Consider the following 72,089-nt stretch of genomic DNA (forward strand, 5'->3'; position numbering starts at 1 on the left):
GCAGAATGCTAATTCTCCTACGGTAGATTGGTAAGTCAGTCAACTAGAACAAAATTTCTTCGAAATAAAGTCAACCATGGAAACTTCTTCACGAATTATTAATGAATACTTAAAAAATTATGGATAATTTCTAGGTAGTTTTCATATGGTCCACTTTCGCCATATCATCGTAAGCAATTAAGCTGGATGAATATAAATTGGGTTGGAGGCATAAGAATCTATGGACGCAATCGATGAATTGATCGCTTGTGGTTGTGTGGCAGCGGTTATCTTGATGTTTTGTTGTGTTTGTAATTATCGTCCAAGAACAGTCTCCATGCCCCCTCCTCGTGACATCGAGAGTGGTGGCATGGTCATTTTAGGAGCAACTGCTGTTATCGGTAGTGGAGGAGGTGGTGGAACCGATAGTGGTGGTGGTGGTGATGGTGGCGGAGGGGGTGGATGCGGTGGTGGATTTGGCGGTTAATTTATCAATTTTTCTTCTTGTAAATCTATTTTTTTCTCGTTTGTATGTTGATTACAATTTGAAGTTGATTGTTTTCAATTGGTCTCCAATATCGTGTAATAGTACTGTAAAATTTTAAATTTAACTTGTTTATGCATCCATGTATAAAATGAATCTCATCCGAATAAAATATTATGACAACCGTTTTCTTTGCATTTGTTAATTAAGACAAAAAGTAATTAGACACTCTAACTGATCAATATAGTGATATCGATCTTTTATTTGTGTCACTCATAAAATGATATTATATTTTATGTCAAAAATATTATTGTTATTTTAAATATGCATGTGTAGCTATGATTGATCAGTCATACGGATAAAGATATGTGACACCATTTCACAAGATATTTATTCAATAATTAATTAACATCTATTTACACTTTGAAAGAACCATATTTGGATTTAAAAAAAAAACTTACGATGTGTTTGCATAAAATTTTGTAAAAAATATTTGAAAAATATTTTTAAAAAGGTGTTCTCCTACTATAGTTGTTAAAAAATAATTGATTAGTGTTTTATTATGTTTTTATAAATAAAGTAAATGATGGAAATGAAAACATATTTCTTTTTAACTATAAAAATGTTTTTACATTCTTAAATAAATTTTAAAAATAATTATAATAATTTTGTAAAAAACACATTTATCTTAACATTTTATAAGTATTTGTCCAAAAATAATATTAATATATTTTTGTTCGTAAAACATTTTTCTTTATAATGTTTTGTGATCATTATCTTTTGTTGTCAACTTTTATATATATAGGAAACACTTCTGAGTTTATTATTATTATTATTATTATTATTATTATTATTTTATAAAAAACACTACCGTTATTTAAGTGTAGAAGCTGGGAGCCATCTAGTGGTACTACTATAATTTTCGAAAAGCTCCTACGATCACTGCACATAGTGGCGATAAAAAAAAAAACCCATTCTCGAACCCCATCATTTTATAGAGCGTTTGGTTACAAAAGTCAACTCAAAAAAATATTTTTTTAAAAATAAATGAAGCATTTGATTAGAAAAAACTATTTTAAAAAAGAACTTAAAAATGTATTTTTTTAAAATCTAATATTTTTGATTTTTTGTCTTTTGCTTCTATTTGTATTTAAAAATTTAAATAAAATATTTTTCAACATTTATTTAAACGTCAAAACTACTTCTGCTTTTTTAATAAAAGCACTTAAAAAAACTGAGCTTATTTTATAAATGCTTTTTTTAAGGTCATGCAGCTTTTATATCCAAACTGGCACCCACCCAATCCTCCGCCTCCTCATCACGTCTCAACGCTATCCAAAATAAAAAAATTATATATATTATTAATAAAGAAAAATTGTCAAATATAACCAACTTTTGATGAAAGTTTTTCATATTTCATAATTTTTCCTTTACAAATTTTAACTTTAATACATATAATATATTTGTTCTAAAACTAATTGGCGTTGTAGTAACCCGCAACCCAATAAAGTGATTAAGGGATTAATTAACAAAAAGTAAGAAAATTGGGCCAGCGCAAATCGGACGCTCCGAAGTGGAGTTCGGAGGCTCCGATCGGGATCGGACGATCCGTCGGCAGCATCGGACGGTCCGATCATGGCTAGGGCTTACATCATCAATTACGTCAGCAAGGTGACGTCATGGCTGACGCAATGATGGGACTTCGGACGCTCCGATCGTGTTCGGAGGATCCAAAGAGAGTTCGGACGGTCCGAACGTCGTCTATAAATAGAGGAGCCAAGATTCATTTTCACTCGCACCTTTCCTCTCTTTTATCTCGATTTCTTAGCCTTCTAACTTAGATCTAGGAAATTCTAGGCGTCCTTTAGGGATTCCGGAAGTGGCATAGCGATCCAGGCATCGTAGCGGAGCTGTGGCCTAGTTTTGAGGCAAGAGATAGCAAAGGGCTGACGACGATTGCAGGTATAGCTTTAGTTTCCTAAAAATATTTAGGAGTATGAAATAGCTTAGTTAAAGCTTTTAGAGCTTAAATATTTATGCATGGGTAATTGCATTGTTGACACCTTTGTGTGGACTCGTAGGCGCGGGATCTAGACCAGAGGTGCTAGGATTTTGCCTGCAGTGTTAGAGGTACGTAAGTAATGACCGAGATAGCCGGCATGATATATATGTTTATATGTTGCATGAGTATGTGCTATATGTTTACCATGATTTACAGCTTTAGCACATTCATGTTTTATACTGAACTGCATCTTGTGAGATGTAAGTCATTGATAGTTTACATAGGGAGCTTGTAACTCATCATGGACTCGAGTCAGGTATTTTCAGTTTCCAAGCCTTTTGTCCTGTTTTGGATTCGTGTCCGGTTTTGAGGAGGCTCAGCCCCTGGTTTTGCTATCACTAGGAGCGACCACGACGGTGGAGTAGACGCTATAGCTGATAGGGTGAATATACGATTACCCCCACGGAGTCGCTCTCTGGAAAAGTGCTGTATATTCGGTGGCGCCCTGAGCAGACTGTTTAATTTACATAGGATTTTAAAGTCATTTGCTTGCTGAATATTAGTTTATATATCATTGATTTCGTATTGAGCGTTGTCGCTGATGCCTTATGTTTGGTGTTCTTGGGATACCTTGTGGCGTAGCAGGTTTGAAGCTAGACGGTCCGGGAGGTTCGCACCAGGAGTGAAACTGGTGCCGGTTGCAATGAAAGTCGTAGTGGTAGCTAGGATTGTGACCCTATGATGAACTTTCGATTTGATTGTATAAGTATTATACAGTTATGTTATCGTTGGTTGTATTCTGCCGATCAGATTTGTTGTATTTTGAGTATTCCGCTATTCACGCTTTTAATATTATTGCATGCGCTTTATTAACTCTGATTAGGTAGTGGATCCGGATAGGGTCACTACAGACATTAAAAAAAGGAAAATTTATAAAATTTTTTGAAAACAAATTATACACAATACCTGAATATTCATATGATTATGTTATACACTCAAAATATGTGAATGTGCTAGTTATTATTATCTATAGTACATTGCATATAATTGATCGATACTGAAGGAGTAGAATAACCATGTGATGTGATGCATGGTCACAAAATGATAAAACAAATTCAAAAAATAATATTGGTTTAAATAATTAGTTTAATTAACTAATGTTTAATCGTCAAATTAAAATTATAAATTTTAATATTACCTCTAAATTTTTACGCAAAAGCGTTTATTAACTTAAAATAAAACTAATAATAATGCAAATATATATATATATATATATATATATATAGCGTTTATTAACTTAAAACAAAACTAATAATAATGCAAATATATATATATATATATATATATATATATATTATATTTATTTGATTGTCGAAAATGGGAAATTGCAACATTTATGTGTTTATTTACTCGAAAAACCAATTTTTACAACAAGTTGAGGAAAAAAAAAATTGTATCCTAAAATAAATAAAATAATTAAAAAAACAAAAGATGCAAATTGTTTGTGCCAAAACTGGAGATACAAAATCAATCTTCCAACTACACTTTGCACGCAGTGTTGTATTTGATGTCTCCAACATGAAAGGCAACACGATTAAAGCAGCAACTAAGTCTGTACGAAAATCTTCAGAAAATTTCCCCGAATTCTTCAACGTAATTTTCTCTCTATGCTCTATGAATTGAAGTCTGATGTCCGATACTCGTTTGTGTGTAGCAAATCCTTTTTATAGATCATAGTCCATGCTTTGAAAGTATTCCTTAGATAGAGTCCTACAAAATAAAGAAACAAAGTTTATTATGAAAAAAATATTTTAAACAAAAGGAATCATATCTTGATAAATAACGATAATAAAAAGTTTAGAAAATAACAAACTTGGATAATAACAAATCAAAAAAATTACCAATCTATAAAGGTAAAACTCATAAACTTAATCTTTTCAACCTAGAAAAATATCATCAAGGAATTTATGTCTTGCAATGCAAGTTATATTCCTTTCAATCTTTGTCTTTTCGCCTTTCTGACAAACCTGACACAAACGAGTTCAAGTGAAAACTCCCACTGAGTTAAAAAAAATTTTCTCCCTCTAAATGTGATCAACATGGGAAACTATAAAATTTTTATCAGAGAAAATTTAGGGAGTTAAACTCAACAAAGAAATCAGGTCACATAATAGAATAATTTGATCAGAGCAATTACAATGAAGAGATCAGAGCATTGAGACCAGAGGAAAACCGAATGTGATGCGATTATGGATGACTCGTTTGCTGATCAAGTTGCTAAAAAAGCTAAGAATCCATTAGAGATGCCACGAGGACCAATGACGAGAGGGCGCCGTAGCAAAAAGTTCAAGGATGTGCTTCAATCTTTGATGGTAAATTATCAAGAAGAAGTTGGAATGCTTGGAGATCAATTTGAAAGATGTTATAATGTTATTGAAGTTCAAAAAGCTAACACGATTATAAATAATATCACGCCCACAATTCAATAACAAAAAGATTTAATTGTTGTCTCAATCTTTTTGACACAAATAAGTTTTGGATATCCGCCTCTAGATTACAATGAAACTAGCAACAGATTATCACGATAAAGAAATTAAAAAATCAATTGAACCTTCAAAAAAATCAGTCTTTGACAATCCAAATGTAAATCAATCGACAAAAGTCACAAAATTAATAAACTTTGATAAGTTTGATTTAAAAACAAAACAAAGTTTTGGCAAAATTCTAGAGAGAATTTTATTGATAAAAAAATCTGAATTCAATAATTTGTATAATAATGAATGTAGCTTTTTTTATATATTACAACTCAAAACGATAAAAGATAATGCAAAATATTGCAAAAGATAGTTTTTTAATGGGCCTAAAATACTCAAAATAGCAAAAATCCGCCAAAACACACACAAACATACCGAACTGTGTTAGATAAGGGTCCGGACATAGTTCTGTGTGCCCAGGGCGATCCGAATTAAATTTGAAGATTATATATTTTATATATATATATATATATATATATATGATATTTAAAATGTGCGAGTGTGTGTGACAATCATTTGTCAATTATGTAGTATGTAACTGGGAATGTTACCGGAAATATATATATTGGAGATATATTTTTTTTTTATGGAGAATGCTAATTCTCCTACGGTAGATTGTTAAGTCAGTCAACTAGAACAAAATTTCTTCGAAATACGCGGCGAAAGTCAACCATGGAAACTTCTTCACGAATTATAATGAATACTTAAAAAATTATGGAAAATTTCTAGGTAGTTTTCATATATATGGTCCACGCCATATCATCGTAAGCAATTAAGCTAGATGAATATAAATTGGGTTGGAGGCATAAGAATCTGTGTACATTGAAGAGGATGAAAGCATATGCAATCGTGTTGATCGCCTGTGGTTCTGTGGCAGCGGCTATCCTGGTTTTGTGTTGTCTTTGTAATAATGGCCGCAAAAAGAAGCGTCCAACAGCGTCAAGAACAGTTTCCATCCCCACTCCTCGTGTCGTGAATCGTGACATCGAGAGAGGCGAAGAAGCCAAGAGCAAGGGAACAAAGAGTGGTGGCATGGTCATTTTAGGAGCAACCGCTGGTGCTGCTGCTGCTGTAGCTGTGGCTGGAGCATCTGTTATCGGTAGTGGAGGAGGAGGTGGAACCGATAGTGGTGGTGGTGATGGTGGCGGAGGGGGTGGATGCGGTGGTGGTTGTGGAGGTTGTGGTGGTGGCTGTGGTGGATGTGGTGGTGGTTAAGATAACCCCGGGCTTTATCAATTTATCTTGGTGTAAATCTATTTCTTTCTCGTTTGTATGTTGATTACAATTTGAAGTTGATTGTTTTCAATTGGTCTCCAATAAGACCAATATCGTGTAATAGTGTAAAATTTTAAATTTAACTTGTTTATGCTTCCATGTATAAAAAGACTCCGATCCGAATAAAATATTATGACAACCGTTTTCTTTGCATTTGTTAATTCATTAAGGCAAGAAGTAAGGGGTATATTCGTTGTGTCTAACTGATCAATATAGTGAGGTTGATCTTTTAATTGGGTCACTCATAAAATGATATTATTTTTTATACCAAAAATATTATTGTTATTTTAAATATAAATGGGTAGGATTGATCAGTATCACGAATAAAGATATGTGACATCGTTTCACAAGATACCTATTCAATAATTATTTAACCTCTATTTACACTTTGAAAGAACCATATTTGGCTCATGAAATGTTAGAAATGTCTTTAACAAGTCAACTTGAGAATATAGAATTTAAGACTTAGTTTGGACAAGTATTTTGAAATGGTTTTTAGTGTTTTATAAATGAAAAAAACTTACAATGTTTTTGCATAAAATTTTGTAAAAAATTTCTAAAAAAATATTTTTAAAAAGGTATTCTCCAACTATAGTTGTTGAAAATCAATTGAGGAGTGTTTTATGATGTTTTTAAAAATAAAGTACATGATGAAAATCAGAACATATTACTTTTTAACTATAAAAATGTTTTTATAGATAACTATCCAAACACATATTTATTCTTAAAAAAATTTTAAAAATAATTATTATAATTTTGTAAAAAAAACTTTTATCAAAAATAATTATAAATATTTGTCCAAACACAATGTGAATACATTTTTGTTCGTAAAACATTATTCTTTATAATGTTTTGTTATCACTGTCTTTTGTTGCCACAAGATGACTAGCTACCACTCAGGTAATGTTTGAAAATGTTCATAGGAAACAAATTATTTTTTAAAAAAACAAACACTACATTTACTGACTTTTTTTAAATGACAGACTTTTGGGGAGTTGATAAATTTCTACATACTTTTATAGAAACTCACAACCTTTTAAAGATTTTCACATAATCTTGCAGATTTTTTTTCATAACTTTTATTGACATTTTTAAACTTTTTTAGAATCTTATGAATTTCGTAATTCATGATTTTGATTTTGATTTATTTCTTAGAATTATTAATCAATTTTCAAAAATTCTATTTATATTTTTAAAAAATAATTCCATTTCTTTAAAAAAAATTATCTATCAATGTAAATAATTTTTACTTATCTATTTGGTTTACAAAAATAGATAAATAGTATTAAATTTATTGCAATTAATAAATTAATAGAACTCTATAAGATTTGAATATATTTAATTTTATATAGTATCCTTATTTATATAATATTGATATGACACTCAAATATGGCCGGGAAGGTTCCAAGGATTCGGAGGGATCGGATGCTTCGAACTAGTATCGAAGGGTCCGAACCTAGAACGGAGCCAATGCCTAAAGAACAGACGCTCTGATGAGTTCGAAGGCTCCGAACTCAGATCGGAGGCTCCGATCTTGTATGGCCAGCTGTCCGGAATTAATTTGTCATTGATGACGTCACTGAGGGGACTTCGGACGCCCCGAAGGTGGATTGGAGGCTCCGAACTAATGTCGGCAGGAATTCTCTGGAAGCTAGACACGTGGTTGGTTGAGGAAGTTCGGACGCAGGGATCGGAGGCTCCGAACGTGGGATCGAACGCTCCGATCTCCGTATATATAAGGGGCAGCCGAGATCATTTCTCAGTGCATCTTTAATTTTCCTCTTCTCTCTTCTTCTTCTTGTAGTCTTTTAGCTTTTTAGGGGCTTTCTAGGCGTCCTATTGGCGATCCGGAAATGGCTAGGCGCTACAGGGCTAGTAGCGGAGCTGTGCCTATGTTTTGGGACTATCGCCATCAGCGGGCTGACGACAGACGAAGATATAGCTTTTGCTTCTTAAAAATATTTAGGAGCATGTCATAGCTTAATTAAGGCTTTTAGAGCTTAATAGTAATGGCAGTAGCAGTGTTTGATTTCATAATCTTCATTGGACTGTAAGGGGGGTGAATACACTCTTTAAAATATCTTGATAATTTGAGTTGATTTAACAGTCTGTTGAAAATATCTTTGTTTAATTGAGATTTTGCTCGAAATAACTTGATCTAAGTGAGACGAAAAAATATTCCTTGCAAAATTGAAATATAAAGCTCAAGGTAGATCAAAGTGAGTAGATGTAGTAAGTACAGATAAGAGATAGAGATTTTTAATGGAAGTTCGAAGATGAAACTTCTACGTCTTCCCTTCTTCTTTTTTCAAAAGGATTTCACTAGAAGAGTTTGATTTACACAACAGCTTGTACAAATTCAATCCAATCAACCCTTGAAAGGAGCTCCTAGTATCAACTTCTTAATACAAATCAACGTTTGTTTTAGTTACAGATTGAGATCACAAGAGATGTGTTATGACAAGTTTTTCACAGAGAACTCTAGACTTTGATCTATCTGATATCTGCAACAAGCTTTTTAACTCTGTGCTTTAGAACTTCGATCTGATACTTGTCGAGATTGAAATTGATTCACAAATGAATACTTTTTAGCTTAGAATAGCAAGAGATGTATCAATAATTTGATCGTTCGGCAAAAGTTTTTTATTGCTGAACATCTCCTGCTATTTATAGTCTTTTGTCTGCAACGTTCAAAAAAATAGCCGCCGATGGAATGATTTTATCTGTTGCATCGACATTTGATCATCATTTGACACGTGTCCTCGTACTACTAGCTCCAAATGTAGTGGAATTTTTGAATCACTGTCGAGTACGGAGGCTAAAGTTAACATTCCCAACAACTTTCTGTCTTTTAGTTAATCAAGCTCGTAGTTTCGATATGATCTGTTTCATTGATTCGCTCTGGGAGCGTTTGTTTTGCTCTGACCTGATTTCTGAACTGATTGATCGATCTGGATCAATTGCTTGTTTATCTGACTTTGAAAAATATTCATATTAGTTTTCCTTTTGATCTGTTGTGATGTAAGTTCAATTTGCCAAAGATTTTTTTCTTGTTTTTGCTTGATCTGATCTTGTACATTAATCACCAAAATTACGAATTAATCACTATCAATTTTTAATTTTTTTTTACAATTTTAATAAATTTTTTTGTAATTTTAGTCCTTTATATTTGTTCCAAGTCAATGTTATATCAGCACTCAAGTGCATAAAAAGAATAAATTTGCAAAACAAATTATTAAAACAAGAAGGAAAAACATATTATAATAGAGTTATTTGCACCAAATATACCCATATGAAATATTGAAAATACACACTTTATCCCTGTGAAATTTTAATATGCATCTCAAACCCTGAATTTTTTTAAAATTAGCATATGTGCCCCTTCATATGAGTGATTGGTTGAGCACACGCCACTCATGCGTCTGGGCAAACATTTTGAGGTCTTTTTTTTGCACCAAATACCCTTGTGAAATATTAAAAATACATATTTTATCCCTTGAGAGTATAATTTTTAAATTTATTCAACTCATAGTACACAATTTTTATTAAGATCCAATTATAAAATATTTATCAAACATTTTTCATCTTATTAATTTTTATTTTTATTTTAAATTTATTATTCTTAATTAATTTGTTACTTCAAAATATATTATTTCTTTATCTTGCTATCATTATTTTATTAAACTCACTTCGTGCTTACAACTTCTTCATTAAACATTCATTCATAAACAAGGATTTAAATACCTAAAAGTACCAAAATATTGAAAAAAAATTATAAGTTAATGCATATTAATTTTTTGATTTAAGACTATATAGTATTGAACCAAAATCTAAATTTTTCAAAAAGATGCATCGCACAATTTGCAGTAAATAATAAAAAAAAATGTTTAATAAATATTTTATAATTGTATATTAAGAAAATTGTGTATCTTGGATTGACGAGATATAAAATATAGAAAATTACCCAATTTAAATAAATAATTAAATTAGTTTTGTTTATAATTCTATATTTAATTGAATAAAATAAAATAATTTTAATTAAATAACTATGAAAAATATTATTTATTTTATTTTAATATTAGTTATACAAAAAAATATTTTAATAGTAATTTTATCATTATATTAAATTAAGTAATGGGTTCATTTATTTATTAAATAAAATTTAATATTTAAATTAATTAAAATAATTTTATAAAATAGACTTAATTAGAAATATTATTTAATGTATTAATTTATTTTTTTTTATAATATCTAAAAAATTTGGGGAAAATTAGTAATTAATAAAATGAAAAATGTTTAATAAATATTTTATAATTGAATCTTAAGAAAAATTATATATTATGGGTTGAATAGATAAAACATTATACTCTCAAGGGATCAAGTACGTATTTTCAATATTTCACAAGGTATTTGATGAAGAAAAAAACTAAAAATGTTTGCCCAATCACATGAGTGGCGCGTGCTCAACCAATCACTCATATGAAAGGGCAAGTGCGCTTATAATTTTATAAAAGGTCAAGGTTGGAGATGCCTATTAAAATTTCACAGGAGTGAAGTGTGCGTTTTCAATATTTCACATGGTTATTTCGTGCAAATAACACTATAATAGAATATATACATTTGACATTCATGCAAAGGGGCAATTGCAAGAGTTATGTGTACGAACATGACTTTTTATGATTTTAGTCATCTATTTCACTTTTTATATATTTTTTTTTATTTGTAATTTTAATAAATTTTCTTGTAATTTTAGTCCTTTATATTTGTTTTACGTCAATGTTATATATATCAGCACTCAAGTGCATAAAAAGATTAAAGTTGCAAAACAAATTATTAAAACAAGAAGGAAAAACATATATTATATTAAATATGACTATTTAAATGACCCAAATCAGGAACACGCGAACATTTAAAACGAAATTGCATTAAAGTCTGTGAACAATAATAATACTTGTTCGCACACAAGCAATAAAAAGTACACGAAGGAAATTCCTGGACGAAACAAAAAAATAATGTTCTCGACAGAAAATTTCATGGCATATTTGATTGCATGTAAATAGTTAATTAATAAAAAGGGCTTGCGTTGCGGCGGAAGAATTTGTGTACATTGGACAAGATGCAGAAAGCATTTGCAATTTTTTTTATTGTTGTTGGTTTCGTGGTACTACTTTTGTCTATTTGTATTACAATTTGCAGCAAGAAGCTGCAGCGTCCAACTCATAGTAGCGTTGGTGGTGGCGGTACTGGTGGTGATGGAGGGATCGGATATGGCGGAGACGGAGGTGGTGCTGGTGGTGATGGGGGGAGCGCATGTGGTGGCGATGGCGGTGATGGTGCTGGGGGCGGGACGGGATGTGGCGGCGGTGGCGGTTGCTGAGATTGAAATAAATAGAAATATATATGAAATATGTTTTCAACTTTAATTTCTTGCCTGAACATGTTCTTGTAAATTTACTTTTGATTCTCTTTTGCACTGAAGATATATTGATTTCAATTTGAAGTTAGTTGTTTTTAGATTGATCAATCGCTCATGATTACGAGCCACACTCATGGATACAACCTGCACAATATTTTATGATTTATGAAATGCTCAATAATGAAATATGATTTATGATATGCTCAATTATGAAATATGGTTTATGATATGCTCAATTATGAAATTATGATTTATGTTATGCTTTATGATAATTATAATGTATTATTTTAAGAGCATGCATGCTTATTCATGTTAAGTATATGTATTAGTATGATTTGTATGCTTGTGTGCGAATTTCAAACCTTGTTATTGTGAGATAAAACATATTGTTGAGCCTCTAGGCTCACTATGCTTATATGGTGCAGGTGAGCCTGCTGTTGTTGTTGATACCGTAACCCTGACCGACGGTGAAGGCATATGAGTTTTCCTGCAAACAACGCCCGTGACCATTGCTTAGTAGTCATGTTTTAAACATTTTCAGTTTTAACTAAGTTTTTCCGCACAGTTATTTTTATCATGGTTGGTTGAGTATATGTTTTTAATGGTTGCATGGTAGGGGATTTTTTATATTTATTTAGTACGCATGAGGATCTTGTTATATTTTTGAAGTTTATCGTTTATGAGATTTTTTTGACATGCATTTAATTTATTTAGTTAAGTTTTTAATTAAATGTTATTTTCAAGTATTTATACATATATGTATGGGCGTATATGTATTTTTCTTTAAAAAAATTCTAGTAGTTAGTAGTAGTTAGGGTCGTTTCAGTTGGTATCAGAGCATGGTACTTGGAGGGTGACTAGTCTGCTAAGTGAAGATCAGAAGCCACACTACCGGTCTGTAAGCTAGTTTTAAATGTTTTAAGTTTATGTTTTATGTAATGTTTGGCTTTCTTATTTAGCTTGTATAACCAATGAGAGTGAAGAATCAAGAAAGTACACCATACCATGCAACGTGAAGACACAGGAGATAAGTTCCAATCTCAACTTATCTAACTAACTAACCAACCGGAAGAGTCTAGGAGATAAGAAGGGATATCGAAGCAGTTGGAATGTATAAGAGAGACATCTTTCGATCGAGATTTCTCTTTGGAATTAGCTAAGAGTCTTCGTGTGCATTGAGTGTGATTGTATTCTTGACTCTTTCCATGTTCTTGGTTCGAATTGCATTGGAGATTGAAGTCAATTCATTGTAAATCTTTGATACACTTTGTGATTGAGATCAGTGAAAGTGTTTTGGGCCAAAGTGGATGTAGGATAATTCATATTCGAACCACTACAAAGCAGCGTGTTAATTTTCTTTCGATTGCATGTTTTTCGATTTCCGATTATTTTGTTTTCGAATCGTGTTCAATATCATTTGAGTGAGCTGGGATCTTACTGGGATTTAATATGTATTTTGATCGTGTTGTGTACTAAAGTTCAAGATAATCCCAACAAATTGGTATCAAAGCTTAGGTTCAATGACGACTACACGTTTCGATATCGAAAAATTCACGGATAAAAATAATTTTGGGTTGTGGCGATTGAAGATGAGAGCTTTGTTGGTTCAAAATGGCCTCGAGGATACTTTGCTTGGAGAAGAAAATGTCCCTGATAAGTCAGGGGTATGGACAAGAAAGACATCCTTGCGAAGGCACATAGTGCCATAATTTTGAGCCTTGGAGACAGAGTTTAGCGAGAGGTATCCAAGGAGGGATCGGCTGCTATGGTTTGGTTAAAGCTTGAGCACTTATATATACAAAGTCTTTGGCCAACAGTCTTTTTCTCAAGCAGAAACTGTATTTCTCAAGATTTCTAGTGGAAAATCGATTGAAGATCATGGTGATGATTTCAATAAGATCATCTTGGATCTTGAAAACATAGAAATTAATGTAGAAGATGAAGATCAAGCACTGTTATTGTTAAGATCTCTTTCGGATACTTATGAGAATCTAAAGGATACCATGATCTATGGTAAGGATTCTTTGGGGATAAAACTCAAATACGTCCTCAAAGTTTTCTAACTTTCCCAAAAATATACTAACACTTTATTCGTTCCTAATTATGTCCCTTATTTAAAAAATAGTTTCCTTAATATGTCCCCCAAACTAAAAATTGCCTATAATACCCTTATTTTAACAATTATAACTAATATTTCCTTTGGGCTCAAAAAATGGTATCAGAGCCTAGGTAATTTTATTCAGACTTTATATTATTCATTAAATCATAATTTTCTTTGTTGAAGAAGAGATTTTCAACAAACCATGGATTCAAACGAGAGTTTGAACCATAAGGATTTCATTTATATGAAATCCCATAAACAAGTGAATCTATTTAAAATAAATTCTTTACAACAGAACTTAAAGAGACTTAGGTCTTTTATACTCTCTGAAGAGATTAAGAAATATGATTTCTAATTCTCAATTTTTAGAGATCACAACAGATTCCTCTAAACTCTCCGGAGATCTTAGAGAAATTCCAAAGGCGGTACAATATTACAGTAATCAGCTGTATGAAATACATCGACAGATTGTAGAAATCCTTAAGAAACAAGAATAAATTCTTGTAACTCTAAAGGATCTTCAAACCAAAATCATAAATCTAGAAAATACTTTTGGTTCTAGAAAGGGAAATACAGGAGGAAGGTTACCACTCTCGTTTGGTACCGAACCTCTTTTACATCAGAAAGGTAAAACCAAAATGGTTCAAAAACGTTTAACTGATGATGAATTGATGATTAATCTTATAAAGGCAGTATCAGATAAAAACACTATCTGATGACTACTTTAGAAATATTAAATCTCGAGGATCTACAAGATCTTGCGGATTCTTTTTCGAATCTTAAAGTAGTAGATCTAAAAATGAATTCCCCTGATGGTGAACAACCCATAGGGAATCCCCCGAGATATGTGGTTAAAACAGAAGAACCACATAGTGAGTTCCATGTTGGAGAAAATTCACATCCAGCAGGAACCAGATCAAGAAGGAGTAATATACCAATACATCAAACTCCTTATGGAAAAACTGTTTTAGACCCGATACATCCTTATGGGGTTATGTTAAAACTGGATATTCTGGACTTCAAAAACAAAGAAGAACTCATAGATGATTGGACACCAGCCATGAGAATAGCAGCAGGAACTTTAGATCTCAATAAAGAAGGATTTATCAAACTTCTGGAAATGAGTCTAATGGGATCTGTCAAGATAGCTTGGGAAATGACCATGCCAGAAACCAAGGAATCAATCTTAGCAGGAGAATCACTTAGCAAGATTGTAGGAAAAATGGCTACCCTTTTTAAAGCACAATTCATAGGGGTAGACTATTTCAATAATCAAGATACAGAGAAAAAGAGAAGATATACTCAAGCTCTGTATAGCCTCGAGTTACATGATATCTGTTTAGTTGATGAATATATTATGTTATTCACCAAATACAGATGGAATTCGGGAGTTGAAGAAAATGTAGCCATTCAGCTATTTTTCGCAAAAATGCCAAGCCCCTGGAGAGAAATGCTGATAAATTAAAAGAATACGTTCCAGGTAATCTTGATACATTGGCAAGACGCGCCTCCTTTTTGAAAGGAAAATTGGCGGAATGGTGCCATATGGCAGCATTACAGAAGAACTACAAGAAAATAAGGGGTATTAATAAGCATACTCCTCTATGTTGTAGAGAAAATGATCTCCCTACGGTTATAGGGAATAAATCACATGGATTTAAAAGGAAAAAATTCAGAAATAATCCCTACAATAAAAGAATGAAAAGTTCTTGGAAACCAAGAACATTTTGGTCCAAACAAAAGGCCAGATCCTATAGATCAGGTAGAAGAAGTGGACCTACAAGAACATCCTCAGCAACAAACTCATCAAAAGGCAGGGGAAGAACACCATCTAGAAGAACTTTCAGAAGAACTCATACGAGAGCAAGTGAAAGTTTCAAGGATTGCAACTGCTGGACATGTGGAGCAAGAGGACATATATCTACAAACTGTCTAGAAAATGAGAAAAAGGGAGTTAAACTCTTTGAAGCAACACCAGATTTGGATGATGCGGTCTTCTTTCAAGATCTAATCCAAGTATATCAATTTGAGGATATCCCCTCAGATGAAAGTATATACGAAGAAGAGATATTTTTTAGCCAAGATGAATCTGAAGATGAATCTGAATCAGAATCAGAATCAGAATCAGAATAAAGAAGAAGTGTTTCGACACGAAGCACATGAGATTTTGGCTGGATTTTTTAGTCAAACCACGATATCTCATAATATGGTCCAAAGGATTATGAGAAAAAATCCAACATTACAGAAGTACCAAGGATTTTTGGCAGTACAAGTAGAAAGAGTCTTAGGCAACCTAGGGCTTAGACAAATAAGACATCATTTGATTTACAAAATATCCAGAAGGAAAATGACAATCCCTATGGAGTTAACAAGTAATCAAATAGAGATGAAGTTAATTCCTTTTGAAGAAGTAAGAGAGGAATTGCAAAAGCTGAAAAGTGAGGTAGCAAGAACGATGTCTTGGATTCATATTGGAGCGATCCAAATAATGATCAAGACAACTTTTAAAGAAGGAATAGATTCACCCATAGATATCGTAGTATGTGATAAAAGAATGGGGAATATCCAAGATGCTGTTCTGGGTACGATCTCAGGAAATCTATGTGCAGGAAAAATTGTAGGAGTTATTTATCCAAGAATAGCCTACAATTTAGCTGACAGAGACTTTAGTCGAGCCTTGACGTTGCATCAAAACTTCAAGGAAAAAAGATTAATGAAGGAAGGTAATAGACCATATTCTATTACTTATCAAATTTCATATGCTCTTTCTAATACTCACCATTCTGAATTATTCATTAGAAATGAGTTTATTGAAATTCCAGAAATCTTTGGAAAAGTTGCTCAAGCAATATACCCGGAAAGAATCGAGTTTCCTTTAATTCAGGAAACAAATATTCAAATACAAGATAAACCGGTTCTATACAGAGATCTTAAAATAGAACCTCGAAGGTTATCTTTCCAAGGTGACCAAATGACAAGTCGAAGGTGGGAAAAATCTTCTATTTAGGAAATTCCACCAGAAGAAAAGGAGTTTTCAATAATAGGAAAACTTAGATCTCCAGAAGGATGGAAAGAAGTCAAAATAGTATTCGAAATTACAAGTCACAGGAACCAATTTTCTTGTCACTCGATTTACTATTTAGAGCAGCAGGTAACAAGAACTTACCAAGGATTAATAAATATTGGAGAATTGAAAGTTCAAATATGTAGAATTCCAGGAAAAGAAGTGGATCAACTCATTCTTGGCCTAGAATTTCTAGAGGACCATAAACCATGGAAACGCCTTGAAAAAGGAATAGAGTTTATGGCAAAAGAAAAGACTTGGAGGATTCAATAAGAATTCTACGAGATGGAAAACCAAGAGAATTGGATAAGGGGAAATCCCTTAATCAGATTCGAAAACTCTGTTTACAAACAAAGGAAGAAGCAACTGTTAAAATTAGTAAGTCATGAACATGATTTACTAGAACGCATTGAAAAAGTGGAAAGGAGTAACCATACTCTACCTTCTGAGGCCTTAGGAAAACTAAAGGTGAATAGTCTTAATCGGATTACTGAGTTACAACACAGTCTGTTAAAAATGGCGGGTCCATTTAGTAATCCCTTTAAAAAATGACAAGAAGTCCTTTCTCAATATACATTTTGATAGGGATGTTGTATGAACAATATAAGGCTGAATACTTTTCTTTGCAGCTTATATTGACTCGGGAGCAGAAAATTTGTACAGCAAAAAGAGGAGTCTTCCCTGAAGAATGTGAACAAGAATTGCCAAAAATTGCTGGACGATATTTCTCTCGAAGACACCACCAATCTATTTCCATGATACAAGAGCTGATATCCTGTTAGGAAATAACTTCTTACAAATGTTTAAGAAGTACACAAGACAATTATTCAAGAATACTTATGTTCACTACAATTTGTGATCATAAAATTATCGTTCAACGACTAAAGGTTTCTTTTTATCGAAAATTGCCGATAATATTTCGCAGCCAGCGTGGTGATAAAGAACAAATTTTTCACCCAAAAATTAAAGATCCAAGAAGGTTTGGAGAAACCATGTTGAAAATAACAACAGAACAAGAACTCCAAACAGAGGATATGGAGCTTCTCAAGGTAACTCTAAATCACAGAGATATAGAGTTATAAAATAAGGTATCCCTTGAAGATGTAAAAAAAAAGCTCAAAGAAAGTTACAACGAGCATCCTTTGGCATGGTGGGATATAAATCAACTCAAAGTCAGTCTTACTCTAAAGGAAGGCAAAGAGTATGAATTTGTCAGATATAAGCCTATCCCAATGAGCATAACAGATCAAAGGGATATGAAAATGATTATCAAGGAAAATTTGGACCTTGGTCTAATCAAAGAAGGAGTTTCACCATATAGCAGCCCAGGTATTCTGGTAAGAAATCATGGTGAAATAAAAAGAGGGAAACCCAGGTTAGTTATTAACTACCAAGGTATTAATAAAATCCTGGAGTTTGATGGGTACTTCATACCCAGTAGAGAACATCTAATTAGCTGCGTACGAAATGCTAGAGTGTTCTCAAAATTTGATTGTAAGTTTGGATTTTACCAGATTCGAATGGAAGAAGACAGTAAGAAATTCATAGCCTTCTCTACACCACAAGGACATTATATCTGGGAAGTTATGCCTATGGGATTGGCTAATACACCCCAAATATTTCAAAGAAAGATGGATAATCTTTTTAAAGATTATTTCAACTTCATGTTTGTTTATATTGATGATATTCTTATAGCATCAAAAAACATAGATGAACATGTTAAACATTTAGAGATTTTCTCTAAAATTTGTAAACAAGAAGGACTGGTTTTATCTGAAAAGAAAACAGTTATAACAACAAGGAAAATTGAATTCCTTGGAATTGAGATTGATGAAACTGAAATAATTCTACAACCCCATATTGTGGAAAAGGTAAAGAATTTTTCAGATAAACTCAAAGATGTAAAACAACTCCAAAGTTTTTTAGGATTAGTTAATTTTGCAGGGATGTTCATAAACAATCTGGCAATGTACAGAAAGGTGTTCAGTCCTTTGTTAAAAAAGGATGCAAGGTTTATATGGACCGATGACCATAATAAAGGGGTAAACCATAAAGGAGATATGCAAGAATCTCCCAAAAATGGCTATACCCTTGGATGAAGATGATCTAATGTTATTTACGGATGCCAGTGACGAATGGTGGGCAGCAGTCCTTACTAAGATCACTCCGGATAGAGAAATACCATGCAGATACTGTAGCGGTATTTTTTCAGAATCGGAGGCTATCAGGGGGCATATCAACGAGAAGGAATTTTATGCAGTTAAAAGGGCTTTCGAAAAATGACCATTACTTTTACTTGCTAAAAAATTCACTTTGAAGGTTGATAACACTCAGGTAAAAGCTTTCCTAAGAAATAAGATTGAATCTAAACCTGAGAAAGCTAAGTTATTAAGATGGCAAGCTTTATGTCAAAATTATATTTTTGATATTGTTATTATTGAATCTCATGAAAATATTCTTGCAGATTTCTTAACAAGAGATGAAAGGCAGTGACGTGGATTCCATCATGAAAATGCAGAGGCATCTCAGGAAACACCTTGGATTGCTTCAAACCGAGTTCAACTAGCTTGTCATAAGTGCCGATATGGCGGGTAGATTCCAACAAGCTGATCGGATCAAAGTATCCAATCGAATCACATGATGTATGCAAGCTCAAACTCAACTATGGGCTGCTATTCAAGGGCCAATTATGCGTGCCATAGAAAAACCACTGGTTTCTCAGAAACAAAAAATGCTAAAACCATTGGTTTTACAAGAACAAGAAATATAGCCACCGGTTGTAAAACAATATGTTGATGATTCTAATACTCAAGAAACAAGCGCTAATCTATCATCAGCTTTTGATGATCTATCTAGATAAAGCAACAATCGATGAGGATAACTCATCAAGTCAACCCTCCGCCTCTGGGGTAAAAGAGGAAGAGATCAATCTTAGGCCCAATACTGACAAGGGCAAATCTAATATTGATACTTACCCAGCTATCATTTCTCCATTTCAGGTTTATCAACAAAGATGGGAGAAATTAAGCACAAGAAGTGAAATCAACCCAATCACTTGCAGGGTTGATGTTGTAGGAATATATCCAACGGTTTGGCTAAAAAACAATGTCAATCCTAAGGATGTAAAGTTATGGTATGAATTTTGGGCTTTAGCCTCAGTTTATACAACTTCACCAGGCTTCCAGGAAATATCACAGCTACCAAAATGGATTCAGGAAGCAGTCCAAGAAACATGGGCAAATAATGATCATTTGTCCAGAGGAGATGTGCTCGACGTTATAATTCTTTAGTGCAGCCCCAGAACCAACAGGGAAAGGATCACTCGAGCCCTTTCATTTCATCAAGATAAGGAGACCTGACATGAATAATCAAAGATTTATCAAGGATCCTATATCTGAAGAAATACCATTGGTTTCCACTTTATGAGAAAATAAAATCTCAACCAGAAGGGCATGGGGTATTTGGGTTTGTCTCACCGAGATGGACAAGGTCAAGTTTCCGTCCAAATTTTATCAGAATTATGTGAACGGATTATTCATATTAAACACAATGACAGGAAAAACTACGGCTTTTGCGGAAGAACTCTTCGAAAAGAAGAGAAACTTTTTGTGGAACAACAAGCTGCCGGGGAGTAAAGAAAATCGCCGAAAATTTTGTAACATGGCTCATATCAGAAGATGGTCAGAGAATATCTGCCCAGAATGTCCAAACCAGAAGGAGCCAGAATTTAGAAAAACCTTCAAACCCCGAACGGATCGAAAAGATTTTTCCGAGACAAGCAAAGGTGGACAGGGACCACCAAAAATGCATTTTCCCAGGGGCCCACTACAAAAGCAAAAATGCCCCGACAACAATAAAGAAGGCATGTGAGGAGAATAAATCCAAAATAAAAAGTCAAGCATGTGACTTTCCTACTAGCAAAAGATGTCATTAATAATGGTATAAAGAATTCAAGACAGCTGTAAGATTTCCTGAAGTTTCTCGGTGAAACGAGTGAAACTTCAGCTATAAATACAGGCATTTGAGGAAACTGAAGACATCGATCATTCCCTTCAGTTTTCTTACAAATAAAAATTATTGTAATATTTCTCTTTCTACAATTGTATTAAGTTTCTGTAATTTTATGTATTCCAAGAACAAGGCTACTATGAGTAGCTAAACTAGTTATCTCATCCTCTTCAAAGGAGGTTGATTTATGTAATAATATGTTGTCTGAATAAATTTCTGAATCTCTTCCCTATCATGGTATTTTATTTTAAAAATTAAGCTTTTACTATACGCCCTAAGGTAGGAAACGAAATAGGGCCGTGCTAGCTGCTGCTGAAGGAGTCTGTATCAGGAACCATCGGTTATGATCGCGTGGTTTGGTTGTGAGGAGCAACCTATAAAACCCGGTGGACATTACCCGGAAACAGTGTGGTCAAAGAGGTATTCTTCTTTAATTTACTGACGGAAGCATGATAGGATTAAGCTTTTGAATATTAAATAGGGAAATAAAGGGTAGAATGGGCATTATTTAGTTTTAAGGAAAAATTCAAGAAACTATTTAATGAATTAGGGATATATTTGGAACATGAAAAATGAAAGAGATATAATACGGAAAATGAAAAAGATACAAAGACATATTTAGGAGTTATCCTAGATTCTTTGTCACTTGAAGAAGTACATGCTGCTCTAATGTCCAAGGAGTTGAATAAGAAATCGAGAAATGGAAATGATGATCACAGTGCAGGACTCTATGTAAGAGGAAGATTAGAAAAGAGAGAATCAAAATATAGAGGCAAATCCAAATCAAAATCCAGACAGAAGTTTTAAGGAAGTGTTAACAACTCATGTCACAAGGAAGGAAATTCATTAAGGACTGCCCAGAAAGGAAAAGAAAACAAGCAGAAAAAGAATCTAATTCAGGAGATGCAGCTATAGTACAAGATGGCTATGAAAGTGCAGATGTTTTGATGGTCACAGTTGATAAATGTGAATTGGATTGGACCTTAGACTCGGGCTGTTCTTTTCATATGACTCCTTGCAGGCATTGGTTCAGTGATTTCGATAAGGTTGATGAAGGAAATGTCCTTATGGGAAACAATGTAGCTTGAAAGATTGAAGGCATTGTATCTATCAAGCTCAAAATGAATAATGGAACAAATAGAACTCTGTCAGAAGTTATATTAGTTCCAGGATTGAAAAGAAACTTGATATCACTTGGAATGTTAGATCAATCGGGCTATGAGTTTAAAGCTAAGGATGGTGTCCTTACTGTTACTAAAGGAGCAATGGTTGTGATGAAAGGAATAAGACGCAATGGTTTATATGTCTTGCAAGGAGGATCATACAATGATCCCACTGTTTTGAATGCCCATATTAGCTTGGATAAAACCAAGTTATGACATGCTAGGATGGGACATATAAGTGAAAGGGGGCTTATTGAACTTCACAAACAAGGTGCTTTTGGTAGGGATCAAATCAGCAAAATGGATTTTTGTGAGCATTGTGTTCTGGGAAAGCAAAAAATAGTCAAATTTAAAAGAGCTGAACATACAACCAAGAATACTCTGGACTATATACATTTTGATGTATGGGGGCCTGCAAGGAATCAAACACATGGAGGATCGAGGTATTTTATCACCTTCATTGATGATTACTCTAGAAGAGTATGGTTGTATACAATGAAGCATAAAAATGAAGCCCTGAAGAAATTCATTGATTGGAAATCACTGATCGAAAACCAGACAGGAAGGAAGATAAAAAGATTGAGAACAGACAATGGATTGGAGTATTTGAATAATGAGTTTGATGAACAGTGTAAGGAGAATGGTATAGCAAGGCATTTGACAGTTAGACATACTCCTCAGCAAAATGGACTTGCTGAGAGAATGAATCGAACCTTGCTAGAAAGAGTTAGATGCATGCTCTCAAATGCTAAGCTACCTGTTAGTTTCTGGGGTGAGGCAGCAGCCACAACATGCTACCTTATTAATAGATGTCCATCTGTAGCTCTAAACTTTAAAAAACCAATCGATGTTTGGTCTGGTAAGCAAGGAAATTATGAAACACTAAGAGTATTTGGATGTACTGCTTATATACAGACTAATGATGGAAAGCTGCAACCAAGAGCTAAGAAGTCCATTTTTTTTGGATATCCACAGGGAGTTAAAGGTTATAGAGTTTGGCTCTCTGAAAATGGAATTGGAAAGGCTGTGGTAAAGCAGGGACATTACCTTTGAAGAGGATAGTGTGCTCAGGAAAATGTCATCTGAGAATGTGAATAACAATGATAAGGAATTCTATAATTGTGATCACATTCTGGTGGAGTCACAAAAGGATACACATCCTGAAATACAAGACATCACTCCTACAGTACAAGGTGATGACTTGACAGATTACCATCTAGAAAGAGACAGGGTCAGAAGGGAAATTAAACCTCCTGCTAAATATGGATATGCTGATCTAATAACATATGCTTTGAGTGTTTCTGAAACCTTCAGCTGTGAGGAACCAAGTTCATATAAAGAAGCTGTAAACAACAAGCATAAATTGAAATGGAAAGAAGCTATGCTTGAAGAAATACATTCCCTTGATAAGAATAATACTTGGGAATTGGTGGAGCTTCCAAAGGGCAGAAAACTAATCGGAAGTAAATGGATTTACAAATTAAAGGAAGGAATTCCAGGAGTTGAACCACAGAGGTTCAAGGCAAGATTGGTGGAAAATGGCTTCACTCAAATGGAGGGCATAGATTTTAATGAAGTATTCTCTCTTGTGGTAAAACATACATCGATTAGGATTTTGTTGGCTTTGACAGCAGACCAAGACTTGGAGCTGGAACAGATGGATGTAAGAACAACCTTCTTACATGGTAGCCTGGATGAAACCATATACATGAGACAACCAGAGGGTTATAAAGCTCCAGGAAATGAGTCAAAGGTTTGTTTGCTTAAAATATCCCTATATGGTTTGAAGTAGTCATCAAGACAATGGTATAGACGTTTTGACAGTTTTATGAGTTGTCATTTGTTCAAGAAAAGTGATTATGACAGTTGTGTTTATCACAAGAAAACTTCAGAGGGATATACCATCTATTTGCTGCTCTATGTTGATGATATGCTCATGGCATGTAAGAGCATGGATGCAATTCTGAAATTGAAAGAAAAACTCAAAGGGGAGTTTGAAATGAAAGATCTTGGCCCAGCACAAAAGATACTTGGAATGTAGATTACAAGAGATAGAGCTAAAAGTATCTTATTCATAAACCAAGAAGATAATCCCAACAAATTGGTATCAGAGCTGCTCATTTCAAGCTATCAATAGATCAGTGCCCTGCCACTCCATATGAAGGTTGTATCCAAGTTTGGAATGATGAATTCCAAGATCATTACAACACCTTTGGCTGCTCATTTCAAGCTATCAATAGATCAGTGCCCTGCCACTCCATATGAAGAATATGCTATGAAGAGTGTGCCTTATGATAATGCCACTGGTAGGCTAATGTATGTTATGGTATGTACAAAACCTGATTTGGCATATGCTACAAGCCTGGTGATAGATTCATCAGTAGACCAGGTAAAATGCATTTGGAGGCAGTAAAGTGGATCTTGAGATATCTAAACTCCACTTTGAAGACAGGTTTGATCTATGGCAAACAACATGGCAAGAAAGAAGGACTGACAGGATATATGGATGCTGATTATGCTGGTGATCTAGATAAACGAAGATCAACCATTGGATATATTTTCACATATAATGGAAACACTGAAAGAGTGGGTGCCCAGTGAGCCAACTTGTGGCTATGGGCTTTGATGACTCTTTGTACAAACGATCTTTTGTTTAATGTAATTTACACTTTTATTAATGGCAATGACTTTATCTTTCTTCATATTGTTATATTGTGATATACTATTGTTGTTTTGATAAAGACCTTGAATATACTATAGTGTATGTAAGATGTGGTAGAACATGGGGATGTCTATCATGAAATACATTTATAGTCACTGTATATTCTAAACTGTTCCTAGTCGATTGAGCCGTCCGATAATAAGGATAAGGATCGCTCGAGTTTGAGACTAGCATTTGCGATGCGGAGTACCACGTTTCATTGGTAGGGAACATGGAGATGTTCGAAGCATGCAAATGGATATTCATAGGATGAATAATCGAACTACCCTATCCGGACTTTCCAAGTGGTTATCACTTATCGAGTGGATAAAGTCCGCGGTTTTGGTTGTACACCATTAGTCCTTACTACTTGAAACATCATGGAGACTCTATATGCTAGTACTGTGCTTTGACTCGTTTACTGACTCTATGGGGGTCATCAGGTGTCGGGATTGGGTACAGTTACAACACATATAGGAGTCGATGCATTGTTGTCAAGGATTCACCACATACTTGCGAGTGTGGATATCCTATGCGATCTGAGGAGATATTAGTGTGACGAATCTCTGGCCAGAGTACTTGATGTGATTTAAGAAATGGTTTCTTAGTAGCACATGCGATGTCACTAATTTGATCTTCAAGATGTATTGCATAGTTATCAAATCTTGAGCGACTCTCGATATACCAATGGTTGTTGATTCGATCGGGATATATGGATGAAGGGACCGTACTGTACGCTAACCAAAATCTACTGGTTCTTGTAGGCACTATCAGTGATACCTAGGGAATCATGGGGCGATGTTGCTAGGCGCTTTACCATGATTCGTTGGGCAAGTCGGAAAGTGTTGTTCCGAGTCACAAGGAGTTGTGAGCCCACGGCTAGCTGTATCCCTGAACCATTGAGGGTCACACAGTGTAATGGAGTTTTAATCCCCGTTGAGATAGTTAAATTTAAAGAGTTAAATTTAATGAATAAAGAAGTTGGACTTCTTAAATAAGAATAAGAGAGTAGGATTTCCTAAAATGACATAGGGATGGACATTTTTGGAAACCACTGAATTCGGATTCAGGAAAATTTATCTTGACTTTAAAATGTGCAGAAATGGTTTCTGTGCACATTGGTGAAATCGGTTCATCAATCGGAGTCACACTGAATTTTATATTAATTTCTGAACATGCGGGCTTTGCTTGTCGGGCCTCAACTTATGACTAATGGGCCCTACGCTGTTAGTGGCCTGCATTATAAATAAGTTATTGCAGTACAGAAATTATAGACAACTGGTCATAATTTTGAGAGAAAAATTTCGAAACCCTCCTCTCTCTCAAAGTAATCGGCCGAACCCCTCCCTCTCTGTCAGAGAATTTCCGGTCTGTGATTTTTAATTGCAGTCAGGAATAACGAAACAGATTCGTTTAATCTCTTCGCAGATAAACTTCTGATAGATTTTCTAGTGCAATCTATCAGAGGGATTTAAACCCCATTCGTGGACCTGATTGAAGGAGTTCATCAGTTCCTGGGAGATACAAGAAGCGCAGAGAAATCTGTGTGGTGTCCAATAATCTCGCTTCGAGATTGAAGGTAAAATTTAATAATTGTTATTTGATTTTACACACACTTATAATTTAATCGTTGAACGGTTGATACCCACACTATGGAATCGTTCCATAATAAAATTTTTAAACTTCCGCTGCACCGGGTATCAATCGTGATTGATCTGAACGCCAGTTTTCCAACAGTGGTATCAGAGACAGGTTGCTCAGATCAAACGATTAAATTAATCAATTGTACAAAAATTTTTGAGTCTCGGTTTTTGAAACAAAATAAATATTTTAAAATAAAATAATTTTTTGTCGGGCAAAAACCCGGGCAGCGATTGGATCGCTGCCCGGTGGGGCAGCGATAGTCGCTGCCCCGGGCGCTGCACAGGGCGGCGCTGGCGCTGCCCTAGCGGGCAGCCGGGCTGCCCGGCCCGGCCCGTTGGGGCGCGGGCGGCCCGGGAATGTCACGGGCGGCCCGCGGGAAAAATTATTTTTATTTTTAAAATTAATTTTAATATGTTAAAATTTTATTTTTGGTCCGATCGAAAATTGTTTTTGATTGGTTCACGAGGCATCGGATCGAATTGTTCGAGTCCGAAAATTTTAAAATTGATTTTTGGATAAATTTGAATTTTTGGAAAATTTTAATATTTTATCCTTTAATTGAATTTTGAAATCAATTATTTTTGGTACAATTGATGATAAGATTTGATCTTATGGATATATTAAGTAAAATATGATTTTATCTATAAAATTGGATTCTGTAGATAAAATATGATTTTATTTGATAAAAAGGTAAAATATGATTTTGTATGTAAAATAAGATTTTATATATAAAATATGATTTTATCCTTTTATAGTTAAATTGTCATATGCATGTTATCCAATAAATTAATTTTGAATTAAATGTTATTGGATAAGGATGATCGATTGCCATGACCAATATTATAGGTGTATGTTAGGAATTTACATTTGTTTTTATTGTTGTTGGTTTTATTAATGGGCCTGGTTTATGGCCCAATATGAATGTCATATGTAATAAAAGTGGGCTTGGTTTATGGCCCGTTCCCACCCCCTAAAAATGTATCCCCTACTTGTCATTGTTATTTATTGTAAATACATTAGATTTAGTGGGAGATCAAGATTTGAAGATGGTGGGCCCAGCAAACAATAAAGACAGAAGAAATGTAAATTGGAAGCTAATATAATAGGATTGCATTGCATACTGCATATTACCTAGGATTGGACTAAGACTCGTGATTGGCAACCACGGGTCAATTAGAAATGGAATCGATCATCCTAAATAATATATGATATTATGATTGTATGCATGTTTAGACATAATTGCGTGAATCCGGCAAACATGCAATATTTGAAAATTGATGAGACAAATTTTTATAATTAAAAATCCCTCATTTTAAATATGATTTAAAATTGATATCAAGATAAATAAAGGAAATTTAAATTTGTTTAAATGTTCCTACCTTCCATCAACGATCAATGTATGAGATGCTACCCGCGGATATGGTCCGGCTCATATTATTGGGGGGGCCCGTTCGTCGGAAAGCTGTACATTGGATCGACACATGTTGTAAGTTGGGTGGAACTCCCATGGGATCGGCTCATATTATTGGGGGATCCACATGGCGACCGTCCATCACAACTTAATATTGATGGGTCATCTTGACATGTCACAATAAACGGCGTCATATTATTGGGCCCTTATTGGACATGAGGTAAATACATGGAGGTTGCTTTGGAAGCAATTGGGCTCTACCTTTTGAGAATTATGGTTGGCTGATATTATTCGGGACCATAAGTTTGTCAATTGGACTCCATGTTCTCACTAAGGAAAACAGTTTCCCGTTTTCACTAGAGGGTAGTGAAATCGTTAAAATAGTGGGAGTGAGATTCATAAAATTAAATTTCGCCTATTTTATGTCTTAGTAAATTGCTTAAACAATAATTGATATATGTCTGTTTTCTTTTCAGTATTTCATAAGATGAATTCGCGTAATCCATTATTCTCGATCCTCGAACAAAACAAGTTGACTGGCGCAAACTATACGGAATGGTTCCGGAAGTTGAAGATCGTCTTGACTTCGGAGAAGATGCTCTACGTGTTAGATAAATCTCCTCCGAAGGAAGCACCAGCTGACGTAAGTCCAGAGGAGTTGGCCAAACTTGATACATGGTGGGACCATGATATCAAGACCAAATGCTATATGCAAGCCTCGATGTCTGATGAACTCCAGAGGCGATTTGAGGACACCGTGAATGCTGCTGACATTCACGCTCAACTCAAGGAACTTTTTGGGGCTCAATCGAGGGCTGAAAGGTTCGCTACTGTTAAGGAGCTGATGACGTGTCGCATGCGTGAAGGGACTTCGGTCCGTGATCATGGGGTACGAGTGATTTGGCTCATACAGAAGTTGGTAACCCTTGATTTGGTGTTGGAGCATGAACTCAACGTGGACTTACTGCTTCTGTCTCTTCCTTCTTCGTTTGACGGATTTGTGGTAAACTTCAATATGAACAAGATAGAGGCCTCCCTTGAAGAGATGTTCAATATGCTTGTAACATATGAATCCACATTAAAGAAGGATAAATCGGTTTTCTTGGTGGGCTCCTCATCTTCTGCTAAGAAGGGGCCAAGTATGAAGGGCAAGAAACGTTCTGCCCCACCCAAGAAAGTCGAGCCCGAGAAGAAGCACAAGACAAAGGCTTCAAACAATGGAAAATCCAAGGATGTTTGCCATTACTGCAAGAAGCCGGGTCATTGGAAGCGCAACTGCAAGGAATATCTAGAGCAGTTGGGAACTGCAAAGGGTATGTTCTATATTGAAATAAACATTTCACTTAATACAACTTCTTGGGTATTGGATACCGGATGTGGATCTCACATTTGCAATGATTTGCAGGTGATGACAAGAAGTCGCAGGCTTAGAATGGGTGAGACCCAGCTGAGGCTCGGGAATGGTTCCAGAGTTGAAGCTACGGCCATTGGAGATGTTTGTTTAACTTTGCAGAACGATTTTAAGTTATTATTAAGAGATGTTTTATTTGTTCCAGATTTAATTAAAAACATTATTTCTATTTCTATGCTTGATAGAGATGGTTATTCTTGCAATTTTGTGAATGGGATTTGCAATATTTACAAGAATGAATGTTTAATTGGAAATGGACAACTTGAAAACGATCTATACAACTTAAAACTAAAAGACGTTCCAATAAATTATGTTGATAAACCGGCGACAACAAACAAAAGGAAAATCGATAGTCAAAACCCGGCAAACCTTTGGCACGCTAGACTAGGTCATATTTCCTCAAGGAGGATGAACAAGCTAGTGGGAGAGGGCATGTTTGATATGTCTGATATTAACTCTCTATCTACTTGTGAATCCTGCCTGAAAGGAAAAATGACTAAATCTCCTTTTAAGGGGAAACCTGAGCGTAGTCAAAATCTGTTGGATTTGATCCATACAGATGTTTGTGGTCCATTTAGAGTTGGGACTCAACATGGCCACACCTACTTCATTACCTTTACTGATGATTATTCAAAGTATGGGTATTTATATTTAATGAAATATAAGTCTGAAGCATTTGAAAAGTTCAAAGAATTCAAGGCTGAAGTAGAAAACAAACTAGGTAAAAGTATTAAAGCACTTCGATCGGATCGAGGTGGAGAATACTTGAGTACCGAGTTTTTGGACTATCTAAAAGAGAATGGGATTCTCTCTCAGTGGACTCCTCCTATGACACCACAGCTTAATGGTGTATCGGAGCGTCGTAATCGAACTTTGTTGGACATGGTTCGATCCATGATGAGCTTCACTGAGCTTCCACCTTCGTTTTGGGGCTATGCGCTTGAAACAGCGGTATTGTTGTTGAACAACGTCCACACTAAAGCAGTGGACAAAACACCATACGAGTTATGGAATGGCAAAGCTCCTAAGTATTCGTACTTAAGGATTTGGGGATGTCCTGCTTACGTGAAGCAGACAGTGGGAGACAAGTTGGATAGTCGATCCAGCTTATGTTATTTTGTGGGGTATCCGAAGAATTCAATCGGATATTATTTCTATTATCCTGCTGAAACAAAGGTGTTTGTTTCAAGAAATGCCACCTTCTTGGAGAAGGAGTTCTTATTGGATAAGAAAGGCGAGATGATGGAACTCGAAGAAGTTCGAGAAGAACCCGAAATACAAAATAATGATCCTACGCCTCAGGAACCATTACTGGACACGCCTGAACCTAGAAGATCCGAGAGGAATTCTAGACCTCCTGTTCGATATGGTCTTCTTCTTGAAGGGGATCAAGATGAACCCAACATTGGATGTGATCCAAGAAACTTCAAGGAAGCAATTTCTGATGCGGATTCAAATTTATGGCTTGAAGCTATGCAGTCTGAATTGGATTCGATGCATACAAACCAAGTTTGGTCTTTAATAGATCCTCCTGATGGAATTGTTCCAATAGGGTGTAAATGGATCTACAAGAGAAAGCTTGGGCCTGATGGTAAGGTATTGACCTACAAGGCGCGATTGGTGGCGAAAGGTTACACTCAAAGACAAGGAGTTGACTATGATGAAACCTTTTCACCAGTTGCAATGTTCAAGTCCATAAGAATCCTTATTGTCATAGCTGCATGGTATGACTATGAGATATGGCAAATGGATGTGAAGACTGCTTTTCTTAATGGAGACATTAAGGAAGAAATCTATATGAAGCAGCCTGAGGGGTTCACATCCATGGGAAGCAAGCATAAGGTATGCAAGCTTCAGAGATCAATTTATGGTCTAAAACAAGCATCAAGAAGTTGGAACCAGAAATTTGATGAAACAATAAAGGATTTTGGTTTCATCAAGAACCCGGAGGAACCATGCGTGTACAAGAAAGTAGTTAAGGATGCTGTGACATTCTTAGTACTTTATGTTGATGACATCCTACTCATTGGGAATGATGTAGGGATGTTGCAGTCAACAAAGATATGGTTATCAGGTAGATTCTCGATGAAGGATTTGGGTGAGGCATCCTACATTCTTGGGATACAGATCTATAGAGATAGATCTAAGAGAATGATAGGACTCACACAATCAACCTACATCGATACCATATTGAAACGGTTTTCAATGGATGGGTCCAAGAGAGGACATCTACCCATGTGTCATGGAGTTTCTCTATCCAAGTCTATGTGTCCCAAGACTGATGCAGAGATAGAGAATATGACACATGTACCATATGCGTCAGCTATAGGTAGTATCATGTATGGGATGATATCTACCAGACCGGATGTAGCATTTGCTCTGAGTGTCACGAGCAGATATCAGGCAAATCCTGGTCAAATGCATTGGAAAGCCGTGAAGGACATTCTTAAGTACTTACGAAGGACTAAGAATATGTTCATGGTTTATGGAGGACGAGAACTGAAATTGGAAGGCTATACCGACTCTAGCTTCCAAAGTGACATGGATGACTCGAAGTAAACCTCTGGATTTGTGTTCATGCTCAATGGCGGTGCTGTCTCTTGGAAGAGTTCCAAGCAGGACACCACAGCGGATTCCACCACTGAGGCTGAATACATTGCATCATCAGCTGCTGCTAAAGAGGCCGTTTGGATGAGGAAGTTCGTCCAAGAGTTGGGCGTCATTCCTGAATTTGTTGATCCAGTCCCGGTGTACTGTGACAACACGGGTGCCGTTGCTCAAGCAAAGGAACCAAGGTCTCATCAAAGATCCAAACACGTACTGAGGAAATACCACATCATCCGGGAGATTGTGGAAAGAGGAGACATCACTGTCGAACGAGTGGCCTCTGCAGACAATATCGCTGATCCGCTTACTAAGCCCTTGCCAGGACCATTGTTTGACAAACATCGCGAAGCAATGGGTCTACGTAGTATGACTAGTTGGCTATAGGGCAAGTGGGAGATTGAAAGAGTGGGTGCCCAGTGAGCCAACTTGTGGCTATGGGCTTTGATGACTCTTTGTACAAACGATCTTTTGTTTAATGTAATTTACACTTTTATTAATGGCAATGACTTTATCTTTCTTCATATTGTTATATTGTGATATACTATTGTTGTTTTGATAAAGACCTTGAATATACTATAGTGTATGTAAGATGTGGTAGAACATGGGGATGTCTATCATGAAATACATCTTATAGTCACTGTATATTCTAAACTGTTCCTAGTCGATTGAGCCGTCCGATAATAAGGATAAGGATCGCTCGAGTTTGAGACTAGCATTTGCGATGCGGAGTACCACGTTTCATTGGTAGGGAACATGGAGATGTTCGAAGCATGCAAATGGATATTCATAGGATGAATAATCGAACTACCCTATCCGGACTTTCCAAGTGGTTATCACTTATCGAGTGGATAAAGTCCGCGGTTTTGGTTGTACACCATTAGTCCTTACTACTTGAAACATCATGGAGACTCTATATGCTATTACTGTGCTTTGACTCGTTTACCGACTCTATGGGGGTCATCAGGTGTCGGGATTGGGTACAGTTACAACACATATAGGAGTCGATGCATTGTTGTCAAGGATTCACCACATACTTGCGAGTGTGGATATCCTATGCGATCTGAGGAGATATTAGTGTGAAGAATCTCTGGCCAGAGTACTTGATGTGATTTAAGAAATGGTTTCTTAGTAGCACATGCGATGTCACTAATTTGATCTTCAAGATGTATTGCATAGTTATCGAATCTTGAGAGACTCTCGATATACCAATGGTTGTTGATTCGATCGGGATATATGGATGAAGGGACCGTACTGTACGCTAACCAAAATCTACTGGTTCTTGTAGGCACTATCAGTGATACCTAGGGAATCATGGGGCGATGTTGCTAGGCGCTTTACCATGATTCGTTGGGCAAGTCGGAAAGTGTTGTTCCGAGTCACAAGGAGTTGTGAGCCCACGGCTAGCTGTATCCCTGAACCATTGAGGGTCACACAGTGTAATGGAGTTTTAATCCCCGTTGAGATAGTTAAATTTAAATAGTTAAATTTAATGAATAAAGAAGTTGGACTTCTTAAATAAGAGTAAGGGAGTAGGATTTCCTAAAATGACATAGGGATGGACATTTTTGGAAACCACTGAATTCGGATTCAGGAAAATTTATCTTGACTTTAAAATGTGCAGAAATGGTTTCTGTGTACATTGGTGAAATCGGTTCATCAATCGGAGTCACGATGAATTTTATATTAATTTCTGAACATGCGGGCTTTGCTTGTCGGGCCTCAACTTATGACTAATGGGCCCTAAGCTGTTAGTGGCCTGCATTATAAATAAGTTATTGCAGTACAGAAATTATAGACAACTGGTCATAATTTTGAGAGAAAAATTTCGAAACCCTCCTCTCTCTCAAAGTAATCGGCCGAACCCCTCCCTCTCTGTCAGAGAATTTCCGGTCTGTGATTTTTAATTGCAGTCAGGAATAACGAATCAGATTCGTTTAATCTCTTTGCTGATAAACTTCTGATAGATTTTCTAGTGCAATCTATCAGAGGGATTTAAACCCCATTCGTGGACCTGATTGAAGGAGTTCATCAGTTCCTGGGAGATACAAGAAGCGCAGAGAAATCTGTGTGGTGTCCAATAATCTCGCTTCGAGATTGAAGGTAAAATTTAATAATTGTTATTTGATTTTACACACACTTATAATTTAATCGTTGAACGGTTGATACCCACACTATGGAATCGTTCCATAATAAAATTTTTAAACTTCCGCTGCACCGGGTATCAATCGTGATTGATCTGAACGCCAGTTTTCCAACAAACACCATCAGTTGGAAAGCTAACTTGCAACCTATAGTGGCACTGTCAACCACAGAAGAATATGTTGCAATCACAGAAGCTGCTAAAGAAGGAATTTGGTTAAAGGGTATTTTTGGTGAGTTAACTGGACGCAAGGTGGATGTCAAACTCTTCTCTGATAGTCAGTGCTCTACACTTAACAAGGAACCAGATGCACCATGAGAGAACAAAGCACATTGATATAAGATTGCATTTTGTTAGAGATTTGGTGGAGCATGGAAAGTTTCAAATGGAGAAGATTGCCACTAAAAAAAATCCATCTGATATGCTGACAAAAGTTATACCAAATGTGAAATTCCAACATTGTATCAAGTCAATCAATGTTGGAGAACTAGATACTGGTCCTTAGCTGCTGTGATGATGGTCCAAAGCTCATAAAAAATCCAAGGTGGAGTTTTGTAATGTTTGGCTTTCTTATTTAGCTTGTATAACCAATGAGAGTGAGGAATCAAGAAAGTACACCATACCATGCAAGGTGAAGACACAAGAGATAAGTTCCAATCTCAACTTATCTAACTAACTAACCAGCCGGAAGAGGCTAGGAGATAAGAAGGAAGATCGAAACAGTTGGAATGAATAAGAGAGATTCATCTTTAGATCGAGATTGCTCTCTGGAATTAGCTAAGAGTCTTCGTGTGCATTGAGTGTGATTGTATTCTTGATTCTTTCCGTGTTCTTGGTTCAAATAGCATTGGAGATTGAAGTCAATTCATTGTAAATCTTTGATACACTTTGTGATTGAGATCAGTGAAAGAGTTTTGGGCCAAAGTGGATGTAGGATAACTCATATCCAAACCATTATAAATCAGCGTGTTAATTTTCTTTCGATTGCCGATTACTTTGTTTCTGAATCGTGTTCAATATCATTTGAGTGAGCTGGGATCTTACTGGGATTTGATTCGTATTTTGATCGTGTTGTGTACTAAAGTTCAAGATAATCCCAACATTTTATTAGGAGCACATGTTTATTGTTTATGGTTTTATGTTATGAAAGTTTTAAATACTTAGTTATGCATTGCGATTTACGTGAGGAATGTGTGGTGATGCAGTATGCCTCGTAGACGAGTAGTCCATGGTAGGGATGATCAGGAACCACCTCGACCTCCACGGGACTTGTGTTATTCCCTTCAAGAGTTAAGTAGAGGCATCCATAGGTGTGAAATTGAGTAACTTAAGATTTGGTGTACATCTGCAAAGAAATTTTCTGTGTGCAGGGAGGATTTTAGTTAGAGGTGACTCTATGTTTGCGTTGCTAGATTCTGGATCTATGCATTTGTTTATCTCACAGGAGTTTATCAGGCGGGTAGGCATCACACCCGAGATTGCTACCACAGGTTATGATGTCACCATGACATCTGGAGAGATTCTCACTACTACTAAAGTCATCAGGGGACTGGGGTTAGAGTTGCAGGGGCATTCGATCAAGGATGATTTAGTAGTATTACCGATGACGGGCTTTGATCTTATACTGGGCATGGACTGGCTGACAGCCAATGGAACTTCGATTGATTTTTGACAGAGGACGGTGTCAGTGAAGCCTTCTAACAGAGACCCATTTATTTTCTTTGCATCCCAGGGAAGCAGTGCTTTGCATGTCATCTCATATGTGTGTGCGAGGAAACTTTTATGGAAGGGTTGCCAAGGGTTTCTTGCCAGTGTAGTTACAGTGTCAGAACCACCTACCAGATCTATGGCAGAGATAGAGGTAGTTCGTGACTTCTCGAATGTCTTTCCGGATGATGTTGCAGGGATTCCATTAGTCAGAGAGGTGGAGTTCAGTATTGATATTATACCAGATACTGTGCCTATATCTAAGACATTGTATCGACTTGCTCCAACTGACAGGAAAGAGCTGAAGGAGTATATTCAGGAGCTATTGGTGAAGGGCTTCATTCGCCCTAGCTTTTCTCCTTGGGGAGCGCCAGTATTGTTTGTGAAGAAGAAGGATGGCAGTATGAGACTGTGCATTGACTACAGAGAGTTTAACAGAGTTACGGTGAAGAATAAGTATCCACTGCTGAGGATCGAGGCTATTTGATCAGTTGCAAGGAACTTCGGTATTCTCTAAGATCGATTTGCGATATGGATACCATCAGTTATGAGTCAGGGATTCTGACGTGTTCAAGACTGCTTTTCGAACATGATATGGGCACTACAAGTTCTTAGTGATGCCATTCGGACTGACTAATGCTCCAGCGGTATTCATGGATCTCATGAACCGTGTATTCCAGCCATATCTAGACCAGTTCATCATTGTTTTTATTGATGACATCTTGATCTACTCTAGGAGCATGGAGAAACATAGACAGCATTTGCAGACAACCTTGCATATTCTGAGAGAGCATCGATTGTATGCAAAGTTCAGCAAGTGTGAATTTTGGCTCGAGCAGGTGGCATTTCTTGGCCATATTGTTTCTAGAGATGGGATAACAGTGGATCCGGCTAAGATTGAGGCAGTGCAGAGTTGGGGGATTCCAAAGAACGCATCTGAGATTCGTAGTTTTTTGGGCCTAGCAGGATACTACCGAAAGTTTATCAAGGGATTTTCATCTATTGCAGTGCCCTTGACATCCTTGACCAAGAAAAATGCGAAATTTGTGTGGAGTCCTGATTGTCAGAGGAGTTTTGATCAGCTGAAGGAGGCACTCACGTCTGCGCTAGTGTTGGCAACGCTAGCGGAGCACGAGGAGCTCGTTGTCTACACAGATGCGTCTAAGATGGTCTTAGGTGCCGTACTCATGCAATGCGACAGAGTGATTGCTTATGCGTCGAAACAGCTGAAAGTTCATGAGCAGAATTATATATGAAATCTGTTTTCATTTTTAATTTCTTGCCTGAACATGTTCTTGTAAATTTACTTTTGATTCTCTTTTGCACTGAAGATATATTGATTTCAATTTGAAGTTAGTTGTTTTCGAGTCTCTCCATATTATCTATTTACATATGATATATCATTTTCAACTGTGAATTTCCTTTTGTAATTAATCCTCACATTCTTCATATTAATATATTATATTATGTGTTAATGAAACCTTAATCTTTTTCGTTGTTAGTCCACCATTAATTTAAATATATAATATCTAAATTTCTTATTATGTACCTGTACTTTCCTAGCTAGTGATAGTAAATATATATATATATTGAAAGTAATTTTATCATACCTCATTAAATGAATGCAAATAAAATTTTCTAGCTCGATAAATATTTTTTTTGGTACAATATGACATATTTAATTAAATATAACTATAATTTTGTTTTGACGTTCTTTATATGTGATTCTCGTGATTTTGCATATCTAGATAAACCTGATATTGCTATAGTTCATATGTAAAATATAATTTCAGGAAGGCTGCAATTATGAAATAAATCAATACTCATTGACGATATATGGGTAGTATTTGGGAGATGTTCGAAAGAGAGATGTTCGGTGCGAGCATGGGAAAAAAAAAGAAAGGATGGAAGAGTGGTAAATATCATCACCCAATTACGGTTGGGGAATTGGGTTAAAATCTTGTTTCAAGATAATAATTATACTCGAGTATTGTTATTGTGGAGATACGATTGATTTTTTCCAATTCTCCAACCGTATTGGTGTCACGAATATTAATTCATGTTCAAGAATTATGTTGAAGAACGGTGTTCATCGGTTTTAGTTTATATAGGTATATATGTATACACGTGGTTTGAATGTATATGTTTTTTTAATAGGTGAAATGTGTTAAAGTGTTAAGATGTTATGTTATTATTTAAGTATTGATCTTCTATTTGAATAATTCCTATTAAGTAGGATAGTTTGTTTCCTTTGACTCATTCAATGTAATGTTACTTAGTTGGCTATTTTTTTTGATTATCAGTTATTCTTTGTAAGGCTATTTATAAGCCAAAGTTGTTTATCAATAAATGTAAGTTCCTCCAGTTTGCTTTGAGTTTAATCTTCTCAAGAAATTACTCTTAACATTCTGGTATCAGAGACAGGTTTTAGCTCATAAAAACAAAACAGCAGCTTTTGTGCTTTGCAGCAGCAAGAGAAATGGCAACCGAAGGGAACTTTGTCCAACCAGCGATTCCTCTTTTTGATGGTCATTATGATCATTGGAGCATGCTAATGGAGAACTTCTTAAGATCCAAGGAGTATTGGAGTCTTGTAGAAACTGGTTATACCCTGCCAGAAAGTGGAGCAGCTTTGCCTGAGGTGAAACAAAAGAAGCTTGATGAAATGAAGTTGAAAGATTCGAAGGTCAAAAACTATTTGTTTCAAGCTATTGATCGACCCATTCTAGAAACCATCCTCCACAAGAGCACATCCAAACAGATATGGGATTCTATGAAGAAAAAGTACGAGGGCAATGACAGAGTGAAACGATCTATTCTTCAAGCTCTTCGCAAAGAGTTTGAAACTCTTGAGATGAAATCTGGTGAGAATGTTTCTGATTATTTCTCAAGAGTGATGTCTGTTGTCAACAAGATGAGGGTTCATGGAGATAAATGACTGATGTAAATGTAGTTGAAAAGATACTTCGTTCATTGAGTGACAAATTCAACTATATTGTCTGTTCTATTGAAGAATCAAAGGATATTGATAGCCTATCTATTGATGAACTACAAAGTTCGTTAATTGTTCATGAGTAGAAGTTTAATAGGCACAAAGGGGAAGAGCAGGCGCTGAAAGTAACTTGTGAAGAAAGAACAGGAGGACGAGGTCGTGGTCAAGGATCTGGTCAAGGATTTTATCAAGGAAGAGGGCGAGGCAGAGGTCGTCAATCCTACAATAAAGCTGCCGTGGAGTGCTACAAGTGTCACAAGCTTGGGCACTATCAATATGAATGCCCAAGTTTGGAAAAAGAGGCCAATTACGCTGAACTTGAAGAAGAAGAATTGATGTTGTTAATGTCTCATATTGAAGATAATGACGCCAAAAACAAGGATGTTTGGTTCTTAGATTCGGGTTGTAGCAATCATATGTGCAGAGATGAAGCCCTTTTCTTCAATTTCGATAGCAATTTCAGGCAGACGGTAAAGTTGGGAAACAACTCAAAGATGATTTTAATAGGAAAAGGTAATATACGACTGAACGTGAATGAATTCAATCATGTTGTCACTGATGTGTATTTTGTGCCAGACTTGAAAAAAAATTTATTAAGCATTGGGCAGTTGCAAGAGAAAGGTCTAGCAATCCTCATTCAATCCGACAGGTGCAGAATTTATCATCCAGAGAAGGGCTAGATTATTCAAGCAGAAATTACTTTCAATAGAATGTTTATACTGTCCGCCACAACACAACCAAAGAAGCTAGTATGTTTTTACTCAAAGGTACAAGATTTATCACATCTTTGGCACTGCAGATATGGGCATTTAAGTCACAAAGGCTTGATCACTCTTCAACGCAAGTAAATGGTGCACGGACTACCAAAGTTCGAAGCCTCATCAATTGTGTGCCCTGATTGCATGATTGGGAAACAACACAGGGACACAATTCCAAAACGAAGCACTTGGAGAGCCTCCCAAAAACTTCAACTTATCCATGCTGACATATGTGGCCCAATCACACCTATCTCAAACAGCAAGAAGAGGTATCTAATTACTTTCATTGATGATTTTAGTCGTAAGACATGGATTTACTTCTTGGTTGGAAAATCTGAAGCTTTAGCTACATTCAAACTTTTCAAAAGTTGCGTGGAGAAAGAAACAGTTTCTCATATTAAATACTTACGTACTGACCGTGGGGGTGAGTTTACTTCACAAGATTTCAATGAATTTTGTCAAGAATACGGTATCAAAAGACAACTGACAGCAGCTTACACTCTGCAACAAAACGGAGTTGCAGAAAGGAAAAATCGAACCATCATGAACATGGTTCGAATTATGATTTCGGAGAAAAAGATTCCAAAAACCTTTTGGCCAGAAGCTGCAAATTGGACAGTGCATATTTTAAACCGAAGTCCTACTCTTGCAGTGAAGAATATGACTCCAGTGGAAGCATGGAGTGGAATAAAGCCTACAATTGATCATTTTCGGGTATTTGGATGCATCTCACATGTCCATGTACCTGATGTCAAGAGAACCAAGTTAGACGACAAGAGTTTTACTTGTGTGTTGTTAGGAGTTAGCGAAGAATCTAAAGCTTACAGACTCTATGATCCAATTGCCAAAAAAATTGTCATTAGTAGAGATGTAATTTTTGATGAAAACAAGCATTGAAATTGGGATAAGGGCTATGAAGAACAAGTGGTAGCTGTATTGGACTGGGGAGATAATGAGGAATATGTTAATGGAGATGAAGTTGAGAATGAAGATGACAGTAGTACAGAAGAGGTTGAGAACAACACTTTTTCCAGCTCCTCCAGTGAAGCAAGGTCAACTCATCCTGTAGAAGGCAGAGTTAGAAGGCCACCATCTTGGATGAGAGATTATGAAACAGGTCAAGGTTTGTCCGAAGATGAAATTGAGGCTAATCTAGCCTTGTTTGCTGTGTCTGCAGATCCTTTTTACTTTGACGAAGCTGCAAAAAAATGCAAACTGGAGAGCTGCCATGGAATCTGAAATAAATTCCATAAAAAATAATGATACTTGGGTGCTAACTGATTTACCTGCAGGTGCAAAGAAGATTGGTGTCAAGTGGGTTTACAAAACAAAGCTTAATGAACATGGGGAGATAGAAAAGTACAAGGCACGACCTGTAGCTAAAGGCTATGCGCAAGAACATGGAGTTGATTACACAGAGGTTTTTGCACCAGTGGCTAGAATGGACACCGTTAGAATGATCATTGCCCTTGCAGCTCAAAAAGGTTGGCATGTTTACCAATTAGATGTGAAATCAGCCTTTTTCCATGGAGAACTAAATGAAGAGGTGTTTGTTGAGCAACCAAAAGGTTACGAGTAGAAGGACAATTTACATAAAGTATACAAACTGAGAAAAGCTTTATACGGACTTAAACAAGCTCCACGAGCATGGTTTAGTCGTATCGAAGCACATTTTCAGAATGAAGGCTTTGAGAAATGTCACAATGAGCACACTTTGTTCGTCAAAGAAAGAAATGGAGGTAAAATTTTAATTGTTAGCTTGTATGTTGATGATCTCATTTATACTGGAAATGATGTTTCTATGTCACATGAGTTCAAGAATTCTATGATGCGTGAATTCGATATGACTGATTTGGGAAAGATGAGGTATTTTCTTGGAGTTGAAGTGTTGCAAAGTACTGATGGAATCTATATTAGTCAAAAGAAATATGCTTCAGATGTGTTGAAAAGATTTAGAACTGAGGAGAGCAACTCTGTTCACAATCCAATTGCTCCAGGTTACAAAATCTTCAAAGACAAAAATGGTGTCAAGGTGGATGCAACATTCTTCAAGAAACTGGTAGGAAGTCTCCTGTATTTAACCACAACTCGACCTGACTTGATGTTTGTGGTTAACTTAATTAGTAGATACATGGGGCATCCAACTGAGCTTCACTTACAGGCTGCAAAAAGGGTGCTGAGATATTTGAGGGGCACAATAAATCTTGGGATATTCTACAAGAAGGGAGGGAGTGAAGAATTAATTGCTTTTACTGATAGTGATTATGCAGGTGATTTTGAGGATAGGAAAAGTACATCAGGATATGTATTTATGCTCAGTTCTAGAGCTGTATCTTGGTCATCAAAAAAGCAACCTATCGTCTCACTCTCCACAACTGAAGCCGAGTTCATAGCTGCAGCATCTTGTGCGTGTCAAGCCGTCTAGATGAGGAGGATCTTGGAAAAGCTAAGTCACAAACAAAGTAATTGTACTACTGTGTTTTGTGACAATAGCTCAACAATTAAACTATCAAGAATCCAGTAATGCATGGACGCAGCAAACACATAGATGTACGCTTTCATTTTCTGCGTGGCCTTACAAGAAAAGGAGTTGTGGAGCTGGTTCATTGTGGCACACAAGATCAAATTGCAGATGTGATGACTAAGCCTATCAAGCTGGAATTATTTCTGAAGCTGAGAGAAATGTTGGGTGCCCGTGAAGTTCCTGATGTAAACTAATTGATATTAGCAATTAGTTTAAGGGAGAGTGTTAAAGTGTTAAGATGCTCTGTTATTATTTAAGTATTGATCTTCTGTTTGAATAATTCCTATTAAGTAGGATAGTTTGTTTCCTTTGACTCATTCAATGTAACGTTACTTAGTTGGCTATTTTTTCTGATTATCAGTTATTCTTTGTAAGGCTATTTATAAGCCAAAGTTGTTTATCAATAAATGTAAGTTCCTCCAGTTTGCTTTGAGTTTAATCTTCTCAAGAAATTACTCTTAACATTCTGGTATCAGAGACAGGTTTTAGCTCATAAAAACAAAACAGCAGCTTTTGTGCTTTGCAGCAGCAAGAGAAATGGCAACCGTAGGGAACTTTGTCCAACCAGCGATTCCTCTTTTTGATGGTCATTATGATCATTGGAGCATGCTAATGGAGAACTTCTTAAGATCCAAGGAGTATTGGAGTCTTGTAGAAACTGGTTATACCCTGCCAGAAAGTGGAGCAGCTTTGCCTGAGGTGAAACAAAAGAAGCTTGATGAAATGAAGTTGAAAGATTCGAAGGTCAAAAACTATTTGTTTCAAGCTATTGATCGACCCATTCTAGAAACCATCCTCCACAAGAGCACATCCAAACAGATATGGGATTCTATGAAGAAAAAGTACGAGGGCAATGACAGAGTGAAACGATCTATTCTTCAAGCTCTTCGCAAAGAGTTTGAAACTCTTGAGATGAAATCTGGTGAGAATGTTTCTGATTATTTCTCAAGAGTGATGTCTGTTGTCAACAAGATGAGGGTTCATGGAGATAAATGACTGATGTAAATGTAGTTGAAAAGATACTTCGTTCATTGAGTGACAAATTCAACTATATTGTCTGTTCTATTGAAGAATCAAAGGATATTGATAGCCTATCTATTGATGAACTACAAAGTTCGTTAATTGTTCATGAGCAGAAGTTTAATAGGCACAAAGGGGAAGAGCAGGCGCTGAAAGTAACTTGTGAAGAAAGAACAGGAGGACGAGGTCGTGGTCAAGGATCTGGTCAAGGATTTTATCAAGGAAGAGGGCGAGGCAGAGGTCGTCAATCCTACAATAAAGCTGCCGTGGAGTGCTACAAGTGTCACAAGCTTGGGAACTATCAATATGAATGCCCAAGTTTGGAAAAAGAGGCCAATTACGCTGAACTTGAAAAAGAAGAATTGATGTTGTTAATGTCTCATATTGAAGATAATGACGCCAAAAACAAGGATGTTTGGTTTTTAGATTCGGGTTGTAGCAATCATATGTGCGGAGATGAAGCCCTTTTCTTCAATTTCGATAGCAATTTCAGGCAGACGGTGAAGTTGGGAAAAAACTCAAAGATGATTTTAATGGGAAAAGGTAATATACGACTGAACGTGAATGAATTCAATCATGTTGTCACTGATGTGTATTTTGTGCCAGACTTGAAAAACAATTTATTAAGCATTGGGCAGTTGCAAGAGAAAGGTCTAGCAATCCTTATTCAATCCGACAGGTGCAGAATTTATCATCCAGAGAAGGGCTTGATTATTCAAGCAGAAATTACTTTCAATAGAATGTTTATACTGTCCGCCACAACACAACCAAAGAAGCTAGTATGTTTTTACTCAAAGGTACAAGATTTATCACATCTTTGGCACTGCAGATATGGGCATTTAAGTCACAAAGGCTTGATCACTCTTCAACGCAAGTAAATGGTGCACGGACTACCAAAGTTCGAAGCCTCATCAATTGTGTGCCCTGATTGCATGATTGGGAAACAACACAGGGACACAATTCCAAAACGAAGCACTTGGAGAGCCTCCCAAAAACTTCAACTTATCCATGCTGACATATGTGGCCCAATCACACCTATCTCAAATAGCAAGAAGAGGTATCTAATTACTTTCATTGATGATTTTAGTCGTAAGACATGGATTTACTTCTTGGTTGGAAAATCTGAAGCTTTAGCTACATTCAAACTTTTCAAAAGTTGCGTGGAGAAAGAAACAGGTTCTCATATTAAATGCTTACGTACTGACCGTGGGGGTGAGTTTACTTCACAAGATTTCAATGAATTTTGTCAAGAATACGGTATCAAAAGACAACTGACAGCAGCTTACACTCCGCAACAAAACGGAGTTGCAGAAAGGAAAAATCGAACCATCATGAACATGGTTCGAATTATGATTTCGGAGAAAAAGATTCCAAAAACCTTTTGGCCAGAAGCTGCAAATTGGACAGTGCATATTTTAAACCGAAGTCCTACTCTTGCAGTGAAGAATATGACTCCAGCGGAAGCATGGAGTGGAATAAAGCCTACAATTGATCATTTTCGGGTATTTGGATGCATCTCACATGTCCATGTACCTGATGTCAAGAGAACCAAGTTAGACGACAAGAGTTTTACTTGTGTGTTGTTAGGAGTTAGCGAAGAATCTAAAGCTTACAGACTCTATGATCCAATTGCCAAAAAAATTGTCATTAGTAGAGATGTAATTTTTGATGAAAACAAGCATTGAAATTGGGATAAGGGCTATGAAGAACAAGTGGTAGCTGTATTGGACTGGGGAGATAATGAGGAATATGTTAATGGAGATGAAGTTGAGAATGAAGATGACAGTAGTACAGAAGAGGTTGAGAACAACACTTTTTCCAGCTCCTCCAGTGAAGCAAGGTCAACTCATCCTGTAGAAGGCAGAGTTAGAAGGCCACCATCTTGGATGAGAGATTATGAAACAGGTCAAGGTTTGTCCGAAGATGAAATTGAGGCTAATCTAGCCTTGTTTGCTGTGTCTGCAGATCCTTTTTACTTTGACGAAGCTGTAAAAAATGCAAACTGGAGAGCTGCCATGGACTCTGAAATAAATTCCATAAAAAATAATGATACTTGGGTGCTAACTGATTTACCTGCAGGTGCAAAGAAGATTGGTGTCAAGTGGGTTTACAAAACAAAGCTTAATGAACATGGGGAGATAGAAAAGTACAAGGCACGACCTGTAGCTAAAGGCTATGCGCAAGAACATGGAGTTGATTACACAGAGGTTTTTGCACCAATGGCTAGAATGGACACCGTTAGAATGATCATTGCCCTTGCAGCTCAAAAAAGTTGGCATGTTTACCAATTAGATGTGAAATCAGCCTTTCTCCATGGAGAACTAAATGAAGAGGTGTTTGTTGAGCAACCAAAAGGTTACGAGTAGAAGGACAATTTACATAAAGTATACAAACTGAGAAAAGCTTTATACGGACTTAAACAAGCTCCACGAGCATGGTTTAGTCGTATCGAAGCACATTTTCAGAATGAAGGCTTTGAGAAATGTCACAATGAGCACACTTTGTTCGTCAAAGAGAGAAATGGAGGTAAAATTTTAATTGTTAGCTTGTATGTTGATGATCTCATTTATACTGGAAATGATGTTTCTATGTCACATGAGTTCAAGAATTCTATGATGCGTGAATTCGATATGACTGATTTGGGAAAAATGAGGTATTTTCTTGGAGTTGAAGTGTTGAAAAGTACTGACAGAATCTATATTAGTCAAAAGAAATATGCTTCAGATGTGTTGAAAAGATTTAGAATGGAGGAGAGCAACTCTGTTCACAATCCAATTGCTCCAGGTTACAAAATCTTCAAAGACAAAAATGGTGTCAAGGTGGATGCAACATTCTTCAAGAAACTGGTAGGAAGTCTCCTGTATTTAACCTCAACTCGACCTGACTTGATGCTTGTGGTTAACTTAATTAGTAGATACATGGGACAGCCAACTGAGCTTCACTTACAGGCTGCAAAAAGGGTGCTGAGATATTTGAGGGGCACAATAAATCTTGGGATATTCTACAAGAAGGGAGGGAGTGAAGAATTTATTGCTTTTACTAATAGTGATTATGCAGGTGATTTTGAGGATAGGAAAAGTACATCAGGATATGTATTTATGCTCAGTTCTGGAGCTGTATCTTGGTCCTCAAAAAAGCAACCTATCGTCTCACTCTCCACAACTGAAGCCGAGTTCATAGCTGCAGCATCTTGTGCGTGTCAAGCCGTCTAGATGAGGAGGATCTTGGAAAAGCTAAGTCACAAACAAAGTAATTGTACTACTGTGTTTTGTGACAATAGCTCAACAATTAAACAATCAAAGAATCCAGTAATGCATGGACGTAGCAAACACATAGATGTACGCTTTCATTTTCTGTGTGGCCTTACAAGAAAAGGAGTTGTGGAGCTGGTTCATTGTGGCACACAATATCAAATTGCAGATGTGCTGACTAAGCCTATCAAGCTGGAATTATTTCTGAAGCTGAGAGAAATGTTGGGTGCCCGTGAAGTTCCTGATGTAAACTAATTGATATTAGCAATTAGTTTAAGGGAGAGTGTTAAAGTGTTAAGATGTTCTGTTATTATTTAAGTATTGATCTTCTGTTTGAATAATTCCTATTAAGTAGGATAGTTTGTTTCCTTTGACTCATTCAATGTAACGTTACTTAGATGGCTATTTTTTCTGATTATCAGTTATTCTTTGTAAGGCTATTTATAAGCCAAAGTTGTTTATCAATAAATGTAAGTTCCTCCAGTTTGCTTTGAGTTTAATCTTCTTTTTTGATCTCAAGAAATTACTCTTAACAAAATGTTGATTCGTGTTTTATGGGAAAAATTTCTTATTCGAAAAAATATCGTGTGCTTTTTATTCAGATCCGCAATTGAATTTTCTTGGTTTTATTTTCTTTTTGTTTCTCAGGCAACATATACAAATTACAATGGGCGGAATGCGTTTTGTGTGATTAGCGATCAAGAATACTACTGCTTGATGTTTTCGTCGTGGTGGTGGTGTTTTTTTTTTCTTCCAAGATTCTTGATTGTTTCTGATTGAAACAAATCTTGTGTGATTTTTTTTCTAATTGTTTTTCTTTTTTGGTTTCTCAAAATACATTTGAATAAAATACGTGTTTTTGGTGTCGTTAGCGATCAACGAGACTATTCATGTCATTGATAAGTACGTGTGTGTTACTGAGTGATTTGTGCGTGTGTTTTCACTTCTCAGTAGAAAATATACAATATATATTAATATGTATGTATGTCGATACATAATCCAACACGGTTTATAGTTTGGTATGAGTTTGTTTAGATATGTCTCTCGTAAGTGATAATTAGGCCCTAGTTTTTTTAAAAAAATAAGTGTTTTTTTAAGTTGATTTTTAAAGCATTTTTTTAAGTAAAAATTGAAATAATTTTGCGTTTAAACAAATAGATTGAAAACATTTTTTTAAAGCTGAGTTATTAAAAAAAACATTTGAAAACTATAAATATTAACTTTTAAAAGCATTTAAAATTTATCCAAACACAGATGAGATAATAAAATCACTTTTTTTTTTTTTTACAAAAAAAGTAGTTTTTCTCTTTTGTCTAATGAAACCAAACACACTCAATCTTTATCCTCAAATCAACCCTCTTTATCCTCAAGTCAACCCTCAAATAGATGACTTAATTGAACGAGACCCACTCACAAGAGTCTTTGTAGTTTGTCAAAGTTCTTCTTGTTGTTTTTGTTTTTGGTTTTTTTGTTTTCCTTCCAAAATTTTGATTGTTTCAATTAACGGACGAAAATAGATTTATAAAAGTCTGTTGATTAGATTTGATAAAAGATCAGTTTGGTTTAATCAAAAATAAAAATACATTGGAAACCAAATTTGATTGTTAGCGTTACAGTCTCTTAAATCAATATGAAGTTGAAAAATAAGGAATTAAAATAGAAATTAAGGGTGTGAAATTGAAAGACTAAACACAATCAACAATTCCTGCAAATGACTCTATAGCTTCCACTGAAACATGTGTTGTGTCTTGTGCTTCAACAGCGCCCATGTGTGCTCCTCTACATATTATTTCTTTTAAAACCACTACTCTTTTTGCAGACCTCTTCAAAATTATGAAACCTCAGCGAATCGACCCTTCCTCTCATTTCTTTCCTTTTTAATATCTTCAAGATTCCAAAACTCTGGTTAAAACATAAAACATATGGTGTCATTCATCAATCACGTACATAGCTTCATGTTCATGCACCGTGTCAAACATGGTATCATCGCATGATTCGCTCGAAGTCATCACATACCGTGTTAACGTGGTATCGTATATGATTCCATGAATAAACAAAAACTAGAACGAAATGTAAGGCATTGTTTGGTTTGATGTAATATTAATCTATGTATAACTTATCCCAATTAATTTCGTCTTGTTTTCATCATATTATTTATCTATTTATTAATTAATAATTTTACCTCAATTAAATCAAATAAATTATAATCTATCCATCAAATCAAATAATGTATTAACTATTTTTTTCTTATTTATTTTTAATTTACATTATATTACTTATCTATGGATTACTTATCCTATCACTCAAACCAAACGATGTTTAAGTTCATAATTCTTTTCTCTTTTGTTTTTTATTAAATACAATTGTCATGTTAATTACATATTCAAAGTGCTAGACTTTCAACATGAGTAACTAATCTTTCAAAGTCGAGATGAAAAGGTGAAGCTCTTGGTATGATATTAAAGTTATTAAAAGATGATAATATATGCTTAATATTATTTAATTTTTATTTATTATTTATGTTATATTTAATTTCTTTTATATATGCATTTTTATACCCTACTTATAAGTGAGAGTCTTGATTTATTTTTGTTATATGTTACACCAAATTATTGGTACCATTTAAATGTTAGTTTGATTTTACCAACCATTTAAAGTGGATACCTTGATTTATTATATATGAATTATATCATAATATTAAATTCTTGGTATCATTTAAATGTTTGCTCGGTGTTACCAGCCGTTTAAAGTGGAGACTTTGATTTGGTTTAAAAAAATATATTTATGGCACAATAAATACTTCACAACATCTATAATTTTTTGTGTATATAATATATTTATAAGAGAATAATATATATTATAATATAAATAATGATTATTTAATATATTGGAAACAACTTTATCAAATGGATTCCAATTTTGGTCACTAATTCTAACTTTAATAGAATACTAAGAGCGAATCCTCTAATCTGGACTACATAATTTAAAATTTGATTACATCTTCAATTCATAATCATCTTTGAAAAAAATTTAAAAATAATAAAAAATAAATAAAACTTTAATAGACTTGTGATTTCCTTTATCTTCCCTATGGATACGACATTTGGACTCACGAATTATACTACTTGTGGACAACCTGTACTTGGGAGTGCAACAATCAGAATTTTGATACCTCTACAAAAAGTTTCAAGTTTTGATGTGAAAAATGAAAAGAACGAGTCACGTGGATCGGTTTAGTTATGTAGTGAATTATATGTTAGTATGTTCTCACGAAATCAATGTTCCTTATAAAAAAACATGAGAAGTTGTGAAATTTTAATCGATGTGTTTATCTTTATTTTATTTAGCATGCATGATTTTCAAGCACGGAAGAATTTTAAGAGCATGGCATATCAAGTTTGAAGTTATTTTCAAGGTTTATGATGACATATTGATTTTAAGATGTTTTTAAGTATGTTTCATGAACGATAAGAACATTTATGATGGAAGTGTTTTATGATGAGAATGATAAAGTTATTAAAAAGTTTATGATGATGATGTTTATGACAAGAAAGCATGACAAAGTTTATGATGGTGCGATTTTAAGGTGCACATATTGGCCAAGGCCAGTATGGATGATACATCTATATGGTTGTACAACGACCGTGATCATGGAAACCTCATGTGCTCATAAGATATGATTACCACAATTATATGTACCTCATCACCCAAAATGAAGAATTTTATGATATATGTTTTTTATGCATGATGTTTATTTTAAGTCTTGAACGTCCAAAGTATGATGATTTTTATTATGTATTTATTTTTTATATGAATAATGATTTTTTAGTCTTTAGACTCACTATGCTTGGTTGGTGCAGTTGAAATTGAGAATAAAATGAATTAAAAGTTTTGGTAGAAAGGCTTAATAGTCCAAGAGGCGAAGGCATTGCATGTCACGACTTTTCGAATCTCTGGCGTTTTACAGCGAGAAGTTTTGCCTATATTTATGGTTATTTTTTTATTACATCATTTTGATGTGCGACCGTTAAAAGTCAATGGTAAAGAAGAATTTAGATTTAAGTATTTTCATTTACGGTCTCGTGACGATGAGTTTTAATGATTTTATGTTTTTTAACCTTTGATGTTTATTTCAATATGATATGATAGTTTTATGCTTGGTTTCACGAATGTTTTAATAAGTATTTTCCGTAATAAGTTTATTTTATTGAAACTAATGCTTCATCTGCTTTCCTAAGATTTTAATTGTCGGTTCAGGTTTCTTTTATAAGTAGTAGTTTTTGGCGTATTCGTATAAAAACCGATCGTTGACTGTAGGGTTGCATCCTTTGTTTCAAATTTTTTATGCACGTTAGATTCAGTAGATTTTTAAGTGTTTAGATTTTAATTTCAATCACGATTTATTGAATTTGCAAACGCGATGCATGCCCTACACTGTTGAATTTGAAATTTTTCCCATGTTTTTCTGCATCTAAATTCTTGAAAATATCCATAAATACTGGACTTTACAAACTCCTCAATCGGGTTTGACCAAAAAATATGGTCCACGATCTCACATTGTGGCCATGACCCGAGTATCTCGGGAGAGATGTACCTGCCTAGGCATATAAATACCGCATAGAATGATATAACAAGGGGTCACGAATCTCAAAACACACACACACAAAGTCTCTAAATTTCTCTTGATTTTCTTGTGTACACACCCTTTTGCTGACTTAAGCATCGGAATGGTCACGACGGAAAATCTTCCGGCATCTCGCTAAGTCTCTTTTGTTTTTGAGCATGTGCAGAACCTGTATAAACAAAGCATCTACTACCCATTCATTTGGTTTCAGCCTGTCGGATCCCCTATTATCGACTCGAGCAATCGCCCACCCCAACTATCCGATTATTCTCGGGCATCATCAATACCCAACAGATGAAAACCACATAACCATCCTGAAATTCAGCAATAAAATAAAACAATAACACAAAAAAGCTTGCCGACGAAAGAAGAAATTTAACAATCACATATAGTAACAAGAAACGTTAACTAAAAAGACGTAAACTTCATAATGTAATAAGCCATTAGAAAGACATTTCTTGATTGCATGGTACAAAATTTCTCTTGTATCATTATAATATTCTTTAGATTTACTCAAATACACCACTCATATCATAATAATACTTGGTTGGGAATAAATATGTATTTTGATGTGGGAAAAGTATTTGTTCAGACTTACTCAATACATAACTCATTTTTGTTTAGGAAGAAAGCAAAACGACCCCAACACTTAAACACATTCTGCCTTTTTATCCACTTACTAATTCAAAATTTGGGTTTATACATGACCAAGTAACTAAAATAAAATTGATCAAATACAAGAAGATAATTAATTAATAACTTGCTCTGTATCAACCCTCACACCAAAAGAAATGAAAGAGAAAATTCTATTATACAATGAAATCTCCCGGCCAAAAACATAATCAACGGCGGCAAGGTCATGTCCATGAACAGACTAGCCAAACTGGTTGTTAAAATAGGGCTAACAAACCTAATCTGACTACCATCACAACAAAATATGATAGAGGCTCCAAGTGAAACCTTTCCACACTGCAAAAACGCGGAGGCAAAACCGGAGGCAATATGTATAGGTGATGAAGACAATCTAGAAGCTAAACCCAACGAAACAACATAGAGAAAATAAGAAGGTCACAAACAAAAGGTGAAAGAAGCAATTGGAGTAAATTAGTAAAAACAGATAGGAAAACGAAGGGCGCAGTACCAGTCTTACGGAGGAAACAATTAAGGTGATATTTGATGATGAACAACAGTTAGAAAGAAACACCGAAACAACAAAAACATACTGATGTGATCGTGGATAGCTCGCACGTTGGACAAATTGCTAAGGAAGCTAAGGATCCATTGGAGATGCCGCATGGACCAGTTACGAGGGGACGAAGCAAAAAATTTAAAGAATAACTTCAAACTTTGATGACAAATTATCAATATGGAGTTGGAGTTCTTGAAGATCAATTTGGAGGTTGTTTCAATGTTCTAGAATTTACAAAAGACCAAGAGAATCAAGCCATTGAAGAAAATAGAAGTAAGGAAGGAGAAGCACGAAGCGCTTCTGCGCCTCGTGATAAGCGATAATGCGCTTCTTCATTAAGGGCTTGTTTGGTACAAGTATAAATAATACTTGTATAACTTGTCCTATCTAATCCTTCGTTCTTCTCGTCATACTATTTATCCATCTATTAATTATTTATTTTACATCAATCAAATCATTAATCATTTATCTTATATCAATCAAATCATTGAATTTAAATTACTATATTACCCTTATAAATAATATTATTCATATTTTATTTATTTTTAAAAAGGGCAAAATGGTAATTTATCATTTTTATATAAAATTCAATCAATCAAATCACATAAACTATAATCTATCAATCAAATCAAATAATATATTAACTATCATTTTTTATTTATTTTATATTACATTATATTACTTATCCAAGTACTATTGCACGTCCGTGAAGAACCAGCCTCGCGCTTCTATGCAATATTCGCTCTTCTGCGCATACGAGAAACCAAGTTATCGGAGTTTAGCGCTTTTGCGCGTCCTTTTCCGCATCTGCGTAAATATGGTTCGCATTGTTGCGCTTCTGTGCAACTTTGTTCGCTTCTGCGCATTTTCTGATAAAACACACAATACAGCGTTTTGTCTGTGTTTTGGATTTTATTAGTTAATTATTATTTAATTAGTATTTTTTCCTATTTTTTACTATTCTAAGTCTACTAGGAAACTTTTAGATAATATCTTTTGACAATATTTTGTGTTATATTTAATTTTGAGTTATAAACAATATATAACACTATATTGTTCATTATTCAATAAGAATTCAAATTTTTTATTATATTCAAACTAAAATTCTCTCTAGAATTTTATTGAGGCTTCTCTAGCTTTCTTCTAAATCAAACTTATCAAAGTTCATAAATTTGTGACGTTTGTCGATTGTTCTTCTTCGTGGATTGTCAGAAACAAGTTTTCTGAAGGTTCCGTTGAGATCAATTGTTTTCTTCGTGATTGTTTGTTCCTAGTTTTAAGTAAACTAGAGGTAAATAATCCAAAATCGTTACTTGTTTCTAGATTGGAAAAATTATTTGATTTTTTTTTGTTATTGGATTGAGGGTACGATTCGATATAATCGTGTTTTTCTTCCATAAAACGAGAACTCATATCAGTTGGTATCAAAGCCATTGTTTTGAATCAAGTAAGTTATCACATCTTTTTTTATACCCGTTCTTCGTGTCCGTCGTGTTCTTCGTTTTTTATCTTTCGTTCTTCATCTGAGTCTATTCATTTTTCAAATTTCCAAGACCTTTCGGCGTCAATATTGTTTCCCAAGTCTTCGTGTCTTGTGCTATAAGTTATCTCAAAAAATTCAAAAAATAAATGAATCGAAAAACGTTCAAAAAAAATTATACAGAAAGACCAAAAACTTCAAAAAAAAAAAAAAGTGTTTGAATGTTTTCCTTGGAGTGACTTGTGAGGTTTTGGGTGAGAAAATTTTATTACTAACCGTTTCTTGCAGGTTCAATGAGTTCTACTAGCCAAAACTTTTCTCAAGGTCAAATGGATGAATTGACCAAGATGATGGTGGGCGGCATTGGGGCCAATACATGAGAATTTGGATAGGCTTGAAGTTAGTGGAGGTGGTAGTATGAATAAAAATAAAATATTTGAAGAAGAGGATGATGGTGGTGACGATGATGAGAGTTTGGGTGAAAATTGAGGTAGGAATAGGAGGGCTCAAGAGGGTGAAAGAAATAAAAGGGGAGCGGTGAGAGGAAGATACGTTGATGGGATAAGAAAAGATGGGAATATTAGTGGGATTAAGATGAAAATTCCTTCGTTCCATGGGAAATCTGATCCGAAATATTATTTGGAGTGGGAGATGAGAGTGGAGTCCGTATTTGATTGCCACAACTACAGTGATTCGAAAAAAATAAAATTGGCAGTTGTTGAGTTCGTGGATTATGCTCTTATTTGGTGGGATCGGCTTGTTATTTCTAGGAGGAGAAATCAAGAAAGGCCTATTGAGACATGGGACGAGATGAAACAAATTATGTGGAAGAGATTTGTGCCAAATTACTACCATCGTGACATGTTTAGGCGACTGAAAAATTTGAAGCAATGTTCAAAGAGTGTAGAGGATTATTTCAAGGAGTTTGAGGTTACTATGATACGAGCTAACATTGATGAGGATCATGAAGCAACTATGGCTCGTTTCTTATGCGGTTTGAATAGGGAGATTCAAGACCAAGTGGAGCTTAGACATTGCATGGACCTTGAGGAGATGGTGCAAATTTCCATGAAAGTAGAGCAACAACTCAAAAGGAAGGGCATCGGTTGAAATACAACGGCTGGAGGTTCTTCTACTTCTTTGCATCCAAACATTGTAAAACGAGAGGATGTCAAACCATTGTCCAAGCCAAAAATCGACACCAAGCAAGAGACACCAAATCAAGGAGTGCAAGGTAAATCTGAAACTCCTAATAATCGTTCTAGAGATATCAAATGCTTTAGATATCAAGGTGTTGGTCATATTGCTAGTCAATGTCCTAATAAAAATATTATGATTGTGAATGCTTGTGGTGAGTTTGACTCGGAGAGTAAGGAGGAAAATTATGATGATAAGCTTGCGTTGGAGGATCCCGAAGATGAGGGATATGATGCGGTTGTTGGAGAGTTGTTGGTGACTAGGAGAGTTTTGAATGTGCAACAAAAAGAGGATCGAGGAAGAAAATCAAAGAGAAAATTTATTTCATACTAGATGTTTTGTGAAAAACAAGGTGTGTAGTGTCATTATTAATGGGGGTAGTTGCACTAATGTAGCGAGTTGTGAGCTTGTTTTAAAATTGAGTTTTCCTACATTAAAGCATCCTCAACCATATAGATTGCAGTGGTTTAATAATAGTTCGGAGGTAAGAGTGACTAAGAAAGCTGTGGTACATTTTTCTATTGTTAAGTATGAAGATGAAGTGTTGTGTGATGTGGTGCCTATGCAAGATTGTCATATCTTATTGGGTAGACCATGGCAATTTGATAGGAGAGTGGTAAATGATGGGTTTAAGAATCGTTACTCTTTTATAATGAAAAAAGAATCTAATGTATTATTACCCATGACTTCAAAGCAAGTGTTGGAGGATCATTTGAAAAAGAAAAAAAGAGAAGAGGCCGAAAAAAAGAGTGAACAAAAAAGTGAGATAATCTTAGAAAAAAAATGAAAGAAAAAAAGATGAGAAATAAAAATAAGAGGAAATAGGCCTATAAAAAAATATGTATGGCCCAAAAGAGTGAGTTGGGAGATATTTTACATGCACATACTCCACTTGTGTTGATTTTCTATAAGGAGATTCTCCTTAACACAAGTGATATAGCCTAAAACCTTCCGACCAATGTTGTCTCTCTTTCGCAGGAATTTGAAGACTTATTTTCGGAGGAGTTGCCTCAAAGATTACAACCTTTGAGGGGGATTGAGCATCAAATTGATTTTGTGCCCGGAAGTGCGTTGCCAAATCGTCCAACTTATAGGAGCAACCCGGAGGAAACAAAAGAGATACAAAGGCACATATTAGATAAGGGGTTTGTGCGTGAGTCTATGTCTCTTTGTGTTGGGTCTGTTTTGTTGGTTCCTAAGAAAGACGGTTCATGGAGAATGTGTGTGGATTGTAGAGCCATTAATAACATTACCATCAAGTATAGACATCCTATACCTAGGCTAGATGATATGTTAGATGAATTGCATGGTTCTAGCATTTTTAGTAAAATTGATCTAAAGAGTGGTTATCATCAAATTAGGATGAGAGAAGGCGATGAATGGAAAACTGCTTTTAAAACTAAATATGGTTTATATGAGTGGTTAGATATGCCTTTTGGATTAACTAATGCACCTAGTACATTTATGTGGTAGATGAATCATGTCTTGCGAGCAAATATTGGAAAATTTGTTGTGGTGTATTTCGATGATATTTTAGTTTATAGCAAGAACTTGAATGAGCATGTTGAACACTTGAGAATTGTGCTAATCACACTAAAAGTTGAACACTTGTATGATAACTTGAAAAAGTGTGTGTTTTGTACAAAAGAACTTCTATTTCTTGGTTTTGTTGTGAGTGCTGAATGTGTCAAAGTTGATGAAGACAAGGTAAGTGCTATTCGAGATTGGTCAACGCCTACTTCTATTGGCCAAGTTCGAAGTTTTCATGATCTTGCAAGTTTCTATAGGAGATTTGTAAAAAACTTCAGCACTTTGGCGGCACCTATGACTGTGGTGATCAAGAAGAACGTTACATTCCATTGGGATGAAGAGCAAGAGAAGTTTTTTAATACTATTAAGCAGAAGTTAATTAATGTTCCTTTACTTGTTTTACCAGATTTTTTTTAATACTTTTGAAATTGAATGTGATACATCAGGTGTAGGGATTGAAGTTGTTTTAATGCAAGGAGGACGACCGGTTGCATACTTTAGTGAGAAGCTTAGTGGAGCATCTTTGAATTATCCTACCTATGACAAGAAATTTTATGTCTTGGTTCGAGTGCATGAAACATGGCAGCATTACTTGAGGCCAAAAGAGTTTGTGATTCATACGGATCATGAATCCTTGAAGCATCTCAAAGGACACAAAAATTTGAACAAGAGACATGCCAAGTGGGTAGCGTTCGTGGAGAATTTTTCCTACGTTATCAAATACAAGCAAGGGAAGGAAAACGTGGTAGCGGATGCTCTATCAAGAAGGTACATGCTTTTGTCTACTTTAGATTCTAGGTTTTTAGGATTTGAGTATGTGAAAGAGTTGCATGCTAATGATCTTGATTTTGGTGAGATTTATGCATCATGTTTGCATGGTCCAAAGGATAAATTTTTCATGCATGATGGATATTTGTTCAAGGAAGATAAGTTATGTGTTCCTAAATCGTCAATTCGTGAATTACTTGTTAGGGAATCACATGGGGGTGGTTTAATGGCACATTTTGGTGTGGCTAAAGCTTATGAAACATTGCATGAACATTTTTATTGGCCTCACATGAAGCATTATGTTGAAAACATTCGTGAGACATGTGTGACTTGTAAAAAAGGCTAAGTCTAAACAATAACATGGATTTTATACTCCACTTCTCGTTCCTAGTGAACCATGGGTAGATATTTTTATGGATTTTGTTTTAGGACTACCAAGGTCTAAGAAGGGGAGGGATTCAGTTTTTGTTGTGGTTGACAGATTTTCTAAGATTACTCATTTCATTGCGTGTCATAAATCTGATGATGCTTCTCATGTCGCGGATTTATTCTTTAATGAAGTTGTTAGATTGCACGGCATGCCTAGGAGTATTGTGTCTGATAGGGATACTCGTTTCTTGAGCTACTTTTTGAAAACGTTATGGTGTAAACTTGATACTAAATTACTGTTTTCGACTACATGTCATCCTCAAATGGATGGTCAAACTGAAGTTGTTAATAGGATGTTAGGGACCCTGTTGCGTGCTATAATTAAAAAGAATTTGAAAAGTTTGGAAGAATGTTTGCCGTTTACTGAATTTGCTTAAATCCTAGTGTTCACTCTACTACGAATTTTTTGCCATTTGAAATTACGTATGGTTTTAATCTTTTAACTCCATTGGATTTGATATCTTTGCCTATGAGTGAAAGAGTTAACATGGATGGTAAGAAAAAGACGGAGTTTGTGAGAAGTTTGCATGAAAAAGTGAAGGCGAATATTGAGAAAACTAACTTGCAATATACAAAGCAAGCGAATAAAGATAAAAAGAAAGTTGTGTTTGAACCCGATGATTGGGTATGGTTGCATTTGCGAAAGGAGCATTTTCCGGAGAAACGACGTTCAAAGCTTCTACCTAGAGGCGATGGACCATTTCAAGTCTTGGAGCGAATCAATGACAATACATATAAATTGGATTTGCCAGGTGAGTATAATGTGAGTACTACATTTAATGTTTCTGACTTATCTTTGTTTGATGTAGATGATGATCAAGATTTGAGGACAAATCATTTTCAAGAAAGGAAGGATGATGCGATCGTGGATAGCTCGCATGTTGGACAAATTGCTAAGGAAGCTAAGGATCCATTGGAGATGCCGCACGGACCAATTACGAGGGGACGGAGCAAGAAATTTGAAGAAGCACTTCAAATTTTGAAAACAAATTATGAAGATGGAGTTGGAGTTCTTGAAGATCAATTTGGAGGTTGTTTCAATGTTCTAGAATTGACAAAAGACAAAGATAATCAAGCCATTGAAGAAAATAAAAGGAAGGAAGGAGAAGCATGAAGAGCTTCTGCGCCCCATGATAAGCCCTACTGCACTTCTTCATTAAGGGTCAACCGCAACTGCACTGAGGGAAGCGCTACTGCGCGAGAAAGAGAAGAAACCATGCGCTTATGCGCCTCTTTGTGCGCATCTGCGCGTCCGTGAAGAACCAGCCTCGCGCTTCTGCGCATACGAGAAACCAAGTTATCGGAGTTTAGCGCTTCTGCGCGTCCTTTTCCGCATCTGCGTAAATATGGTTCGCATTGTTGCGCTTCTGTGCAACTTTGTCCGCTTCCCCTTTTCTGAGAAAACACACAATATTTAACTAGTATTTTTCCTATTTTCTACTATTCTTTTTTTTTTTTTGACGAATATTTTTTACTATTCTAAGTCTACTAGGAAACTTTTAGATAATATCTTTTGGCAATATTTTGTGTTATCTTTTATTTTGAGTTGTAAACAATATATAACACTATATTGTTCATTATTCAATAAGAATTCAGATTTTTTATTATATTCAAACTAAAATTCTCTCTAGAATTTCATTGAGGCTTTTCTATTTTTTTTTCAAAATCAAACTTATCAAAGTTCATAACTTTGTGGCGTTTGCCGATTGTTTTTCTTCGTAGATTCTCAGAAAAAAGTTTTCTGAAGGTTCCGTTGTGATCAATTGTTTTTTTCGTGATTGTTTGTTGCTAGTTTCAAGTAAACTAAAGGTGAATAATCCAAAATCGTTACTTGTTTCAAGATTGGGCAAATTATTTGATTTTTTTTTGTTATTGGATTGAGCATACAATTCAATATAATCGTGTTTGTCTTCCATACAACGAGAACTCATATCACATACCCCTACAACTATCACCACCCTCATTGTTGATCCTTGACGTCAGACAGTCTTCACATTTATTTTACATTAAATCACCTTACCTGATACACAACCTTGGAAGCAGCGAATTCATCGCAATTGAGTTCTAATATTCCAACTACATTCTTTTCGAATATAGAATTGCTCCTGCTCAATTTGACTCATAAAACACAAGATACATGAGATGAGACTTAATGAAATTCAACACAGACAAATCGTAATATTGCATGAATATTATATACACGTGATTCTTTTCTCCTCAATTTGAGGACAATTCAAAAAGCAAGAACCAACTTGTATACAAAATTGTAGTTTTCATAAATAAGTATAATCAGCACATAAACAAATTGTTGTTCAACTGGCTGCTGTAAAAACACAAAGATGAAAAGGTTCCACTGAACCTAAGAAAAGATAAAAAGCGAAACTAACTAGCCTGCACTAACATAGATAAGTTAATTACCATTCATCCCATTTGTTCATAAAATCATTCCACATAGCTGCAGCGATAGAGTCTCTTCTTGTGGATGCAATCTGTTCATGCACCAAGAAAGCTGATTGCAGATCATGCTGCTCATCAAGACCAGGAGACTCATCTGTCATCCCAGCTTCATTGCTATTAAACAACCAGTCGTTATTTTCCTCTCGTCGAATATGATTGTGTATTACACATGCAGCGATGACAATATCCCTCTGCGTGTGAAAAGCATACTGCGGAGCAAGTTTGAGGATAGGAAACCTTGCTTTCAGGACATTAAAAGCTTTCCGGATGGCATTGCTTAAATATGAGTGGCGGTGATTAAATAGTTCCTTTGCATTTCGAGGTAGAAGATTAGCACCTCTATATTCATTGAGTTGATACCGTACTCCTTCATAAGGAGCTATAAATCCGTCAATATTTTCATAGCCCTGGTCAACTAGATAATATTTCCCTGTCATTTAAAGTGTTAGCATAAATCCATGACAACGCCAAAAAGAAATCGACAGAAACATGGCATATAAAAAGTTTAACAGTTCCTCGGTTTGAAATCCACCTCCAGGAACTTGAGGAAAGTTCTGATCAGGGTCATTCAGGACAGCTCTTAAAACACGTGAATCTGCCGCCGAGCCTTCCCACCCAGGATATACAAATATAAACTGGAGGTCAAATGTGCATGCTGCCAAGACATTTTGTGATAAAACGCCTTTCCTATTGCGAAATCTAGATTGGTCTTTTGCAGGAACATGTGCAGGAATATGTAAACCGTCTATGATTCCAATGCAGTCCTAAATGCAATAAATCATGCAACAATGTGTAAACACACACACACACACAAAAAGCACATTCTCATACTCATATTTTGAATTATGATCGAATTAGGTACTCAGATTTTTCAAATTGGTACAAGCGCTTTCGTTAATGATTTATATGGTAAACATACAGCTGGTGAAAGTTTGTAATTTCCTATACTATAAAAAAACACCTCCGTGCCAAATAAAAATTGCATAAATAGAAATAATCTCAACTCCTAAAAATTTTTGTTGCCCCGGAATGTGTTAAATATAAGGAAACACAATCATTTTATGTATAGCCGAACATTACGCTAAAATATCATTCCAAGATAATATAAAAATAAATTATATTAAAAGAAGGTGGTAATAAAAATTATTCGATATACTTATGTTTATAATGGAAATCCTTTTGAATAAACAAACAGATGTAATGCTAAAGAGTAGCACTGATTGATGCAATTAGTAACCTATGTAGGAGTGAAGTTGAAAGAAGCTAAGAAAATGATGTTTCCATCCAAAACTGCATATATATAATATAATATAAAAAATATTTAATCAGGTTTAAGCTGAGAAGTGGCAAGATAAACTGCCAAATTTCTATAAACGAAACAAAAAAATGCTGTATATCATTACTTAATGTATTATACCTTTATTATTTTGATTCAAAAATATTCATACTAGAGTGTGCTTTTTTTATTCTTACTTGTTTTTATTCGAAAATATTTCCATTTTAGAGTTCCCATGTTAATACTTAATATGAAATTTTAGAAAGATCCCACAATATATTCTCTAATGCATGAAATATTGACAAAATATTGGGCGAGTTTTGATGCAGTTTTATCAAAACTTGAGCATGAAACTTCTACAGAAACAAGAGCAAGACATGGCATCATCGAAGTAATATTCCAAAACTGAGCATGAAAAGAACAGACATTCAGCTTTTTACCTCAAAGTATGGGTAGAATCTATTGCTTTTATGGATCTCCGATGGGGTTGTGAGAGGTGGCGGCCGAAGAAACTCCCGTGACAGTGACTTAATTGCCTTCAATACATTATTGAAATGCCTACTTATTGTTTCCCCTGAATGCTGGAACCGTTCTTGTATTACTCTATTACGTTCATTGTGGCCAACAACATTCAAAAAAATAGCCAACTGCTCTTCTATCATGACACCTACTGTGTCACGTAGCATGCCTCTCTGCCGAAGAGTATCACTCAACTTATGAAATACATGCTTGTCCATCCTGAACATTTCTCGAAACAAATCGTCATCACCATTGAGCACCTCAGTCATGAAACCAGATCCTTTTGGTGACATGACACGAGAAGGCTGCCTTGTAATACCATTATAGTAGTGGTAACCTGCAGCTGCTGCAACTAATTCCAGCTCATCCAATTCATTGTCGAAGTCATCCATACAAGTTGATTAATCTGCAAAAGATATTGAAACAGGGGCAATCATAAGGCAGATGTCAATACCATTAAGTGCACTAAAAAATGTATTAATTTCAGAGCTTTAAAGAGCAAGAACAAAAACATGAGGCAGAGAGGCCAAAAACTCTCCATCATAAAAGTAAGAGAAACATAGTTTAGCCACAGAATCAAAATAAGTGCAGGGTCACAAGTTATAGTCAGTAAATTATCTGGGTATCCTAGATAAAACAAAATAGTCCAATAGAAAGAAGCCTGCTGAAGAGTTTATTAGGATAAAATATTTAAAATTTAAGTGAACCTAATCTTATTCCTAGTTTTGTGAGACAAGGTAGGTTGGATACTTATGTATGAGTAGGGTATTATCCTTATGTATTAAGAAACATACTACAAAGAATAAATACTTCAGTTTTTCGTTCCGCCCATTATCAGCTTTCATGATACCTGAGCTCAGGTTTATCATTGTTAGAAAATGAGACTTGGACCTAACTCACCTCAAAAGCTAGCTCAAGAGGTGAGGGTTGTCTTTGTCTATATTAAGGGCTGCCAAGAACTCTATCCTACCGATGTGGGACAATATTTCAACACAGCCCCCACACGCCCAGGAATGAACATTTGGAGCGTGGAGATATTAACGAGTGGCCTAACTATAGGCAGCCCAATTATGGGCGGTACAACACACACGGAGGGCCTGGGCTATGATATTATGTTAGAAAATGAGACTTGGACCTAACTCACCTCAAAAGCTAGCTCAAGAGGTGAGGGTTGCCCTTGTCTATATTAAGGGCTCCCAAGAACTCTATCCTACCGATGTGGGACAATATTTCAACAATCAGCAACCTGGTGGGAAAAATATGATCAAAATGGGCTTTCCAAGGAAAAGCAGAACCGTGGAATCAGAGGCTTCTTCAGAGAAGTCTCCCATCATCATCTCCACTCCCACTGCAGCTGCTGTTAATTCCACGACCCTGAAAATTACATATCACAAACTTAACAGGATAGTTTTTTTCCAATGATCTCATCTGCTCAGATGGTGATTCGAGGAAAGGGGAAGTCTGGATTTCTAGCGTCGATGACCCTAATTACAAAGCTGGGAAATACAAAGTTCTATGGTTATGGCCTGGCTTGTTCATTCCATGGAAGAAAGAATTGGAGACTCCTATATTCTGTTCCGCCGCAAAAGAAATCCGGGATGCTATTACATTGGCATATTCCAATCTTGAAGATTCCTCCAGGTGTTTGAGTTGTGCAATCGAACTCGGAGTTCAAAATAAGGGGTCGCAACTACTACACGATACTTTACCACTCTGAAAAAACTCCAGCCAGAGTTAAATAGATTTAACAGGGTGGAATGGAAAGATCCAGAGGATGAATCTTTACAAAAAGATGGTAGCTAAAGAACGAGTCTAAGGTTTTTTAGCAGGGCTTAATCAAGATTCGGATGAAGAAAGGGGACAAATACTTGGGCGTAAACACTTACCTTCAATTGATGAAGTTTTTGCTGAAGTTTTGTGAAAGAAAGTCAAAAGAGGGTAATGCTTCCTGATTCATCCCTTATTGAAAATTTGGCTGTTTTAGGCCGTGGACAGGAGTCAGGACAATCGTGGTGATTCTCAGTCAGTACATGGAAAGCGCGCCAGCCGCCAAATTGTGAAGGATATGGTACTATTATCAGGAAAGGTTACCGGGAAGGAGAAGATGATCTTTTCGAATTTAGAAAAGACGAAGAGCAAGTTGTCAAAGTTAGATAGGACTATGATCACAAGGACGAATGGTAAGATAGCGGAATTGGAAATTGCCCAAGAGTGTGCATTTGGTTCATCAGAGTAGCCACATGAATTGTATAGGATTCCTCCAAGCTCAAATGCCTACGGCGATATGGAGCTTGTCTCTTTAGTCAAGGAGAAGGAATCATGAGACACGCCGGTAGCAGAGAAGGTTGAGGTAGCCGACAAGATGAAGAAAGAAGGAAATGCATTTTTTTGAGGCTGGCAAACATGAGACGGCCTCTGCCCTCTTATATGGACGAGAAGGTTGCAAGGTATATTGGATATGACATTTCTTTTAGTGAGAAGCAGTCCAAAGAACGGAAGGTGACTTACAACTTCAATAATGAGTGCATGTTGAAATTAATGGGTTATAAGCAGATGGTGAAGCTATATAGATATACCAAGTTGTTGAACTTGAGAGTACAGACCTGAAGGCTCCGTACGCAAGAGATCGAGGCACATATATATTTCAGATTTGTTTTCAAGGGACTGAAATTGCTAGTTGAGGAACCATAGACGGCCAGCATTTAAGACCCGGCCTCGAGGACAAGGCTATTTTTTAAGAACCGGCCTTTAGGACAAGGCTACTTTTCAAGAGGCTGTATTGTCAGGAAACTAAAAAAATTGTGACTAAATAATCTAGAGGATGGAATTGTAATGGGCTCCAATGGGTGAGGCCTAGGGATCACGTGGGGAGGGGGATATATTGTGAGGAGTGATGAAGTTGTTAATCATTCAACATATTTTTTATTGTAAATAACTAGCATAGCTAAGGGAGCAACAAAACTTTACTCTGGGCTTATCTTCAACTTTAAATATCAACATTGGAATATATATTGAACAATTTATAGGCCTTCTTGTTTTGCCGCCTTATTTCAATATGTGGATTAAATATCCTAACACGCTATCGATCGAATCAAGATTGATTGAATCATCAGCTCATCGGGTACATAAATGGGAAGAGAATTTCCCCGCAATGTCCACTGACTCCTCCAGTCGGGATGAGATGTGGTGTTCTACAATCCCAGAACTATGGTGCGCCTACAGAGAATATTCAGGCCATAAGAGTGACCTCCGTATACACTATGTCGCCCAACTATATAGCCCCAGAAGTCCATCAAATCATTGCGACTCCGGCATATCAAATCTGAATCAAGTGAGGTTCAATATGCAATGTCATGAATAGAGGTGTCAAAACGGGCTGGATGGGCGGTCCACAACCGTCACAACCCATCATTAGGGGGGGCGGGGTGGGCCGGCCCATGTTTTAGACGGGTTGGAAAAACACCAACCCAACCCACCTATTTTAGGTGGCGGTCCGGGCCAACCAGACGGGCTTACGTGTAATTCGCGGGTTGCCGCAGGCTGACCCGCAACCCGGAACAACCCACCGTTATGCGGGGGTGGGAAGGGGACGGGCCGACCCGCCATTTGATGAGTTGAGAAATTGCCAACACAACCCACCTATTTTATATGGCGGGCCGGGCAAACCGGACGTGCCTAAGTCATTTTGACACCTCTAGCCATGATCAATGTTTAATATCAAGATATATGGCAGTAGTAAAATCCATAACGCCTCAATCATAATCAACATGTAATATGCATCTCAACATAGATATCAAGAACAAGTGGATCATAATATTCAAATAATCATATAAATAATGAATGACACTTTTACCTCCCATACATCACCTTGACAGAACATACCTTTTTAATTAAAGGTATTGAAATCTTTCGATGCTCAAAGCTACTTGTGATCAACCCAAGGAGACTCAAGAATTGTATAAGATAGGTAAGTGCCCAAAATCAACTCAAATATCTCAACAAATCTGAAATATCAACATAGTACACACAATCATAGTTGTTAAGGGCGCAAGGCGCACTAAGGCGCAAAGGGTCCTGGAGCCTGAGGCGCAAGGCGCAAGGCGAGGCGCGCGCCTTATCGAAGCAAGACGCACCATTAATTTTTCAGAAAACTATATTTATTTAATGCTATTATATGATAAAACACTATTATTGAAATAATTAAACTAAACAAAAATATATAATATCATAAAAAAAAATTTATCTACTACTACTATTTTGTGATAAAGTGCATATTTTTTTAAGAATGCAGTAAAAAAATATTTCATTTTTGGCATATTTCTGCATTATTTTTAGTTTTCTACTATAGAATACTAAGATTTTATTTTTAGAATATCGTGTGTAGTTAAGAATTCTTATTACTAGTAAACTTTTTGTTTCCTTTTATTTTCTTTTTTACCATAATAAGTGTAGGGATTTTCTCTACTAATTTACAGTCCATTAATTTAGATTTTAGTTTAAAGGATTTTGACAATTTAGATCCCAATTTATTGTTGTTATCTATCTATCTATCTATAAATGTAATTTTCAAATATTTTGAGAAATGAAAACTCAATTAAATGTTCTTTAAATTAAAAAAGGGAAAATATATAACTTTCCTTAACCCATTTATTTTATTCTAGGGTTTGATAAACTTTCCTTTTGTTATGTTAAAATTAAAAATAGAAAAGAAATGTAAAAAACAAAAACAAAAACTGAGGCGCGCTTAACCCAAAGGCGAGCCCAGGCGCGCGCCTGGGCTCGCCTTATTAAAAGGCTGTGCCTGGGAATATCCCAAGCGCAGAGAGGTCGCCTGGTGGCCCTCTTGCCGCCTTTGACAACTATGCACACAATCAAGATAAAACTCGAATACATCTAGAAATGGTACTAAATTTGGAATATAATTAAAAAAATCTCCAAATATATAACCGATTATTCTTAAGTGCGCCATAAACTTCAAATAATCCACAACACAACCGGAAAATACTTACTTTCAAAAGTTCGCAATAATCGTAAAATTCTTTAAAAACTATCACTCCCATCAATTCTATTAACTCGACTTCTACAATTATGCTAAAATTAGCACAAATAGAAAATATGATACTTCAACTTCACTAATTTGGTATACTTAATTTGTCGCGAACATTTAGTCAATAACAATCCTATACAAATTCATAACCATCCTTATTTCCAAAATTCGTGACAATGAATTATTTTACCAAAAATTCACAATACTTTTATTTCATGTTATTTCTTAGCTCAAATACAATAATCCCAACAATTATCGCACAATTATCACAAAGCAATTACAATTAACACGACACAATAATTGCTCAAATATCCAACTAATAATTTGATATAAACTTAGGTTCACCAGATTACACCTCAAGGTCAAGAAATTCTGGTACATACAATAATGCCTAAAAAATAATAGCTATTAGCACGATATTTGAACCAAATTGAATTAATTCGAAGGGCAAATTTTCTCACTCGCGTATAGCCTGTAAAATCAAGAAAAGGGCTGGAAACGAGCTTTAAAATCCTCAAAATTTTAAGGTCAGAACCACGGCAAGGGACGGCGGAGTGACAATCCGAGCTAAAACTGGTTGAGATTGCTCGGGACTCCTTCCCCAGCTCGAATACTACCTACCCATGGCCGGAAACTTGATAATCGACGGCGAAAAGGACGGAATTCGCGAGCAGAAACAGCGCGCAGCTGATCGCTAAAGATGGTGGCGAAATGGAGCTCGTTTCCTACGATTCAAAATATGGTTAACCTCAATAACGGCCAGTCAAGTTCTTCACGTGGAGGTTAGGTCAAAATTGAATCGGGGCTTAGGGTTTTTAATCAGGGCTCCAAGTGTGTGTTTTGTGGCGTAGTATGTGTACGGGAGCCATCGGCCCATCGAGGGGAAATTTAGGAGACATAAATGACCTCACTGGGTCTTTAATTTTGGTGAAATGACCTATAAATTTTTTCCCCTTTGCAAGTCCATGACCTCTATTTTGATTAAAAATTTATTTATCTTAGTTTATACTTAATTAATTATTGTAATTTCTGAAAAATAAAATAATAAAATAATTATATATTCTAATTACTATGATTGGTCAAATTAAAATATTTTTATAGGTTGTCGGAGAAGCCTTAGCACAATGGCTAAGGTTAAGGCTTTAAGATTTTTGGTTTACGGTTCGATTTCCGCTGACTGCGGGTAGTTTTTCTAATTTATTTAGGTAGATTTAGAAATTTTATTTGTAATTCTTCTGCGGGTAGTTTTTCTAATCTATTTAGATATATTTAGAAGTTTTATTTGTAATTTTTCTATTTGAAAAAAGCATGTCTCAAGTTCACGCTCTAGTCTCGTTTTTAGTGCGAGCGTTTACTTTATATGATTGTAATTTAGATCAAGATTGTATATGTACTCTCAAAAAAAAAATTTATACGTCATCTCTCTTTCCTATTTTCTCGGCTGGTACATTTTTCTTCTCTTACATCACTCCCATTAATTTCTTTTCTTCTCTTCGGATTTTCATTCACGCATTGTGATTTCTTTTCTCCATTCACGAGCGAGGTAGGCATATTTTTCCCCTACTTTAATTTCTATAAGTTTGTGTGCAGATTTTGTGATGGTCTTCTTGTTTATAATGTTGGTATCTTATGGTCATGTTGCTTGTGTTTTTGGTCGCTCAAACTTTTGTGATGGTAGTCTTAGTTATGGTCGTGTCTCTTATGTTAAGTTCTAGGTCGCTCAAACTTCTGTGATGGTAGTCTTGTTTTCCCTATAATGTTTAATGGTTGTTCATAGTTAGATAATGGTCCATGTACTTATGCATTGTGATCGGTACATATGTTTGTATGATGGTTACAGTGGATGATATCAGTAGTTATATAACGGCCTCCCATTATTATATAATGGTCTCCATAGTTATATAATGATCTTCTAATGGTCACATTAGTTTTTTGTTAGTCTTCGTGATGGTATATTGCTTTGATAGTTTTTTTTATGGTTGCATATATTAGTTGCAATCAGTGGCGTACCCAGGATTTTCAACCAGGAGGGGCGAATTCAATAAATTAAAATAATTATTATAAGGGAAATTTGCTCAAAAATCCCCAAATGCAAACATATTTTGCTTTGGGATCCCTAGTCATAAAATGTGGTATAAAACCATACAAGATGTGGTACAAAATCATACAAAATGTGGTACAAATTAACAAAAATTGTGGTACAAAAAAGTGGCTAGGGAGTGCAGAGCAAAACATGTTTACATTGAGGATTTTTGAGCAATTTGCACTTATTATGTATAACACAAAGTGTATAATAAAAAGTTATATATTAACTTCACATGTTTTTAAAATAACACGCTACGAAATTTCATAGTTTGAAAATATTGAATAATAATTTCAATATTAACTGTATCAAACACTCACGCTCAATATATTGTATCAAACCATCATATAACACATCATCTCTCGACCGATTACGAGATGATATTTTGATTATTTTTATTTTTATTGTTGAAAAACTCTCCCTATGGTAGCATTTGCAACGAGTAATACCAATGTTAAATTTAAAAGTAAATATAGTACCAAATGATATAATCGATTTTTCTTCGATTGGAATATCATTTTAGCAAGCTTTCTAATTCTCGCGACCTTAGAGAATAGATTGTTACTTCGCATGTCAAAAATAAAGTTATGAATTTGATGCTCAAGATGCATTAACTCCATAAAGAAGAAATCATGTAGTAGCCCGACTCCATTTTACAAGATTAATTAAGTAAAAATGGTTAAGCATGGATTAGAGGCTTAATTTGAAATTAATTGGGAAATTTCGGAACTTTGATCAAGGTGAGTTCGGAGCATCCGAACTAGGATTGGAGGGTCCGAACCCTTTGGAAGCATGAAACCTAGGATCGGAGGCTACGGACAGATCGGACCGTTCGAACCCAAATCGGAGCGTCCGATCTGTGTTAGGCCATGCAAGTGTTGAGGAGTCAAGGTTGAACGGACACGCAGCAGTTTGGAGTCTCCGAAGTATGGATCGGAGCGTCCGAACTGTGCATGCAGTGACGTGTTGTGCATGCAAAGATTGGAGCGCCCGATCTCCCTGATCGGAGCATCCGATCTCCGCCTATAAATAGGCCATCTGAGGCTCACCAATTCTCACTCCTCTCTTGGTTCTAGTGTAGTCTAGGTGATTTCTAGCCTTCCTGGGCTTGGTTCGGAGGTTGGAGAGGTGCTCCGGGGTTGAAGCGGAGAGGTGCCCAAGTTCTGGGGCAGTCGTCATAAGCGGGCTAACGTCATACGCAGGTATAGATCTAGCTCCTTATAGTAAATAGGAAGTATGCTATAGCTTAGTTAAGAATTTTAGAATAAGATTATAATGCATGAATACTTTTCATTGTAGTGCGAACTATAGGCTTGGACATAGAGCTGGTTTAGCTTGCCTTAGTATATGAGGTACGGAGTATTATTCGAGATATTCAGATTGAGTATGCATGTATTATGTGTTTGCATGATTTATATGATACATCATGTCATTACTGTATGTTGCATATACGAGCATATTGAGCTTTTATTCTAGAGGTATCCTGTAGTAGGGCGCTCACCCTACGAGTTTGTGGATGGCTGGATAAGTAAGTCTTTTATCAGGTCACTGTTATGGTTGGATACTTGTACTAGTATCAGGTCAACATTATCCACTGGATATAGGAGTCACGTTCTGATGCGACGGCGCAGCGTGTTGTATACTCTGGGCCCGGTCTATGAGCTTGTTTCTTGACCTGAGTGTCTCAATACCTAGTTCACTTGAATACATGCACGTATAATACCGTATACTCATATTATCGTACTGAGTGTTTAATTCTCATGTCCCATACTTTGTTTCTGGACACCCTATTCCATGGGGCAGGTCTGCGGTTGGATGAGGCGGGTGGTTCCAGGAGGGCTTAGGCGATTGATGACCAGTAGAGATGTAAGGCCCGAGATTATTTTAATCCGAGAATAATTAATTTGAGAATATTTAGAGTTTAAAATTAAATTCTAATATTCTTAAATGAATAAGGATTGAAATTGAATTAAATCGCTTTTCCGGGACTAAATTTCAAATAGCCAAAAGTTCAGGGACTAAACTGCAATTATGATATATATATATATCTCATTTTCACTTTGTTTATCATCATTTACACGTGAAGGCATCAGAATAAAGGCAGAACACGGTTGAAACCCCCCAAGACGCCATTTTTGATCTTAAAAGCTCCGTTAATTTTCGATCCGACCGTCAGAAATTCGAAATAAATATATATCTGCGATCACCGCTCCGAGAGATACATTTTGGTACAAATTCCATTCACTTTTCTCATATTTGAATTTTATGTTGAAGATGGGTTTTTATGATTTTTGGATATATGTGTATATGAGCTAGCACCGATTACATATTCGCAGATAGATCGGTAAAAGACTGGTTTTTGGATTTGATATGATTTTATGAAGCTATTTCGAAAACCTCCTATTTCTGAATATATTGGTTTGGTCGAGAATATGTTGATATGTTGGTGATTTAGATTGAAGATGATTGGTGTATTGAATTTGATATTGATTCGGGTGTCAGGGTTTAGCCGTTACGCTGCCGGTTTCAGAATTTCTACACATTTGAACTTGTTGAACAAGTTGTGTATTGTATTGATTTAGAAGATGATATTTATTGTTCCAAACACTTCATTTCAGCTTGGTTATTGAACTTTGCCGAACTCGAGATCTCCGATTCTAACTGAGAAAGATTGAAACTTGATGTTTGAAGTTAGTTTGATTGATCAATTTGCTATGATTTGGAGAAGAATTTGATGTGTTATTGATATACTCTTTTCAGATTTTGAAGTGCTTCCAGACTCAAAATTTAAATTTATAAATGACAACATATCTAGATGGGATAGAACACTCGAGATAGATATGATTCTCGAGTATTCTCTTGTCAATCACATACTTGTTTGCTTATATGTCTTTATGTGACTTTGATGAATGTGTTGCTTTGATTGCTTATGTGATTAGATGTTCAAGATGTTTTACAGTCTTTAATGCATACCGATTATGTTGCATTCATCTTGAACTCCAGCCTAAAAATCATATAGGGCTGAAAGGACTAGAGTGCAGATGACGTTTGGAGGGCTATAGTTGAGTAGCACGGAATGTAGATTTACTTCCAGAGCTAGATGACTCACTATAGTTGCACCAAAGTCAGGGAAAATGAGATACTTGACATCAACTCGATTGTTGAGTTGGTGATTGGTTGATATTTTATTCCCCGGGATCCCAAGAACCGAAATTCTATTGTTATCAGATTTGATAGCCTACCTTTGAAACATACATTGCATTCATGTTTATTATCTCGCATGTTATGTTATTTATAC

General features: G+C 35.7%; 3 protein-coding genes across 3 annotated transcripts; 2 read left to right on the top strand and 1 right to left on the bottom strand.

Annotated features, from left to right (window-relative positions):
- The first annotated feature begins 24,184 nt into the window (after nucleotides 1–24,184).
- On the top strand, nucleotides 24,185–34,258 carry LOC140874209 (secreted RxLR effector protein 161-like). The gene is made up of 3 exons (XM_073277492.1): nucleotides 24,185–24,415; nucleotides 24,475–24,623; nucleotides 34,069–34,258. Exons 1-3 carry the CDS (start codon nucleotides 24,185–24,187, stop codon nucleotides 34,256–34,258), a joined length of 570 nt encoding a protein of 189 aa, XP_073133593.1.
- A 3,868-nt stretch (nucleotides 34,259–38,126) lies between these two features.
- LOC140874210 (uncharacterized) lies at nucleotides 38,127–38,585 on the top strand. The gene has a single exon (XM_073277493.1). It carries the CDS (start codon nucleotides 38,127–38,129, stop codon nucleotides 38,583–38,585), a length of 459 nt encoding a protein of 152 aa, XP_073133594.1.
- Nucleotides 38,586–59,591: 21,006 nt separating this feature from the next.
- Nucleotides 59,592–67,602, bottom strand: LOC140880100 (uncharacterized). Its single transcript, XM_073284215.1, has 4 exons — nucleotides 67,170–67,602; nucleotides 61,583–62,067; nucleotides 60,399–60,630; nucleotides 59,592–60,296 (listed from the first exon to the last, which is right to left on the bottom strand). The coding sequence occupies exons 2-4, from the start codon at nucleotides 62,051–62,053 to the stop codon at nucleotides 59,824–59,826; spliced, it is 1,176 nt and encodes a 391-aa protein (XP_073140316.1). The 5' UTR covers nucleotides 62,054–62,067; nucleotides 67,170–67,602; the 3' UTR covers nucleotides 59,592–59,823.
- Between the last annotated feature and the right edge of the window lie 4,487 nt (nucleotides 67,603–72,089).

Source organism: Henckelia pumila, chromosome 1, assembly GCF_033568475.1.
Source record: "Henckelia pumila isolate YLH828 chromosome 1, ASM3356847v2, whole genome shotgun sequence".
NCBI classification, from domain to species: domain Eukaryota; kingdom Viridiplantae; phylum Streptophyta; class Magnoliopsida; order Lamiales; family Gesneriaceae; genus Henckelia; species Henckelia pumila.

Excerpts from the sequence above, each read along its gene's own strand:
- LOC140874209 (XM_073277492.1), top strand. The coding sequence starts at position 24,185 with ATGAAGGTTGTATCCAAGTTTGGAATGATGAATTCCAAGATCATTACA. Across the intron at positions 24,416-24,474 it reads TAGATTCATCAGTAGACCAG|ACAGGTTTGATCTATGGCAA; the intron begins GTAAAATGCATT and ends TCCACTTTGAAG. Across the intron at positions 24,624-34,068 it reads ACTGAAAGAGTGGGTGCCCA|TTGGAAAGCTAACTTGCAAC; the intron begins GTGAGCCAACTT and ends AAACACCATCAG.
- LOC140874210 (XM_073277493.1), top strand. The coding sequence starts at position 38,127 with ATGGCAACCGAAGGGAACTTTGTCCAACCAGCGATTCCTCTTTTTGAT.
- LOC140880100 (XM_073284215.1), bottom strand. The coding sequence starts at position 62,053 with ATGGATGACTTCGACAATGAATTGGATGAGCTGGAATTAGTTGCAGCA. Across the intron at positions 60,631-61,582 it reads GATTCTACCCATACTTTGAG|GACTGCATTGGAATCATAGA; the intron begins GTAAAAAGCTGA and ends TATTGCATTTAG. Across the intron at positions 60,297-60,398 it reads CTTTCCTCAAGTTCCTGGAG|GGAAATATTATCTAGTTGAC; the intron begins GTGGATTTCAAA and ends TTTAAATGACAG.